The sequence below is a fragment of the Haliotis rubra genome, unplaced genomic scaffold (assembly GCF_003918875.1).
Source record: "Haliotis rubra isolate DU_JTF1 unplaced genomic scaffold, ASM391887v1 Scf421, whole genome shotgun sequence".
Taxonomy (NCBI): domain Eukaryota; kingdom Metazoa; phylum Mollusca; class Gastropoda; order Lepetellida; family Haliotidae; genus Haliotis; species Haliotis rubra.
In genome coordinates, this window is record NW_025767104.1 from 463,646 (window position 1) to 524,593 (window position 60,948).

The 60,948-nt window shown below is 40.1% G+C and overlaps 3 protein-coding genes and 1 long non-coding RNA gene across 4 annotated transcripts; 1 reads left to right on the forward strand and 3 right to left on the reverse strand.

Moving 5' to 3' along the window:
• The first annotated feature begins 7,097 nt into the window (after window positions 1–7,097).
• LOC124288639 lies at window positions 7,098–13,201 on the forward strand. Its single transcript, XR_006901498.1, has 3 exons — window positions 7,098–7,205; window positions 12,388–12,393; window positions 13,191–13,201. It is a non-coding gene; the product is annotated as an uncharacterized LOC124288639 (long non-coding RNA).
• On the reverse strand, window positions 9,943–17,304 carry LOC124288638. The gene is made up of 4 exons (XM_046725190.1): window positions 17,232–17,304; window positions 13,246–13,422; window positions 11,040–11,180; window positions 9,943–10,550 (listed from the first exon to the last, which is right to left on the reverse strand). The coding sequence occupies exons 1-4, from the start codon at window positions 17,296–17,298 to the stop codon at window positions 10,342–10,344; spliced, it is 594 nt and encodes a 197-aa protein (XP_046581146.1). The 5' UTR covers window positions 17,299–17,304; the 3' UTR covers window positions 9,943–10,341.
• A 4,691-nt stretch (window positions 17,305–21,995) lies between these two features.
• On the reverse strand, window positions 21,996–34,628 carry LOC124288633. The gene is made up of 4 exons (XM_046725186.1): window positions 34,495–34,628; window positions 25,345–25,521; window positions 24,400–24,540; window positions 21,996–23,808 (listed from the first exon to the last, which is right to left on the reverse strand). The coding sequence occupies exons 1-4, from the start codon at window positions 34,562–34,564 to the stop codon at window positions 23,582–23,584; spliced, it is 615 nt and encodes a 204-aa protein (XP_046581142.1). The 5' UTR covers window positions 34,565–34,628; the 3' UTR covers window positions 21,996–23,581.
• Window positions 34,629–40,452: 5,824 nt separating this feature from the next.
• Window positions 40,453–56,607, reverse strand: LOC124288631 (palmitoyltransferase ZDHHC17-like). Its single transcript, XM_046725184.1, is given in 16 exon segments — window positions 40,453–41,997; window positions 42,647–42,837; window positions 43,434–43,591; window positions 44,248–44,331; window positions 45,232–45,388; window positions 45,858–45,982; window positions 46,422–46,522; window positions 47,913–48,052; window positions 48,913–49,038; window positions 52,188–52,318; window positions 52,321–52,349; window positions 52,551–52,689; window positions 52,805–52,875; window positions 53,966–54,043; window positions 54,926–55,155; window positions 56,527–56,607. Coding segments are annotated over 16 exon segments (2,034 nt in total). The 5' UTR covers window positions 56,578–56,607; the 3' UTR covers window positions 40,453–41,774.
• Between the last annotated feature and the right edge of the window lie 4,341 nt (window positions 56,608–60,948).

A 60,948-nucleotide genomic window follows, 5' to 3' on the forward strand; every position in this document is an offset into this window, starting at 1 on the left:
GAAGGCATATGTAGCAGATAGCTTTGTGTTGTGTTTTTCAAAGCGCTGCGAGCCTTAATAGCAATATGTTCATGAAATAGCACAGGAGGAGTTGTTCACGATGATACTCCATAGATATTGATTGTTTTAATTAGACTAATTATTATATATATATTATTTTTCATTTCGCATTTTTATTCAAGTTTCGCGGTAGGTTCGTTTGTTTTTGTTTAACGCCGCACTCAGCAGCGGTCTGTAAATAATCAAATCGTGACCAGACAATCTAGCATGAGCATCGATCTTGTCGTAAGACGCCACTAACGGGATCGAGTATCACTGTGTGCGGCGTTAAACAACAAACAAACAAAGACTAGAATTGCTCGAGGGTTCAGCATCGTTGAATCCGTGTCATCGTTCTCTAACTGCATGGGTCGTTGCTCATAATATTAATCAACCGTCTGCGTAGCCTGAATTCGTTAATTTACAGACTACAAGAATGTATTTTGACTGTTTCCCACTACGGCGCAAGACACAAAAAAGTAAACTTAATCGTAGGTTGGAAGTGTATAGTTTATGAATACTGAGTAGTTGAAACAGAAGAGGCCAATCAGAAATCTACTCCGATCAACACCTTCCTGTACAACAATGTAATAATTATCTAAATACTCTCATAAATGTTTCAGTGGCGTGACATTTATATCATTTGAATAGGAATATATAGTTAATATCTATGTTAGTTTTTAATAAATAAAACTATACATTTGACACAAAGTATCAATGAATTTGACTTTGAGATTCTACCACACCTCCAATTCATGTTAAAATAACCATCAAATGGTTCTGTGTTGAGTTTAGTTACAGTAAAATATTTTGTTATGTCTAGGTAAAGTGTACACTGAAATGTGTTATTCTGCGTTTAGTAACTGAAATATTTCAGTGTGTCTATTGCACTAATGTTCTAAGTGTTTCGGTTGCAAAAATGTACCATTTTGAGGAATATTTATGATAAACCGTTCAAGAGATTTGCTTTCAAGCGATTTCAAATAATAATAAAATGTGTTACCACAAGGAACTGTAAATGTGACATGTTGAAAGTATTTTGTAGATGTGTATTAACTTGAATCAGGTACTCACTGGACCTTTGAAATGACATCAATGCTGTTAAACGGCAGAGCCGAAACCATTCCCAAGTACAAGGGACATAATCAACTGGAATTTGCAACAAATGAAGACTTGAGTTGTCTCCCTTCACCACGTGTCATCAACACCCACCAATGGCTGTCCAACGCACCAGCTGATTTGAAAAGGTTGAAATGCAAGGTTATCTATCCGCTCCGAGACCCCAGGGACGTCGCTGTGTCGTTATACAACGTTTATGTAGACTGCAAGTTTTATGTGAACAAAAATGGCGCTTTTGAAGACTTTCTTACTTTGTTTCTTGAAGGAAAGGGTGAGACCACTTGTTGCCTGGCGTTAATCGTGCATTCTTTCCAACTTAATACTACGTCCTCTTAAAGCAGACGCTTACATAAATTATTTATGATATGAAAAATTAACGTCACTCACTTATAATAAATAATACAAAGCCTTATCTAGCCAATGTTGGTGCACTCAAACCCATAATGAATAAAGTACATAAAAGGCAATAATTTCACAAAATAACTGGCTCCAAAGAAACTTACACCTGGCAAGAATCTTAACTCTGGAAGTAACAAACTGTTACTTCCAGTAATACAGAGTTACTTCCCTTGAAAGGAATTGTGACGACAGATGAATCCTGTTTATGATAACTGGCCGCCATCTTGAAACATAGAAGCCATCTTGAATTAAATTTCGTTTCAATTTTTAAAATATTTACATGCCGGTATAGGTTAACTGAAAAACAAACAGAGATATCCATGAGTTGTTTCCATTTGTCTTTAGCACCATCTATCAAAATACATCTTCTGTGTTGTGTACGAACATTAATCTCATATTTGGTCCTTTTTTCTACAGTTGATATGAATGGCTTTTTTAACCACATTCGAGATGCTGAAAAGTTCTTCAATGAAAACCCAGATATTCCAGTGCACTTTATGATCTATGAAGAAACAACTCAGGTAACATGAAGAAAGTTTACATCAAATACAAGGATTTAATAAAATAATATACAGTCCAAACACTCGGTGCCTCTCCTCCCATTTATACCTTACCATTCCAAGGACTGTTTGACAGCATTTCACTATCTTTTGTGGAAATTACGCACAAGCAAATATCCTTTAGCGATCACACATATATTACCCCTAATTGCTCCAATAGTACGTAGTAACGAGGCCAAATATTTAAGATTGTTTGCCGCAAAGTATTACAACTTCATCGTTGCAGCCATTGGTATCCCCACTATATTGATTCAGTGAGATATGTTGAAAGATCTGAGTATGTTGTAGGACACGTTGCTAGCAGTACAGAAGCTCTCGGATTTCCTCGGGCTCACGAGAAATGACGATTTGTGCCGAGCGATTGTGGACAAGTGCACGTTCTCCCGAATGGTTGTGGACAAGGATCCGTATTCCCGGAAGGTGGATGGTAAAAACGTCCTGTACAGAAAAGGTAAGACAGATGTGTAAGGGGTGTCGTCAAGCGTAGACCTGGATCTTGATTCCATAAACCATATGTCTGATTTGAGTATATTTGAATTCTTAATTGTATATTCCGACCGTGACTGTTGCGGAGGTCTGTAAATAATCGTGTCTGGACCAGACAATCTAGTGATCAACAACAACTTGGATACGATGACATACATCAAGGAAGTGAGCCAGTCTGACCACCCTATCTTTTAGTCGCCTCTTACGACAAGCATGGGTTGCTGAAGACCAATTCTAACACGTATCTTCACGGGTCCAGTGCAGAGTTGGCCTGCTATAATCCAAAATCCATATTTAGATTCCTGGCTCGTCAGCACTCCATTTTGCCCGTTGGTTTAACCATATTGGTAAGGGTGTAAGGTCTGAATTGTTCCTGGCTTTGCTGGCACGTTAATCGTCCATAATATAACTGGAACCCTGTTAAACCGAAGTACTTGACTAATACAAACATTCTAATAATAAAACAATGGTAACACTGCTCACCCCGGGATGAACCGTTTCAAGTGAAATGACCTGAAAACACATTTCTGGATTAACGCGTCATTTGTTATGTCCCTTTATGATATCAGGATCCGGGATGAATGGATCGACGGGTTATCACAATATATGCTACTTTTCAGGTGTCGTTGGAGACTGGAGGAACTGGTTCACGGACGAGATGTTGGAGGAATACTACCGTGTGTATGAGGAGAAAATGTTCGGATCAAGGTTTTACGAAAGGTATGCGAAACAGAGGCTGGTAGGATGAAACAATGTGTCCCTGTACCAATGTTGACTGGAGGAACTGTTTCACAAGATGCTTACGGTGTACCTCCGAAGATAAGATGTCATAGTCGGTGTTTCACTATAGATATCATGTTAATCAGATAGTCCATAAGGTGAGGGAGCAGTTTGAAACTTGAGCAACTTGCCTGATTCGAGGAGGGGGTGAAGAGGTAGTACCGTGTGTCTACGAATGGTGGGATAAGGATCTAGGTTTTCGATAATCCATAAGGTGAGGGTGTAGTTTGATACTGGAACAACTCGCCTGATTCAAGGAGGGGTGAAGAGGTAGTACTATGTGTCTGAGGATGGTGGAATATGGATCTAGGTTTTCGATAGACATGTGAATCAGAATCCACTCGGAGGGAATGAAGAAGTAATACTGTGTGTCTGAGAATGGTCGGATAAGGATCATTCTAGTTTTACGATAGTCATGTGAACCAGAATCGACACGGAAGAAGCGATGCCTGTTGTTCCAGGTTGAGTTATTTTCTGGAAGACCTCATCTGGGTCACGGAAGAGATGACGGGGTACAACTGTGTGTCTGAGGATGGAGGGACCTCAATGTATGAAAAGATGGCTTTTATATATAGAATATCATCGGAACTTGCAGAATTTACTGGTGTCGCTCAGTGGCGCGTCTGTATAAGATCTACCTGTCTGAGGGTAGCATAGTCACTGAGCTGTATGTTACTATATGTAAAATATATTTCTAAATAAGACCGGGTTAGAATGTGCCTTCAGTAACCCATGCTTGTCGTAAGAGGCGACTAACGGGATCGGGTGGTCAGGCTCGCTGACTTGGTTGACACATGTCATCGGTTCCCAATTGCGCAGATCGGTGCTCATGCTGTTGATCACTGGATTGTCTGGTTCAGACTAAACTCACTCACTCACTCTAAATAAGACAAATCTGATCTGTAACTCAGTCCCTAACTTTGGAGTCTACCTCACTGCACATCGGTGTGGATCAGTTTACCCCGTCGAATGGGCGAATTGTTCTCATGCTGTCGTCCACCAGTTTGCCTGACCAAGCTTCGTTTATATACAATTCTTTGTGATACAAAGGTCTATAACATTCACAGGTCGTATTGTCTATGATCATTACAAAAAAGTCTCGTATACATTCACTAACACATATTCCTAAAAATTAATTTTGGAATTCCCGATGTCTAAGGCGTAGCAATTCGCCGTGCAGAATTGCGACCCTTGAACTCGCCAGAAACATATGATCGTAGGTTCGGATCCCGGTACGGGTGAAACGGATTCGAACTCACGATTATGTTTCCATGTTTATCATCACCATACCCGACCTCGTGGATTTCACCAATGACATAAACGTCTGAGAGCTGCGTTACTTTGGGCTGTCCTCCCACATTAAACATACACGACGTGAATTAACCAGATTAATGTTCACTAACTCACTATTGGCAATGGTTGGTTTGTTGTTTAACGCCGCATTCAGCAATATTCCAGCTATATGTCAGCGTCTGTAAATAATCGAGTCTGGACCAGACAAACCAGTGATCAACATCATGAGCATCGTTCCACGCAATTGGGATACTATGACATGTGTCAACCAAGTCAGCGAGCCTGACCACCCGATCCCGTTAGTAGCATCTTACGACAAGCATGGGTTACTGAAGGTCAATTCTACCCGGATTTGCACAGGTTCTATTGGTAATGATTTCCCTTGAATGTTTTGTACACTCGAAGAATTCAAGCTTCAACAAATGAATTGAGCAAATGAATTTATTTTTCTAATTTACGATGCTCATGTGTTTGAGATCCTGTGTAAATTAAGACGCACTTTGCCGCTAGGTGTCGCTCAGTCGTCAAGACAGGCAGACCCACAGATCCTGTAGCAGCATCCCATCCACCTCCTGTTGTTGTAGTCAGGTCTTCCGGGATAACCCCCTCCTGGGTAACCAGGGTAACCACCGTCAGGGTAACCACCTCCTGATCCAATGTTGTTAGCGCACATTTGGACCAAGGAATGGTTACAGTTGTTCCTCTTCGGACGACTGGCTGTCGAGGAAATATAGATATTGGGTTAAACATGAGTTGAATTGGAAAATCGCCTGCGTTATAATGTGGGGGGTTTCTGCATTGTCGCATTGAGAGACCCGGTGTTAAACGATCAGATATAGCCAATCAGATGTTTGCTTTCATAACGTCTTCGGGTGGTGGGGTAGTCTAATGGCTAAAGAGTCCGCTCGTCACGCTGAAGACAATGTGTGAAGCCCATTTCTGGTGTCCCCCTGCCGTGATATTGCTGGAATATTGCTAAAAGTGGCGTAAAACCATACTCACGTATCTAAAGCCCTGTCCACATATCTGGGAAATCAGACCTGATTATACAATTCCGAATATATCATGAGCATGTGTTATGAACCACTATCAAACAGTTATGATATCAGGTGTTAGCGGAAAGGTGACCGTATGTACGCTTAGGTGTCAAATCCTGAACAGCCAATGTGTAATTTGGAGAATAATTAACAGTTTACTAATGAAAATGAAATTTGAATTGACAAAGAAAGCTATGTCCGACTTGTGTGTCTGAGCATGGAATAGATTTCTTCTTTGAAAAACACAGAATATATACATACAGCATTTAATAAACATGTATATTCTGTCGACATTGTTGTTACTATTGTAATATCGTAGCGTTGTGTAAAATGTTTGAAATAATTAGCGTCACATAATTCACATCTTGGTGTTCGAAATTTACCCCAAGAAGTATCGCTACTCGATCAAAAGAGAGTGATGTATTTTCAATATTTTCCAAAATACATGCACTATAGAAACAGACGTTATTGATCAAAGCTCCGAATCTAGGACAACAGCCATGGTATTGTCATGTCCGATATCAGCTCTACGTTTGTCAAATAGCCGTATATCTTCATCTGCAGTCCGTTTGATTTCATTTGAGACCGGTGAATTGCTCACTAACACAAAATCTAATAATTGCAACAAGGTAATCAACAAGCGTGTGTAGTGAAATTTCAATTTCACACGTGCAACTCGCACACCTGGCTGTTCTACCAGCAAGTTGTCCCCCCTCGTAAAAATAGCGAAAGGTGACAACAAAATAATGATCGTTTAAACAACTTTTTAATTCGGGTGTCCAAACTTATGATACAAATCATCAGAGTTGGTATGTTGATTTCATGTGACTGTACACAATTTGGTTTTGTTGCAATTACTAGATTTTGTGTTAGTGAACAATTCATCGGGCTCAAATGAAATCAAACAAACTGTATGTAATTGATAATTAATATCATAATCAATAATCAGCAATTTGGAATGTATGATAAATGGGAATTTTCTCTTCACTACAGCGTCTACTGTTATCGCACACAATGCTACAGTGAAACATTAGAAATAAAGTGTTACGTTGACGACCGAAGACGCGGCCACCAGCTGTTACTGTCGACGTGATAACATGGATTATCTTTCGGGAGTACCATGGAGTACGTGCTGTAACGCCCAGCCTTCAGAAGAAGGACTACGCTGGGATTCAGCTGGTACTGTTTGGGTTAGTTGATACTCAACAACCATTATTTTCAAGAACAAAAATGGGACAGGGTCAAAATGTCGACGTGTGGGAAGTATAGCGTTTAAAAAAAGTCGGGGCATATTCCATTTTGCGGGCATTCTACTAGCCAATTCCAATTCCAATGTCCATACAGATGAAACATTTCCAAAGGAATGGAATACATTGTCACATCGTCCCTTAATTTCTTTACATCGTCTGTTTCCCCCTGAGTTTCATCATTTGCATTTTATCAATATTGTAAATCCAATATCCCCTACTTTTTGGAATGGTATATATAAGTTGTTGAAGGCTCATGTGCGAGTTCCGCGTGAGAAATATGCGTGATGTCGGAAAACGTAAAATCTCCAAATCATCATCACCGTGAGTTTAAGAAGCTTCATAGTCACATTACTTCTGTGACTGATACGTCCGTCTATGAGGCCAGAAACACCGCATTTAGCGATATTTTAGCTACATGACGACATAATAGTAAATAGTGCTAGCTCACTGAGATACCATGTCGCAGTTAAACATGAATACCCCACTCAGACCCAGACTGACTCCGAGCCGACCAGTCCTTGTTGTACCCATTAATGCCGAGCGCCAGGCAGGGACCAACAAGTACCATATTTTAACATCTTTTGTTATGACGCGGTCGAGGATCGAACCCGCGACCTTCCGCTCTCCGGGCGGATGCTCTAAACACTACACCACGGAGGCGGTCCTACAAATAATAGACTCTAGACCAGCCAATCATATGATTGGCACCATGAGCATCGATTGTCGCAATAGAGATGACCAGAGACGACCAATAGAGACGACCGCAGTAAATGATACCTAGCTGCGCTATTGCGTGTAATACATAAGTGACAAGTCGTGACCAGGCATATCAGTGCAGGTAAGCATCAGTCACGGTCCAGGCCGGGTATGGTGGCTGATTAGGGCCGTCGCTTTTTCGTCTTAAAATTTGGAGGCGAGAAAGCGATAACACTATTGGCCCTAATCAGCCACCATTCTAATCAGCCACCATACTAACTCGCATACCCTCTTTAGCATCTTTACCCATGACGATCCCGGTTAGAATTGGTTTGCAATACTGCCGATGTGACAATATATTTAACTCATTCACTCACTCACTAACTCACCATATTCGACGAGATTCGACTACAAGTCAGCGCGTCTGTTTACAAGATACTAAACAGTTGCTACATCACTTTTCAATGGCATTTAGACCCGTGAAGATCCAGGTTAGAATTGTCTTCAGTAACCCATGCTTGTCGTAAGAGGTGACTAACGGGATCGGGCGGTCAGGCTCGCTGACTTGGCTGACACATGTCATCGTATCCAAATTGCGTAGGTCGATGTTCATGGTGTTGATCACTGGATTTTCTGGTCCAGACTAATTTATTTACAGACCGCCGCAATATAGCTGGAATATTGCTGACTGCGGCGTGATGCAATAGCGCTATATAATAAAACAACAAGCAAACCATCTTTAGCATCCTACAACAAGCAATACCCACAGGGTTGTAGCCTTTGGTGGACCGCCTCCGTGGTGTAGTGGTTAGAGCGTCCGCCTGGAGAGCGGAAGGTCGCGGGTTCGATCCCCGACCGCGTCATACCAAAAGACGTTAAAATATGGTACTTGTTGGTCCCTGCCTGGCGCTCGGCATTAATGGGTACAACAAGGACTGGTCGGCTCGGAGTCAGTATAATGTGTCTGAGTGGGGTATTCATGCTTCACTGCGGCATGGTATCTCAGTGGGCTAGCACTATAAAACCAGCTTAAGTCTGGGCTAGTACAAACAGCCGCACATACACATACACACGCATGCACGTCGTCATATGAGCGAAATATTCTCAAGCACGACATTAAACCCAATTTCACCTCACCTCACCTTAACCTTTGGTAACACAGATGTTGATACATGAGGTATAACTGACCACTAAGCATTGACTTACCTCCTATAGAGTTGGCGGAGCAAACACCAATTAGGGCGATGAAGACACACACAAACTTCATGATGACGGTACCACGGTCTGGTGTTTCTGGTGGTCCACGTGTTTTATACAAGATGGAAGTGATGAAGCGTTGATATCCCAAGTTATGTCTGTCATGCTTCAACACTACTGACAGTAACTGTTGCGGGTGTTCAATTTAGATCGTGAGGATAACGGACAGATTGACAGGATATGTTATGAGTTGACATTAATATTGAGCACGTTGATGTGAAAATATTCATATATATGACTCGGGGACAGGATGTCTAGCAGTTGATTAAAACTGTTCGTGCTCAAAGACACAAGCCTAGTGGTTAAAGCGTTCGCTCGTCACGTCAAGGTCCCGGGTTCGATTCCCCACGTGGGTAGAATGTGTGAAGCCTATATCTGGTGTCCCCGGTCGTGATATTGCTGGAATATTGCTAAAAGCGGCGTGAAACCAATATAACTCGGTTGCGCACTCAATAAAAGACACAAATAAGCCAGGGCCCCATTGCTAAAAGCTATTTTAAGTTCCATTCACTTGCAAAATACTTGTTCCCGTACGTTAAGGTAACCTCAACGTTGACAGCTTTGTTCAACCAGGGCAAGGTCTCACAGTGTATGTACTCGAAGCCTCAAATCGGCTCCTCCACAAACGTGATATCGATGCGCCTTAATAAAACGACGCAACCTATCCTTGGTTCTGGTTGTTTTGGTGCAAGGCTATAGGTCTGCATTACATCAGCACCATGCGTTAACTCTTCCAAATGTCATGTCGTTGTGACTAGTTGTCTGATGCCTGTCGATGATAATCTTGACCAGGTGAAAACGTGTCTGATGTATGGGGATGATAGGCTTGGCCAGGTGACAAGGCTGTTGATACCAGCCGATCAGTTCATAGACAGACAGACAGGCACTAGCTGACATGCAATAATGTACCTAAAATGCGCCACAACAAAAACGAACATTATGTATTTTAATTTAATATGCACAGGAAAATGTTGATTCACGATGAATATAATCACTTATTTTTGGTATAACATATATTTGTTTTTATAATATACATTTAGGCTAAGCTGGTCTACATGGCAATCTGTGCGTGTGTGTGTGTGTGTGTGTGTGTGTGTGTTGATAATGATGATCATGATGATTTTACTGCTTTAAATACCTAGCTAGCATACATAACGTCAGCATATGACACTGATTGTGCTGTGTGTAGCCATAATACTTAGGTACAAATTTCTGAAGATCTAGAAAAGTCAGTGAGCAGAACATTGCACACAAGTGACTATTATGGTTTTAATTATTACTTCTATTTACTTGCGCCAAAGCTTAATGTTAATTATTCCACGCCGCATATAAGGTACAACATTTAAAATAGGCAACATGCAACATGCATGAATTATTTATGAATCACCGAGTCCGTAGACGGCCAGGAACAAAGTTGCTTGCCAGCTAATGACGATAGAGAAACGTCCATGAAACTCCAATTAAAACAATAAGGCCGAGAGATGAACCTTGCCGCATACCACTGTTACATTTGTCCGACATACAAAAACACAGAGCGCTGAATCCACCGTTGGCCTTCTTGTATTCACATCCCTCCTCGGACACTTTCTTGTAGTGACTGTCCCGCAGACAGAGTCGTGACTCCACAGACATATCTGAAACATAAACGAGATGCAATAACCATCATTGAACCCCATGTCACATAAATATAAATCATTATTGATTCTCGTGATACAGGCATTTTATGTAATCTTATCAATTGTATCAGTCATAGATTATATTGTTACATTTAAAATAAGTCTCATTTAATATTATCATATGAAATCATATGCCCGGAAAATGATGGTCTTGGATTTTGTATAAATGTTAGTATTCACAGATCAGCTATTATATTGATCTTGCAACGTATTTTTCAAGATTTTTAACAGAGTACTGCTTTGTAGGCCACGTGTTGCACAAAATGCTAGTCAAACAGTTATATATTGAAAAGCCAGTTATCATTTTAAATTAAGACTATTAGTCTAAAGATATTTTTCAGAAACACATCTTGTCGCAAAAGTTGTTTGTTTTCAGCTGTAAGAGTCCATAATCATTAGTATCTGTATTATCAGGATCCGGAATAACGAGGTGTGTTCATTTCATACCGTTCGTTTCTCCTATTCTGTCGTGCACACGAATCAATGTGAAGGACTTCATACACGCTCGGCAGCCTGTTTCCACTCTGGCTTCAGTGCAGGGGACGAGTTTGCCATTGGCAAAGATATTACACTCGTAGCAACTTAACTCTGAAGTAGAGGAGCACACATATGTTGGTGTCAATTTTGAGGCTATACTAAGAGTTGAAGTGAGTAAAGATGGGGGGGGGGTGGGGGATGGGGGTGTGTGTGTGGGGTGTTTGTTGTTTCACCCCAGAGGCAATAATAATGATAATAAGAGTACTTTTATAGCGCCTCATCCACATCACTAATTGACATGCTCTAAGCGCATACAAGTCACAGTTCATTATTACCCCATATAACCCAAGGTGCCTGTTAGGCGCTGGAAGGTTATAGTCATATGATCTATCCCACCGGGTATCCATTTCAGCCAAATGTCAGCTTAATGTGTGAGGACATCCCAAAGTGATGAGATCTTGGACGTTTACCTCAACCTGTAAACCAGGTACATGGTCATGGTGCTTATAGACTTTGACACATGATCGGGGTAAACCGGGATTTGAGCCATTAAACATAGATTTCTGTCTTGGCATGGGAGCGTCACGCAGAATTGCAAATAGCGGTACCCATGTCCCTGCTGCTACAGGAGTAAATAACGGCGACCTACGCTGCCCATAAATACATGTGCATAAACAACAGAGCTGTCGATTGTAAGATTAAATGAATCCACAACCGAATATGACAATCGCTGGGGCGGTGGGGTAGCCTAGTGGTTAAAGGAGAATACTAGACAATTGCAATAATTTGCTAGGTGAAAGATAAAGTCATCAGAAACATGTACCCCAAAGTGTTATTTCAAAAATATGCTTTTTAATGTTTTAAATCGCGAAAACAGTTTCTGTTATCCGAGCTTCGGCCATTAAAGTCGTCAAAATGCCCCAATTTATTTAAAATGATTAAATATGTGCCATAAATGCCTAGTTTTTGTCAACTTTGATGCTATGTTCTTCATATAAAAATATATACATAGTTATGAGTTTTTCTAATGGAACATTTATCAGAAATATTATTTCCTAATAACTTTTATATGAAGAACATAATATCAAAGTTGACAAAAACTACAACTATGCATTTTCGGCACATATTTAATCAGTAAGAGAGTTCACATGAGCTTGAAAATGTTCGCTTTAACGTTCTTTTCGGTTTGGAGCCGTAAATGCTGCAGTCTACCCAAAACATTGCCGAATACAATGGCAAATCATGAAGTACTTGTTGCTTTCATTTTTTTCAATTTTGTCCAATTACGCACGTCGGCATCAGACTCGCTGTTTGTCAGTAGTGTGTTCCGTGAAAGTTGTTCTGTATTCTCATTGGCTGACAAGATGCCATTCTAAGGCTATGACCGAGTACCATAACTATTTCCATAACCAAAAACTAGGAAAACATACATTGTCCTGACTAGTATTTTATAATTCACCAGTTTTCGGGGAATAACTCATCTGCGTCGCGTATAATATCTCTGCTCGACCAGGCTGGGATCTTGGATGGAGATTTGATACGTTATTAATGATCTATAGGGGTGGGCTTGCTGGTTGGAACTGTATCACATTTTGCTGACAAATAGTATTTTGACAGCAAGCGGTGCCTCCGTTTCGCTATTCTTCTTCTCGTCTTCACTGGAAGATTGTCTTGAAAGATGTAAAATCGGATCGTATTGATACGGTCTAACATCCATTTCAGAAATGACATCAGGAACATCTTTTACTGCTTCAGAATCCATGGACACTGTTAAGTTGTGAGGTAAAATCAAAGAGGAAGCCATCAGCAACTGGCACATATGACGCCATGTAACGTGATACCCCCTCTGCTCATTAACTGTTGGGTGGTTCCGTAATAGGCGGAAATACGAGTACGATTTTTGTGTTTTATTGCGATTTTACAAACTTTTTGTTCAATTTTAATCACGGAAGGTGACTTTTAGAATGCCTTTACCCTTATCAAACGTTTTGTTTTCGTTCGCATTCACATTTAAAGACTTCGCTCGTCACGGGTTCGATTCCCCACATGGGTACCCGGTAAAATGTGTGAAGCAAATCTCTGGTGTCCCCTGCCATGATATTGCTGGAATATTGTTAAAAGCGGCATGAAGTCATACTCACTACTCACTCACTCACTCACTCATTTGTTTACCTACCTGCACATGTTACCCCGGCGTTACAAACGGCCGTGTGCTTGTCCACCCTGGGTCCTGGGCAGTTATTTTCGGCGTTCTGACAGAATCTTGACCTGGTCATGACCTTCTCGCCCGTTCCGCACGTGACGGAGCACGGCTCTGCTGACCACTGTAACCACTGACTCCAGTTGCTGGACACTGAACACTCACGGAAACAAAACACGTAGTAGGTCATCAAATCATCACACTGTGTGGTCAGTAAATGTTTACAAATGTAAGAATGATAAAGCGTTCTAGCCTAACGTTGGGGTGGTGTGGTAGCCTAGGGGTAAAAGCGTTCGCTCGTCACGCAGAAGATCCGGGTTCGATTCCCCACATGGTTACAATATGTGAAGCCCATTTCTGGTGTCCCCCGCCGTGATATTGCTGGAATATTGCTAAAAGAGGCGTAAAACTAGACTCACTGACTCTAGCCTATCGTTGGAAATGGTACAATCAGGGACGGCCATTTCTAGAGTCTTTGTATTGCTGGATTATTGCTGAAAGCGGCGTCAGACTATATTCATTCAATGACTTATGAATAACCTTTACATCTGTGTTCAAATGTTCGGGACAAGGCAATAAAATGAAGATTATCTGTTATCAGTTTGTTTTAAAAGTCTAGAATATGAAGACAAGACTCGTACCTGTGTATTTGGGAGTGAAATCCTGAAATTATTTTGCATGTAAAATATGATCGGGTGGTCGTTTTCATGTATAGAAAATAGTTTCTGCTTTCTTTTCTTTTCGTTCTTCTTCTCATTTTCTTTGTTTATTGCTGTCGCTTTCGTTTTGGGATGTTGTGTTTTGTGGCCTTGTTTTTAAATACTAGACGGGGCGGTTGGGTAACCTAGTGTTTAAAGCGTTCGCTCGTCACACTGAAAACCCGGGTTTGATTCCCAACACGAGTAACATATGTGAAGCCCATTTCTGATGTCCCCCGAAGTCTTATTAGTGGAATATTGCTAAAAGCAGCATAGCAACATACTCACTCACACATTGCATGGTGTAAGCATGATACAGTGCAACTGACAGTACACTGACTGAGTGAGTGAGTGAGTTTGGTTTACGCCGCTTTTAGCAATATTCCAGCAACATCACGGCGGGGACACCAGAAATGGGCTTTACACATTCTACCCATGTGGGGATTCGAACCCGGGTCTTCGGCGTGACGAACCAACGCTTTAACCACTAGGCTACCCCACCGCCCCACTGACAGTACAGCAGTCGTGGAGGGTGGCATAACGCACTAGCCTAATAGGCCCACAAAGCGAGTGCTGAGGTGATCGAAGCTCCCACTTTTTTTGTGCGATCTTCGTTGCACAAAGCACACTTTGTAGAACGGGCCCTATTCGGACAGGGGTATTATGAGCGTTTACAGTTGTCGCACATCATTTCAACAATCTTTATGTGTGGCAGTAACTGATCTGTGTAGGAATGGGATTGTGATGGACTTGGTTGTAGACTGTAGACTGAGGACCAGGGTGCCGTTCCACTAACCGATCTTATCTAAGATCAATCTTAGCAAGTTACGCTAATTTTACAATCGTCTTAGCTAAAAGTTACACCCGTTCCACTACCCGATCTTAGGCCGATCGTAGCCGGTCCCGATCTTACGATCCGATCCAAGCTTAGATCGAGACTCTTTCGTGCGAGAGATAGAGGAATGCGAGGCACGAGTTATCTCTCTTTGCATAGTCTAGCAAATGATGGAAGTAGTTTATGAACCAACTGAGTGAGTGAGTGAGTTTAGATTTACGCCGCACTCAGCAATAGTCCAACTATATGGCGGCGGTCTGTAAATAATCTAGATAAGATGCATAGCGTTCACTAACATGAGCGTTTATGTTAGTGAACGCTATGTATCTTAGCTATAAATAATCGAGTCTGGACCAGACAATCCAGTGATCAACAGCATGAGCATCGATCTGCGAAGTTGGGAACCGATGACATGTGTCAACCAAGTCAGCGAGCCTGACCACCTGATCCCGTTAGTGGCCTCTTACGACAAGCATGGGTTATTGAAGTTCAATATTCTAACCCGGGCCTTCATGGGTATTTTTCCAACCAAGTGTAAACGTGGAGAAAAAACCTAGAGCAAAATATTAGGGTAGTGAGCACCTTGGTTTCAGGTGCAAGTGCGTGTGAACGCTGGGTATCAGGCATAATATAATAATAATAAATGCATATTTATAGTGCGCCTGTTCCACATCCTTGGGCATGCTCAAAGCGCTATGTACAGATAATTTACACGAGAGTATTTACAGCCGAGATTATAAGTAATATAATGAGAACAGGTTTTAAGTCTGGACTTTAAAAATGTCAATTGTGTCAGAGCTTTTAATATGTGCCTGAACTTTGTCAATCAGAATAAACAAAGGCGTGACGAGGCATCCTCTATAACGTATCTAGAATCTGTCAGTGGTCTTGAATAACACGCGGCCTGCCTTTAGAATCCCCCACCAAATAAGCGCACGTGAAATCAAACATATTTGTATCTTTTTGTTTCAGAAGATTGTTCACTTCATGACCCGTCCCTATTCTTAACCATGACGTTGCAATATTGTTGTACAAATGTGTTACACCGACTCGCTTGGTTGTGTTCCCATGACGACAGTGGTCAGACTGGCCTGACATTTGTAGGGCTTCAGTGCAGTGTTTGTTTACATCACAGAAATATACAAATTCATTTCATGGGGGATTTTAGGGGACGCTCACGGTGAAATTGCTCTTATTTTTCACATAGAATAGGAAAGCCACCATTTTGGTTTCTCTACGATTGGTTTTAACTATCCTAAGTTGGTCATGAGCAACTTAGACTTTGAATCTTAACTTTACGATTGACTTAGGTAGGATTGGTTAGTGGAACGGTATGCCGATCGTAACGTCACGCTAAGATTGGGATTTTAGGGGTTTACGATTGGCATAGGGCTAAGATCGGTTAGTGGAACGGCGTCCAGCAGTGTAAACGAACTTCGTTGTGGACTAGCAACTTGTAGGTAGATGAGAAAATACATGTACGAATGTATAACATTGTGGGTGAATTAGCAGCTAGGGCTGGGACGGGTAACCCGGATACCCGGGACGGGTGGGTAATGAGTTGTACCCGGGTACCCGCCTCAATACCCGGACCCGTAATGATCATGTGACTAATAGATTAAACAATGTAACAATTGTTCTTTCATGATTAAAAGGTTGTATTGTCTTTGATGATTTAGACTTAATTTACAGTCACTTCTTTTGAACATAATGCATGGTTAAGATTTTGAAAAACTCGAAATATTAGAATATATTGCCATTTCTTGCAAATTTAATGTCAGGAATTAACATAACGGGTATCCGGGTAGGGTAGGGTATTAGGGGGTAGGGTACACGGGTAGAAAATGTGGACCCGTCCCAGCCCTTGTACCCAAATTTTGCTCAGTTAATAAACACTGAACAAGCTACACTCCTCTTACAAACAGAAATTATTGTTAATCCACTGGCCGCTTTAGTTAGCCGTATGTATCGGCGTAAGCTATCATCCCTATAAAGTTTCTTTCTTTTTCCTTAGGTCTTTCATATGTGTGATACTCCTTAATGTTTTAATCTTATATTTTATACATTTTATGCACATATTGTCTAGTGTGTCTCATTGGCCATCTGGCCTGGTGTCTGTATTTTTCTATGTCTTTTTTACCGTTGCCACTTTTTTGACATGTACATTCACGTGACACAAAAATAAACTATTTTGTCTGTCTGTCTGTCCTATTGGCAGCAAATAAAGGCATCTTACTTAGCCACAGTCTCAGGAAGCATAACATTTACCGTGTATGATCATCACTTCCAATTAAAGTCCAATGTACCATTTCCGGTATTTGGTTATTGATTCCCAGATATAACGGTTGTTCTAAAGTTATGCTAGTACATGCCAATATATGTCATATCTATCCCTAATTATTATTTTGACACCAATAACAAACACCCACCTGGTTTACAGCAGAGAGAAACCACTAACACGGACAGAAGAAGGCAATAATGATAGGACCACGCCATTTTAGTTCCTTCCGAGCGTCACACCAACACTATTGAACAGACGATTGAACGGAACATAGTACTTAAGGGTGGTCTCCACCCCTTGTGATCGTGATTTCAAAGAAAATGAAATCAGCTCTTCGCATCCAGTTTGAAACCTGTAGGATGCTGTTGTGTAATGGCTAGAACGATGAACATTGAAAAAATTTCGTCAACAAATGATGAACATTAAAGATTTCACATCAAAGATTTTCCCCAAAAATATTTTAAGCCTCTAGGGTTAATGTCAAAAATGGATTCGTAGAGGACTGAGTGAGTGAGTGAGTGAGTATGGTTATCCGTCGCTTTTAGCAATATTCCAGCCATATCACGGCGGGGCACACGAGAAACGGGCTTCACACATTGTACCCATGTGGGGAATCGAACCCGCGAGCGGACGCTTTAACCTTTAGGCTACCCCACCGGCCCGGATTCGTTGAGGAATATATTCGGTGGCGTTTGTTTGGATAACCAAGCAATTGATTTAGGAGATAAACATCTTGTGTTGGCTAATTTCCGGGTGTTATTGAGTATTTGAAGCACGGGAATTCATTTGGAACCGACGGCGTTGAGTATTTGAAGCACGGGAATTTATTTTGAATCGACGGAAAATAACACCCGGAAATTGGCCAACACATGATGTTTATCGACATTGTAAACACAAAAGTAAACCAAAAGGTCCACACACGTTTTTGTGTCTGCACTCATTGGCATCGAGTACAGGTACAGCAGTGAAATGTCATCAGCCGGCCGCTTCGGCTAACTATGATAGCATCTCGAACTGCTCATTTGTGACGTCATTCGGACTTTACGTCACAAAATGATTTGAATGACGTCATCACAGCTGATGACGTAACAATACAATGGTGTGAGCGATGTTTGTATGTATTAATACGCAGCGAATTTCGTGGAATCGAATACCATTTGATCATGTTTTTAACCAATGAGATTCAAGAACACAGTGACTTTTGGTTTACAATTTACCGTTATGTTTCCATAAACCGAACAAGCAGGACGTTATTTGGTATTCTTGTCTACAGTTTTAAAAGGTTAAATAACCAGCTTTAAAAGCGGCTATTGTTGATGTACTGGTTTTGTAGGATTACGCTGACAAAATACCGTGTGGAACCACCCCGGGTTTACGTTTACACCTATATTTAACTGGGGCGGTGGAGGGCCTAGTGATTAAAGCGTTCGCTCGTCACGCTGAAGACCCGGGTTTGATTCCCCACATGGGTACAATGCGTGAAGCCAATTTCTGGTCACCGTGATATTGCTAGAATATTGCTAAAAGCGGCATGAAATCATACTCACTCATTCACTCACTCAATCACACATTCGCATATTTGTTCACCTACCTGCACGTCTTACCCCGGTGTCACAAACGGCAGTGTGCTAGTCCACCCTGGATCCTGGGCAGTTATTTTCGGCGTTGAAGCCCATTAAGGGGAGGAGGGGGGAGAGGGGTTGATGAAAATATTCATATGTATGACTCGGGGACAGGATGTCTAGCAGTTGATTAAAACTGTTCGTGCTCAAAGACACAAGCCTAGTGGTTAAAGCGTTCGCTCGTCACGTCAAGGTCCCGGGTTCGATTCCCCACGTGGGTAGAATGTGTGAAGCCTATATCTGGTGTCCCCCGCCGGGATATTACTGGAATATTGCTGAAAGCGGCGTAAAACCATAGATCCCCATTGAGAGGAGGCGGTAACAGCGGTAAGCATATGCAACTCATCCATGTTAAGATAGGGACACATGTATAGCCTTCACATAATGTACTTTATGAGGATTCAGAACTCGAAAAGAGCATACTACTACGTGCCCCGTCATCCTACGATAACGAAATTTAAAGAATACATGGTTTGGTGGGTGGGTGTTTGTTTTGGGTTTGTTTATTTTGTTGTCATTTTTTTTTAATTTGTTTGTGTCTCATTTTGCGTGTCTATGAGTGTGCGAGTGCATTTGCGTTTGTCTCTGTGTGCATGCGTGTGTGCGTGTGCGTGTTTTTATTTGTTTCTTTTATTGTTTTGGGGAGGGCTTGTTCGATCTTGTCTTATTTTCGTAAGGGCGTTTTGTGGTGTTGTTTTTATTTTTGTTTTTGTTATATTGTATTATTTTGATCCAAGAACCCATATGCACAGCAATATTTCAACTGGGTATAGTTAAGTATTTTCTTTATTTAGTTTAAATCCAAAATCGATATCATGAATCTAACGATTCCTCTTTCAGTCGATAGAGGTAGATCTCGTCCTTAAGAATAACGACGGACATAACGCCCCCGTTCTCAACCCACATGCTTTCAAACTACCCGTTACTGCCATGTCGACGTTACCCGTTGACTCATTGCTCTTACAGGCGAGCACAACCGGGAGGGATTCTTCCTTTCACTGACAATGGCACCTTCTCACATACGACAGACTGTACGCATATGTTTTTCCCTCGTGATTAATTCCAGCCTACGGGGCATGTGAAGAGACGCTTTTGTTGAACGTAAACATGTGAATAATATCATCGAGCATGTATTCAAGTACCGCCTGCGTTTTCTGATAGACGTACACAATGGTTTGAATAAACGGCTGGAAAAAAAGTACTATAAAAAGACTATTTTTGTCAAATCAAGTCAAGCTCAATGGGCTATAAGGCTGTACCGTCCTTGATAATGACTAACTCGTAATTGAGTCCGAACACCCAAAACATCCACGATAAACAGACGAGCGTCGTTTTTCACGATCACCGAATTCGCTTTTGTCAGTTCTCCAGGGTCCAACTAGCGTTAGATAACTGAGGGTATGAAACGAAACTCGCTCGCTTACACAATGACGTCCTGTCGTAAAGTTGCGCCGCTGTACAGAGTTATGCCCCTTTAGTCGTATCGGCGTTCTTAGATCGTGGTTTCGAATCTGTTTATGACTTTTGGTTTGTCAGATGTTAACCGTGCTCGTTGTTCGCTACGAAGTGGCAAATATGCACGACCGTCAGTACTTTAATCGGTCAGCTCCCACGCCTCTTTAAGACTAACTTACAGAATATTTCGGCGCATCTACGAGCGCTATATGCCTCTTTTACTTCACATGTCCTTGGGGTACGCCTTGTGGTTAAACAGTTCGCTCGACACGCTGAAGTACCGGGTTCGATTCCCCACATGGGTACAATGTGTGAAGCCCATTTCTGGTGTCCCTGCCGTGATGTTGCTGGAATATTGCTAAAAGCGGCGTAAAGACATACTCGCACGCTTATATAAATTAAAGAATTCTTTGGACACTATATCGTATCCTGAAACAAATTGACAATTTTCTCGTTCACTTGTTAAGGCTAACGTGCAACGTGTTAAGGCTAACGCCCTTGCCACATGGACTTAAAATATGGATTTGACCAACATCAAACGTCATCGGAGCATTCCTGGGTTGAAATAGTCGCTGAAACGCTTCAACCATAAGGTCCGTTTTACAAACATGATAAACACGCGTCAAATATATCACCGTCAAATAGCAGTTCCTGGTATGTTTGACGTCATAATTAGCCACCTTCAAATATGTATCCTTTCTTTTGTCCAACAGTTTGGGTATCTTCAGATATCACATAGTGTTCACTAGCGGTGGTCCGATTAATTGAAATAATCGAAGATTGGTCGCAATGACTAAACGACCAAGCAATCGATCATGTTTTCTCATAATTGAACACAAACAATTTTGGAACACTTGTTTGCATTAACAACATTTTTCAAAAGGTTGTTTTTGTCTGTTACAATTCATAAGCACTACAAGCTCTTTCCAAGTCATGATTGAATTTAGCTTAAAGATTCCAGAAAATTTATGTTCCTAACATACTAGTCATCCTTTAAAGATGTGAAATTTGTAAATGCATTTTGTGCAATTGGCCACAAAAAACCAAAAGAACTACATGTTTTTCTATATTTCTTGTGCATCAACAAGCATAACCAGAAAAAATTTGATAAATCTCGCTAACCAATTTTTTTCGATGATTGATCGGTTGGAATGAACCAATCATCAGTTGTGAGATTTTAACCAATTCCCAACACTAGTGTTCACTCAGGTAATCACTCAGTGAATGCTGAACAAGGCCAGATTCTTCTGGATGTACAATGTTACAATTGAAACCCAGATTCCATTATTGACAGACTGTCGCCATATAGCTCGAATGTTGATGAGTGCAGCGTTAAAAGGAAACAAACAAACAAACAAATTATACAATTCAGGCGACGTTCCGGTGTACAATCTAACACTTTTATCAAGCACGTGATGTGCAGAAAGAGATGAGGGTGCAATATATTTTTCATATTATTCATATTTTTCATATCATTCATATTTTTCATATATTCATATTATTCATGTTTCATATTATTCATATTTTCATATTTTTCATATTATTCATATTTTTCATATTATTCATGTTATCAATCTCCCCTGTTGATGGACTCCTTTCACCTTGCTGACTTCCAAGAGTGTTCTAACCTTGCCTGACTGGTTTTACGCCACGTCTGCTACATCACTGCGACCGGTAAACAAGAAAATCTCCCATGTTGTAACCGCATGTGTTAACCAACCAATCCCCAAAAGGAGGTTTATGGAGTATTGTGTTGACCCTAATGCACCTAAATATGGAGAACAAACCCAGGAATATCCATAATCAGAATATAACAGACAACTCAAACATAAGTACTCAGAAAAGGTATTCTTTATTCACCATGTCAATCCCATCTGACAAATCAAAGGTTGGATAAAGTTATTTGTCTGTTTTGGTTTCGACGACATTAAAAGTACAATTTTATATTTGAAGGGGTGTAAAAGGTCGAAAATAATATCGCAAAAATAGCACCATTTCCTAAAAATCATTATCAGCGTTAATGATGTCATGTCAATATTCAATATACGCTATGCAAGTATGCATGGTTAGTAAGACAAATATATTGGCGCTACAATGGTATAAGTGTCCAGACATTCTTTGTAAAATGAGAAATAAAAGAATAAACTGACGTACAAAAGTAAGTACACACCTTATGATTTGGCATCAGTTTCCCCAAAACAACGTAGTTACTCTGAAAAGCGTTTTGATTGGACTTGTGACTTACATGATACATCTGTCTTTGTATCACATCTGCCAAACTTGCATGTGTGACATTTAGTAAACCTAACAGGGTGTATGACATTTAGTAAACCTAACAGGGTGTGTGACATTTAGTAAACCTAACAGGGTGTGTGACATTTAGTAAACCTAACAGGGTGTGTGACATTTAGTAAACCTAACAGGGTGTGTGACATTTAGTAAACCTAACAGGGTGTATGACATTTAGTAAACCTAACAGGGTGTGTGACATTTAGTAAACCTAACAGGGTGTATGACATTTAGTAAACCTAACAGGGTGTATGACATTTAGTAAACCTAACAGGGTGTGTGACATTTAGTAAACCTAACAGGGTGTATGACATTTAGTAAACCTAACAGGGTGTATGACATTTAGTAAACCTAACAGGGTGTATGACATTTAGTAAACCTAACAGGGTGTGTGACATTTAGTAAACCTAACAGGGTGTATGACATTTAGTAAACCTAACAGGGTGTATGACATTTAGTAAACCTAACAGGGTGTATGACATTTAGTAAACCTAACAGGGTGTATGACATTTAGTAAACCTAACAGGGTGTATGACATAACCTAACAGGGTGTGTGACATTTGGTAAACCTAACAGGATGTGTGACATTTAAAACACCTGACAGGGTGTATAACATTTTCAACTCGACAGTGGCTATGACATTTCTAAATCTGGAGTGTTCCTCTCTGGCGTGTTCCTCTCGCCAATACTCGGTCGAATTCTGACGTCGAATGAATATTTTGATTAGCAAAAACAGACGGTACGGTTGGGTGAACATCGATAATGATGTATAACGACATACGGAGACCGGGTATAGCCTTGAATATGTTATATGATGCGTATATCTTTGTACAAAACTGTAAAAATATATATGCAGAACCTTTTTGCTTAACTGAAACTCGACTTGCAACAATTTGACCCGACTCAAAAACATGACTTGAAAATATGTCCTTGCTCGAGCAATAGAGCAATAGATATCATATTCTAAAATACAAAATGTAACAAAACAAACTAAAAGAAGTTTAAACTTCTTAAGTATCTAGAGTAATGAGAAGATTTTCGCACGTGCAGTACGTGTAGTTCATAATTCATTCAAAGTACTGCTAAAACACGTATCACGGATATACACCTTCATGATGTGTACAAATTAACTCTAAAGCTGATGATCAAACATAAACGCTTTGCACAAAGTCCATGCACACCCCAGCAAAACAGTAAGGCCCAATGATGCACCCTGCCGCACACCACTGTTACATTTGTCCGTGAAGCAGTAGCAAAGAGACCCAAATCCGCCGTTACTAGTGCGGTAGTGACATCCCTCCTCTGATACCTTCTTGGCGTCGCTCATCCGTACACACAGTCGAGATTCAACAGTGGAGTCTGTAAGACAAACACAGCAATATCTATATACATCTACATTTAAATATAGGGGTCGGTGGGGTAGCCCTGTGGTTAAAGCGCTCGTTCGTCACGTCTTGAAGACCCATGTTCGATTCCCCCATAGGTACAATGTGTGAAGCCCACTTATGGTGTTCCTGCGCTGATATCCCTGGAATATTGCTAAAATCGGCGTAAAACACACACTCACTCACTCACTCACTGTAACTAAAAGATGGTCCTGATTCCCCATTAGTAAATACAGTATACCTTGATTAAGCCGTGCATGGTATTAGATACTCAGTTAATTTGATCATATACTCATGGGTAATTAAATCAGTCAGTTTATGAATGAAACTGCGTTTCTTGCTTTGTTTATTTCGTTTGGGGTATTTCTTGGGTTTTCAGTCACATATTCAGAAGCCAAAAAACAATATGAATACGTCCATATGTTGTTTTTTACAATATGCCAGACCAGATCAAACTGTTCTGTAAGTACTGCTGGTAAATCAACAGTGACCAATAACAAGGGTATGTCCGGAATGGAAGGTTTCCGGTATACTGGTGTCCGCACTAACGTGGTTTATGTCTTACCTTTAGTGTATCCCAATCTGTCATGTAGACGCACCAGTGTGAAGGACTTCATACACGCCTTACACCCCTGCACTACCTTGGGCACTGAGCAGGGGGTGATCTTGCCGTTTCTGAAGACGTTACACTCGTAACAGTCCAATTCTGAAGAATGATGGTAAAAAAGGAAATCGTTACGCCAATGCAAAACATCATTTCTTATATTTTAACCCTAGCCCGCCTGAAAACTAAACAACCCGCCTGACATCGTTTTATAGTCTTCTGCGTCCCGATCCAAAAAGCGTTCGTAGCGCTACGATAATGGTAAGTCGATGGTAAACTGTAGAGTTACGACAGGTCGTAACGTTACACATGCTTAGTGGATAGTTACCCAGAACGTGGCATTACCCAGAAATGCCACACTTGGTTCTCTCTGTACTTGATAATATACATCAATTACCTGGTCCTGATAAATATTCATGATTCATGTGAAGCACATAGGTCGACAGGTAATGGTCTCGGATGTTTTCTTTGCCGTTTTTTTCCTTTATAAACTTATAATTACTAAAACATCAAATGTCTCCCGCATCAAGATTTTGATAAAAATGAATGACAAACTACTCAATATAGTGGTCTGTACCAGGATACAGTCGATGATAGTTGCATTATTTGTTTATTTGTTGTTAAACGCCGCGCTCAGCAAGTTCCCAGCTATTCGACGTTGGGGTGAAAATAATCGAGTCTGGACAAGATAATCAGGACCATCGATCTGAGCAACTGTTATACGATGACATGCATCAACCAAGTTGCTGTAGGCCAGTTCTAGCCCAAACGATGATAATGTGAACAGAACCTTGCTGCTCCGTCCATAACATTGTTGGCACCGCTATCAACCCACTACCGTACTGGATTTCATTTTTGTGGGGGTTTTGTTGGTGGTTTCAATTTGAGATGCCTAAAACTCCTTACCGCCACATTGCACACCGGACATGCAATCCGCAATCCTCTTGTCCACTCTTGGGCCAGCGCAGTTGTTTGAAGCATCTTGACAGAACCTCCCCCTGGTCACCTCGCGCTTGCCCATGCCGCATGTGACACCACACGGTCCATCGGACCATTGTGCCCAGTCACTCCAGTTGCCCCACACTGAACACACGAGACACAAGTTTATTATATGCAGCAAATGTCATCAAATCAATATAATTAAGGACCGATCATAATTTATGGCTAGGGGGTGATGATTATGTTATATGCTAAGGTAGGTGTGTGTGTGTGTGTGTGTGTGTGTGTGGGGGGCACCCAATTTGTTCTGGGAGGTAGGGGTCATCAATTTTGAAAATATTGATAAACTATGGGGGTCATTGATTTTGTACATGACATGCAGAGGGTCACTTACTTTGTACATAAATTTAAAGGGGGGGGGCAGTCATTCACATTGTACATGATTCTATATAAAAGTCATCATGGCTATCCACAAAGATGTTAAACTTGGGTTATAGGTGAAAACAACTTTGGCCAACGACATCGTACCAAACCACGGTATTGTTCAATATTAATTATGTGAGCCGCATTTCTCATTTGATTTGAACATTACAAACGATATCAAAACGCTACTAGGTTTAACTCTGTCGCCTTGTTATAATACCTGTATCAAATAGATCACCATCGGATAACCATGTTTCAGTTTTAGATACAATGAAACATGGCTGCTTACTTTCTTTTGCGCGTCAGTATCATTGATAATAACCTCCAACCCACTGAAGCATCAACTTAATAAAACCAAAAGAGGACCACTTATGCAAATCCACAGGAATATAGAAGTATGAATTAGAGTGTGTCGACTGCACGTTGCACGATTATCACCTTAACAGGATTGGAAATGTTCATAGCGGCCAATACAGGATATACGAGGGTGTACAAAAGTAGTCGGTCTCACCTCAAACATTATACAAATGCAGCTGTTTTTATGTTTTATTTTTCTACATATTATCTGTCAACCTAACAACAAGCAAATTTGTTTTGCTATGTTCAAACCTCACGATCTTCATTTTGATTGACTTTTTATCCTGGTACTTCAAAAAAAACCGCAAAATCTGCAATAAATGCATCACAAACTTCAGGAAAGAAAATATGCAAGAAGCATGTTGTGTGTTTGGGTTAGGTAGAAATCCGCTAGAATCAAACTTAGATATTCAATCAATCTTTATTCAGAACTGAAGGCCACAGGCCCATAGTACAGGTATATACAAAGTTCAAAAGCAGAGTGGGTTTCTCTTCAATATCGCATGGTATATGAACAAAGCAATATTTTCAATCAATATACGATTAAAAGTTGACAACAGTTGGATAAATTTATGTTTTGACGGTTGTTTCGTAAAGTAACTGGGTATATATTTGCTTCTAATGTTTCTATAATAATCACAAATTAGCAGAACATTGTATTCATCTTCCAAGACATTCATTTTACAGTATCTGCACACAGTAGATTTCTTATGAAATTTTCCCTTATAACAACTTAAATCATAATAAACGGAACGTGATAAGGCTAGTCTTACTTTCTTGATATTGATACAACGTACATATGGTTCACACAAGAAGTCTTCTTTTAACAGGGAATAAGTAAATGTACAGGGACTGTTTTGGAGTTTTGCATGCCACTCCTGTATAAAGCAATCTTTGCTTCTTCTTACAAGTAAATTTAAGAATTGGTGCTTATTTCCAACTCCCTGCCATATCCACGCATAACCTAGTCCAAATCTAAATAAAACTGTTTTTACATGTGTAGCCCAATTAAACCTATTACGCTCGGCGCTTGCGTTTAAATCTAAATTACATACCATTTTGTAAGCTTTTAATGGGTAGCGTGAAGAGGGCATGGAGAGGAGCTTTAGCCAGTAAGCAATACAGCGTTTTAGAGTGTACACATGAATAGGATATCTACCAGTTTCTCCAAGGACAATTGTATTTGGTGTAGACATTCGCACACCAAGGAATCGTTTACATGCATAAAGCAATACCCTTTCCAGACAATCATGTTTGTGAAAGCCCCATAATTCTGACCCATACAATAATATGGGTAGTATCTTACAGTCGAATATTTTGAAATAGACATCATAAGACAAGTCTTTAAAGCTACAAAGGCATTTTGTAATAGACACTAAAGCTCTCTTTGCCTTAAGTGAAATGTTTATGGCAGAGAGGGACCAATTTAGAGTTCTATTAAATGATACTCCAAGGTACTGGTACGATGTAACAACTTCAAGCATAGCTGATTTATATGTCCATTTTTCTGATTTTGATAGTTTAGGTCCTTTTTTAAAAATCATAATTTTAGTTTTATCAAGGTTAACATTTAAGGACCATTTATTACAGTAGGTTTCTAAAGCATTAATTTGCCTCTGTAGACCAATTACTGACTCTGAGAAAAACACCACATCATCGGCCAACGTCAAAATAAATATTTAAATAAGATCTGGATATAATTGGACGCCAGTGGAACATGAATGGTTAATCTCAGACACTAGATCGTTGATAAAAAACGAAAATAGGAAAGGGGTTAGGACACAACCTTGCCTAACACCAACAGGACAGTCAACTACGTCTGTAAGAACATTGTTATTTGTGCGGACACAGGCTTTAACATTTTCATAAATACTTTTTAATGTTTTATCCATTTTTGAATGGAGACCGTGTTTGTTAAAGACATACCATAATTTGTGTCTCTGTACTGAATCAAATGCCTTGGAAAAATACAGTTTGCCACCTTTCTTAGAAACATATTTACAAATTACTGATTGGAGAACAAATATATTATCTGTGGTAGTATAGCCTGTTCTTCATTTATCATATCCAAACTGTCTGACCAGAATACCAGGCGGTTATTTAAAATGTTTGTATAAATTTTACCAAAAATACTTAAAAGGGAAATGGCGCGATAATTTTCCGGATTGTTATATCGCCTTTTTTATGTATTGGAACAATTATTGCTTTTGCCCATTTCATAGGGAATGATCCATTATCAAACAATGTGTTAAATATGATTTCGAGGTAAGGTATGATGATATGACAAGACGACTTAAAGAACTCGCAAATTACGAGGTCTTCCCCAGCAGTTTTATTATATTAGTTTGTTAATACTTGACTGGATTTCCCCCCGGCTAATGGGTGCACTGAATATATCGTTAGTTATGTGATGTGCCTGGCTTTCAGGTATAAATATGCTGTCACCATCATCTACGAAGTCACTGGGAATCACACTGGAGTCCCAATCAAAGAGATTCTTAAAGTAGTCGTGCCATTAATTTACTGTGATGTTATTTTCAATTTTTTGCGAACATGAAATGTACTTTAGCTTTCGCCAAAATAATTGGGGATTGGTAATTGAGTCCGAAAGCTCACTCATATTTCTGTTTTCAAATTTCCGCTTCGCATCTCTACACGCAGTTTTGTAGATATTTCTTGACGAAATATATAAATCCCGAGAAAGCGTGTCCTTATGCTTTCTAAATCTATTAAGGTAATGACATCGCTGATGTTTAAGTCCTTGACATGTGTTGTTAAACCAATCTGGGTTTCGTTTGGACGATGTAATTGTCCGCTTCATGCACTCTGCTGACTTAACTATTACATCACTAAACATTTGTATACCAAGCTCACAATCAGAACACATTACTTCTGTTGCATTCTCCAACTCGCTTGACAAGCTCGAGAGGTTTGAAACAAATTCGCCTTCCTTTTCGGATTTCCAAATGTACTTAACAATAGGTGTATTTATAGACACATCATTAATACCTTGCTGTTTGACATGTTTCGACAATAGAGCAAACGATATCGGAAGATGGTGTGATTCACAAGGGGAGATAATATCAAATCTTGACATCTGATTAAGTACTGTAGCTGACCCGATCACATAGTCAATCACACTACATCCTGCCTGACGTATAAAAGTATAATCACCTTTACCCTTGTCTGAACCATATCTTCCATTTACAATGTGGATGTTAAGCAGACGACACATTTCTAAAAGACTTTTCCCATATGTGTTTATATGGGTATCGCAAGATATTCGTGTAGATGAGAATCCATCGTTTATAAAGCCATTCAAATCATCGCAATCATCCGATATGTACTCATAGTTATCATTGCTAAAATCTGCTAATTGGCCAGTTCTCGCATTTAAATCACCCACCAGAAGGACATCACTGTACGCAACATCCGCAGAGTAATCGCAATAGTCATTGAATAGAATATCGATACCATTATTGGAATAGATGCGTGAAGAATACCAGTTTGATCTTTCTGGTTGTATGTAAGCAAATATGAACATTCTATCGTTTACAGTGGAAAACATACTTTTGTCAAACAGGGCAAATATCGCATTTACTCCTTTATGAATGTGTTTAACATATAGCTGGTAACATTCTTTGACACAGAGCAGGATACCTCCAGATAATCCGCCTGACTCTGACAGTCGTACACCTTGGATATGGTAACACTTGTATAAAGGAAACGATGACACTATAGTACTGAGATCACAATCAGCAACCCATATCTCTGTTAAATGAATAATGCCATATCCTTTAAGAAAGTTCATAAAGTCATGGTCATGTAATTTATTGAACAGTCCAGATACGTTCCATGTTATGAATGAAACGTCACTACCTGAATCAGTCAATTTCTCTGACAGATCCTCATGGGTATGGGTTGCTTTGACTTGGGCCCGGCCGCACCCCTATCTGTACTCCCGATCCTTTCTCGTATGAATCTTAGGATCAGCCTGTATGGCGCTGGATCTGGGTGCTTTGCGTCTAGCCTCTTGGGGACCGTCGATCTCGTGGCTGCTAGAGGCACTGGCATTGGCTACGACAATAAGTTTACCGTTTGTGTAATATCCTTTCTTTCCCGTATAGGGGCGGTGGGGTAGCCTAATGGTTAAAGCGTTGGCTCGTCACGCCGAAGACCCGGGTTCGAATCCCCACATGGGCACAATGTGTGAAGCCCATTTCTGGTGTCCCCCGCCGTGATGTTGCTGGAATATTGCTAAAAGCGGCGTAAAACCAAACTCAGTCAGTCAGTCAGTCTTTCCCGTATCTGATAGCTCCTTTAGTTTCTCTCTCTGTTTAATGGTTAGATATTAAAGTGCATAAAAAGCAATTTGAAACTACAGTCGCTTGTTAAAGTGACTTCCCCTTCATGTTTACTGTAAGAGCTTGTTTTTGGAGACACTACCCATCCCGTTTCAGATGACGTAATCATAAAGCCATAACTTATTCTCGTGTTTTCATTTATTCATACATGATGTCAAGGGTTCAACCTAAATTCAGAATGACCACACAGTGTTAGCTCTCAATATATTGTAAACAGTACCAGCTTGAATATCTGGACATAATGTTTTCGAATGCCTAAAATGGGGGTGTCCTTAAAAAAGCAGCCCCCGTCTAAATATAGATCAAGCAATCCAAATCTTTGATTGTTGATGACGGGAAGTCAGCCAATACTATACTGAACATATTTTATATGATATTATCTGAGGGCATAGCATTATCCAAGAGGTACCAAATGACAGATCGTTTTTAATTTTCTGCATTTTGTTCTAGAAATATTATACCCCAATGTGTTGTGATGACTAATATCTCGTTAACCACATTATCCACATGTGTGAAATTTTGGATATGGCTTTGCTAGTGATTCCTTCAAAATAAAATGGAAGGTTTTCAAACATTGGACATCGAGAATATAGTTAGGCCGACTACTTTTTGACCGACCCCGCAGGATCCGTAGCCTTCTTGATTTGGAAGCTGTTTAATATACTAAGATCATTGTGAAATACTGCTAATGAGTTATTATTGAAATATTACACATTTACATTGTAATATACCCATACGCATACTCTTCGACACGAGTGGATGGTCGCATATGTATATAGGTATTTGTTATTGATGATAGGAAAAATGGAACAATCGCGAGACTTTGCACGAACGATGGAAAGAGCCCCAGGAACAGATGAAAACAAATATTTGTGATTGTTGAAAAAATTCAAAGTGACGCTTAAAGTTGTAATCAAAGGATTATCTGGTTTGCAGTCGAAGGTGAAAAAAGACAGTCTCCATACGAAATCACAGTATACAACATGAACGTTTTCCCTTGACCAGCACGATTACCAAGTATGACACTTGTGGGTTCTGCATTGTAACATTATACAGCCTTAGTGTATACGTGGGGCGGTGGGGAAACCTAGTGGTTAAAGCGTTGGCTCGTCACGCCAAAGACCCGGGTTCGAATCCCCACATCGGTACAATGTGTGAAGCCCATTTCTGGTGTTCCCCGCCGTTGCTGGAATATTGCTAAAAGTGGCGTAAAACCAAACTCAGTCAGTAGTGTATACATATTAATTCATTTTTTGTCACATAGGGATTTAATATATTACCTCTCATCGCCGCATATCGGTATGTAGGCATATGATATATTATGTATCTACACACATACCAAGAACCCCAACCTGGGTTTTTAAAGGATGACCACATATATATAACATTAATGTGTGTGTGTGTGTGTGTGTGTGTGTGCGCGTGCGTGCATGCGTGTCGATGCATGTGTGCGTATTCTCTTCTGCGGGTTCGGTGGTTAGACGTCCGCCCGGAGAGCGGAAGGTCGCGGGTTCGAGGCCCGAAGCCGACTGAACTTGTTGGTCCCTGCCTGGCTGGGAACCACGTCGCTTGTTATAATGTCTGGAGTGGGGTCATGGTATGCGGGTCCACTTTAAAAGCTTTTTCATCCCTAATAACTAACAGTTACTGTATTATTTTTCAGAAAAAATCAGTACTTTCTAGTTTCAATTTTTAAATTTAACTCTTTAACTCAGTTTGTTAGTTGTCACAGTTTTGTTCGATGGTAATTACTGATATTGTAGCTAAAATATAGGGCCTACACATCCTACACTCCTCATAATCAAATTACCACACAATTACGAATAGCATCAACATAACATGGAAGCTTTTAAATCAATTAAAATATAGAGAAAATGTAAAATTACTTTTATAAAAATGTGTAGTTTTGATAGTGCCTCATATTATACAAGTTACAAGGGTGTAAACGAGAATTCTACCTGTTGATGGGATGAGTCATATGAAACAAACTCATAATCTTTTAAAGAATGTCCGAAATGGACAAATCACTTGAATCTTGTGATCCCGGAAGTAGAATCAACGAGACCCGAAGCTGAGAATTGATCCTTCTTCCTGGTTCGAGATTCGAGTGATTTATTATCGAGTTAATGTTGCATTATGTGCATAATTTCTTTATGATTGTGTATAAAATATTTAGTTCAGAATGGCCTCGGAAAAAACAGCGACAACAATAGCGAAGAGTCTCCATTAATGGTAAAGATTTTAGTGTTGGGAATTGTGAAATATGCATTATAATACTAAATTGATGCCATGTTGGCAATATAGTTTACTTCAATCATTTGAGCAAAAACATCTTCAAGAATGTGCAACGGATAAGTAGAATACATTGGACTGAACATCATGTATGTAAATGCGTGTCTACATCTCTCTTCTTTCCTTTATGTAGTTGTATGCATTGATTCAAATACAGCATATCTCTAAATCTAAAGTGCAGGGCGATCTACTTTGACATTAACAGTTCAGTTTAAAGATTACACCGCGTTACATTTTGATAGAAAGTGAAATTCAATAGCTCGCCAAGCGATTTCTTAAATCAGATTTTTGCTTTGTTTGAGTGGCATTTTTAGAAGTTGAGACAATACAATATAGCAAGTTTTATGGATGCAACTTCAGATTATTTATTTCGAGTTGAGTGCGACGTTTCGATACAGATTCTTGTACCGTTGTCAACAAGATTCTTGACCGTTGGTAGGTAACGGTACAAGAATCTGTATCGAAACGTCGCACTCACGAAATAAAGAAGTTGTTATCCATAAAAACTTGTTCCATATTGCAGATTATGCTTGATATATTTGTCTGCAGTTGGGAATATGTGAAGTTTTTGATGACTGTGGACAAATCACCGCAGTTAGAAGGGGACTGTACATTGTACCCTTGGCGATTTCTTAAATCAGATTTTGTTTGATATTTAATTTGTCTACATTTGTGGATAGTGGCCTACAGTTGTGGATAGTGACCTACAGTTGTGGATAGTGGCCTACAGTTGTGGATAGTGACCTACAGTTGTGGATAGTGACCAACATTTATTGATAGTGACCTACAGTTGTGGATAGTGACCTACAGTTGTGGATAGTGACCTACAGTTGTAGATAGTGACCTACAGTTGTGGATAGTGACCAACATTTATGGATAGTGACCTACAGTTGTGGATAGTGACCTACAGTTATGGATAGTGACCAACATTTGTGGATAGTGACCTACAGTTGTGGATGGTGACAAACATTTGTGTCAGTTTTACATTCAGAATGGCCAGTGAATTCCTGGCTGAGAATAACAAAAACAATAGCGTGACGTCATCACAATGGTTCAATACGTAGAGGGCACGTTGTACCCAATCCATATGGGATGAATAACCCATAACATAAATCATGTATAACCAATTTATTGCTCCCATTGTTAACGGTAACATACGACCCTCTTGTTAGTCTCATCTGGTCTCTTACCCAGGTCAAACCAACCTAGGGAACCTCACTGACAGGGTTTATTATAATTTTACCCTCAAACACACAAAACACTTGTAAACTGAAGCACCATGTGCATATCAGCCGACTATCAACCACCCCGACGGAAAGAGATGGTATTTTCATTTTCTTTGTGTGACAAACCAGTATCGATCGAATTAATCGATTTCAACATAAACCATGTACATTGCACTCCATTGACACTGCGTCAAAAGCAACGATGTTGTACATTTCAGGAGAATCTTGTACATGAAGGCGTGATTTCGATATATGTTAGTAGGAAATAGTTTTAGCAAATCTCAAGCGTAATCATAATCGGATATAATGGACACATCTTCGTCGTATTCCCAGCAAGTCGACTGCAGTCCGAAGATTCCAACCCGTTACAATTGTGTGACTATACAAGAAACCATTGGAATCGTGATGTGATACATCGTTATCGTATTTTGTGACCGACGGGAAGAAACACCTACCTGGTTTACAGAATATTACGTGAAGGATGCACAAGGGAAGGAGCCAGCGCTGATATGTATCCCACGCCATAGTTACTCGTTGGAGGTGTTTGAACAGGACATGCTTCAGTAGGCATCCGTCAACTGCTGAAGGCCGTGTGAATTATTTACTTACTTTAAGGGTGGAACACACCCCTGGGATATGCGCGTTGTTTTTGGTATTGCGATTGATGAAGCGATTTTTTAAAGAGGAGGTCTTTAGATTATTAAGTAAATCATGACAAGTATAATATTAATGGTGATGCTGATGCTGCTGATGAAGATGATGATGAAGATGATGATGATGATGATGGTGATGATGATGATAGGTAATGTTATCATCTTCACTATCATACAATTAATCGATTCATTTATTTATTGCTAAACCAGGAGTTAATTCCATGTGACATTTTGTCTAACCATCCATTCATCACCCCGTTCGCTCTTTCATTCATTTATTTGGTTAATTCGGTCATTCATTCAAGTATTCAATGATTCATTAATTCATTTAGTTAGTTAGTTAGTAAGTTAATAAGTTAGTAAGTTAGTAAGTTAGTTATTAGTTAGTTAGTTAGTTAGTTAGTTATTCATTCATTCATTCATTCATTCATTCATTCATTCATAAACCAGGAGTTTAGTTTGATAACATTTTATGAAATTATATAGTCAGCAGTGGCCTTTTCCGTGGTATGTATAACAAGACACATACGTCCCTGAAATAGCTATACGGGTATGACCGTGTTTCTCTCCAGCCGTTCAACAGGCAGACTCCGTCCTTAAGAATTAGAGAGCTTGATGCGTACAACATGTACTTTCCTTTGCTTCATCACGTGTTTGGTCCGATTCGAATTCATCACATCATTGTTCTAACATACGGGCACTCCACAGAGAGGATCCCCGCTCCGCTGATCATCCATAGGGCAGAAATGTCCTTCCAAACTACGACAGACTGTAGACGAGAGTTATTTTCGGCAGAGACCCACCCTTTAAATGTATTGACATTCGACTAGGGAGAAACACCCCTTTGTCCAGCAAATGACAAGGGTGATCCACACAATTGTACACCTGCCGATAACTGCCGCCTACATTGTACTTTAAGGATTGACTGTGTATATTGTGTTGTCGTTGACGTATAAATCGAAAACAGTTAGGCGCAGACTGTATGAATATGCGATAGCAGTTTGAACACAACTAAATATGCATAAATATCTCTAAACGGTCCTGTGCATCATGACACGGGTAAACAGAAAGGGAAATCCTTCGAATGAAATTGGATTTCTCGACAATCCGAAGTAGTGGAAATAGTCCTTTTGGTGGGCTTGGGTGTTTGGGTTTTTTTATTCATCGCCCCCCGGCCCCCAAGCCATAATTTATGAACGGTCCCTAAAGTATCCCTTCCCCCGAAATGCCTATTCCCAAAATTGGTACCTAAACCGTTATTAATTTTATCTTTTAACAATCGAAGCAACATGTTATCATGATAGGCATTGCCCATACAAAATACAATATGGCACTAGATGAAAAAAAATGGAGGGGCCACTAGAACTCTCGATCTCTTAATTTACTATCTTCGAATTTCAAATGTATTTACGTGGAATTTCACGGAATTTTGAATTGACGGCGTGGACGTTCATGAAAGAAATGTGGTTATGACCTATGCAAAACTTTCTGGAATTTTTTATGTAGCTCAGTCACGTTTACAAATTGTTTTGAAAGAACACAAACTTCTAATCGCTTTGAAATCGGCACACCTAACATCCATATTGCGAAGGCCGCAAACCGTGAGTGAGTGAGTTTGGTTTTACGCCGCACTCAGCAATATTCCAGCTATATGACGGCGGTCTGTAAATAATCGAATCTGGACCAGGCAATCCGGTGATCAACAGCATGGGCATCGATCTGCGCAATTGGGAACCGATGACATGTGTTAACCAAGTCAGCGAGCCTGACCACCCGATCCCGTTAGTCGCCTCTTACGACAAGCATGGGTTACTGAAGATCAATTCTAACCCGGACCCTCACCTACCCCAACTGGTGTCACAACTATACAGTATCATCCGTGCCTGGTGAGTGTTGTTTTATGCCACAGTGATCATTATTCCAGCTTTTTCAGTACCCGAATCTGGATGGGAAAGCATTGAAATAGACAGAACCCATGAGCAACGCTCGATACCACCCGAGTGTGAATTTGCAGTCTCAGAACCTGGTCATCTGTCCACACTTTCAGACCATTCTTAACGCGAGACACTGGGAACATGGAATCCCACCATCCACTGGAATATAGTTATCTTATATACTTCTCTCGGTGGTGCTTCATCTCGAATGTTGACTGATCAATACGTTCGCAGTCTCAAATACAAAAGACTTGACATGAAGACTAGGGGATATTTCTGCAACATAATCCCATTCTACATTTACACCCGCGTCTACCAACACCGGTATTATCGCTATTTTATTGATCGTAAACACAATTTCATGAATACTCGGAATTATACAATGGCTATGCTATGGGGAAAACAGCGAAAATTTCGTGAGATCTCGTCAAGAAAAAATGGACTATTACATTAAACATCTGCATAACCAAAACAACCTTTAATATCGCCAATGTAACATTCTCCAAATAAGACACTGTTGATAAATGTACCCATAAAATGTAATCTTCTTTTCATAAAAGAACACATCAACACAAATAAAAGACTCTGAATTTATTGTACAAAAGAAATACAAAATCAACAAGCACAAATAATACTTGAAAATTGTTCATTATGCTACAAAATAGCCACAAGGAAATATGTGCACATAGTCTATTCAAAAGCATCGACTAAAACAGAAATGAAACAAATAGTGACATAATTCAATCTTGTTAGACTGAACTGCTCAAGAATGGAAGCCATACGATAGTACACCTTACTTCACTGGTTGTCAGTTAGGAGCTAGTCCTTCTAGAACAGACAAAACTGTTGCCATACGATAGTACACCTTACTTCACTGGTTGTCAGTTAGGAGCTAGTCCTTCTAGAACAGACAAAACTGTTGCCATACGATAGTACACCTTACTTCACTGGTTGTCAGTTAGGAGCTAGTCCTTCTAGAACAGACAAAACTGTTGCCATACGATAGTACACCTTACTTCACTGGTTGTCAGTTAGGAGCTAGTCCTTCTAGAACAGACAAAACTGTTGCCATACGATAGTACACCTTACTTCACTGGTTGTCAGCTCTAACAGTTTTCTCCAAGACTGAAGTACTGAGAACAGGTTCCTAATTACAGCCCTTAATGCTACTAGTTAATACGGACTACAATTACTGGATTTATACTTGTCTTCAGCAAGCTTGAGTGAATTTCAAAGCCAGCTCCCAAACCTAAGTAGGTAACAAGGTTCACAAGATCAAATTTCCTCATTTATGTGAGAAAAACATGAAGTGCTACCTCCCAGTGACCCTGAAATGTGTAATCTGTCATCAACTGAACTTGCTAAAGGTGCCTGTGGAGAACCATATGGAACTGATGAAAACGCATTGATGTTATCAAGGAATCGTTGATCAGTCACAAATGAGAACAGAGAAGTCATACACTAAAGGGGTTCATGCTTACTTGCAAGTCAGTACAGGTTAACTGTACAATCTATCTGTCCCACTGGCTAGCAACATGCTATACAACTCACCTAGTCATAATGTTGGATTACTAGTCACAAAATTACTGATCCCGGTCACATTTCAAGTTACCATATGCATGATCTGATGGTAGTCACAGGATAATATTAATCTAGTTATTATACCGTCACAGGATAATCTAGTTATCACACACATGCAATATAAGTCAGTTGTGGAGCCAAGAGACTAAATAAGTTCATGGGTTTTACAAGATGAAAGTTAATGTACACCTGTTGTCCCTCATGGTGCACAATCCCATTGAGGTTTTGAAAACCCTGTACAACCTACTAGTAGTGAGAGTAGTAGTGAGTTTAGTTTTATGTGGCACCCAGCAATATTCCAGCTATATGGACCAAACAATCCAGTGATCAACAGTATGAGCATCGATTTACGCAACTGGGATGCGATGACATGTGTCAACAAGTCAGCGAGCCTGACGGCCAAAATACCGAATAAATAAATGAAATGAAATGAGCCTGACCACAAGATCCCATTAGTTGCCTCTCAAGACAAGCATGGGTTACTGAAGATCAATTCTAACCCGGATCTGCACGGGTCCAACCTACTAGTAACATGCATCTCATACCACCCCAAGCACTGTGAGAAGAGAGTTTTACAGTCACTTTCAGAGGCAATATCACAGCTAAAAACACTTTATCATACAAGTGGGCATTACAATCTATGCCCCCAACAGAGAAGACCAAACAAAGGCTTGGACCAGCAAGGTCTGACACTGGACAGCTACTGAAACAGGTGTCACTGGGTAACAGTACATCCCAGCACACGGTACACATCAAGTTGGAAACATTCTCTCATAAACACCAAGAAACAATACAGATTAAACTATATTTTTTACCTATTGGTGCACACACCAGCTGAATAACATTTTTCTTCATTTTGGCTTCATCAGGGGAGGGATTTGGTTTCATTTGTTTGTTGTTTAACGCCACACTCAGCAGTATTCCAGCTATATGGCAGCAGTCTGTCAATGATCTTGTCTGGACCAGACAATCCAGTGATCAACAGGATGGACATCGATCTGCACAGTCTGCACATTTTGTACCTGCACAAATGTCAGGTGAAGAAACTGGACAAAGTGCTACTGCAAAAGAAAGCCTATGGCGGTGCATTTCACACAAGCACATTTGTTTTCAAATATTGATACATACAAAATTTAAATCACCTCATGTTATTGTTTGTTGTTTCAAATTTACACAATTTTAAGTGACATATGTTTTGTGAAATCATAATTTTTGGCAAGAAGGACCTCATGAAACTATTACAGCTTTAGTCATGAATATGCTCAAAGATATTACAACTCACAGCACAAGCTTGAGCTGGAACAGAGTCAAAATTTCGTGACTTACCTCCCCTTTTTAAGCAATCTATGTTAAACTTTTTACAGTTACTTCCCTGAGATAGGCAATCTAAGACAACCTTCTGGAAGGGACATTAACTAAACAAACAGTTCCATTACACTGAAGACTGACTGACTGACTGAGTTTGGTTTTACGCCGCTTTTAGCAATATTCCAGCAACATCACGGCAGGGGACACCAGAAATGGGCTTCACACATTGTACCCATGTGGGGATTCGAACCCGGGTCTTCTGGCGTGACGAGCCAACTCTTTAACCACTAGGCTACCCCACCGCCCCCATTACACTGAAGACTTACAGTAAACATGTCAAAAGGATGGTCACATTTTATATTACATAGTTTACAGATTTACAAACAAAATATTCTTTCTATTACGTTTGTGAGGGTCTGCTAATTCTGGTGGAAACAGTGCATCAAATTTACCATATTTACTGTAAAAATAGTTTGTTCTGATTTTTAAAATTTCATTTCAAATCCATCAAGAGCATCAAGATAAATATACATCAATATATTTTTATAATTATTATTAATTATTAACTCTATTATTAAGCTTTTAACTTTGGTCTGTGACACAGTAAACAAACACAAATAATACAGTGTAACCAACATCATATTGAAATACTCTCTTAAAAGTTCAAATGAATTGCATTGTTGTCATGTTATCACAATATACACATATTTCAGGTAGTGCAGATAATATCACACTTGTCCTGAGATAAAACATTTCTACCCTGGTCTATATAAATTTGTTAAAGTAAGATGGATATATTAAGTTCAACAAAAACAAAATAGTGATTTACTGACAAATTGGATAATCCCTAATCTATATTATGAAGTCCTACTGTATATTGAACTGGAGACCACAGCACCAGAAGGTTGGTCATGACAGTTAACAACTTTACTTTCACAGCCATTTCACACTGCACTTCCAAAGTAATCTGGAAGCTTCTTCTCATCAAAATCAACCATTTCCATTGAGAGCAGTAGGGCCGTAGTTTGATCAATTGGTCGCATCATACCACAGTGCCCTTGATACGCGATGTTTTAATTGGTTTGTTGTTTAACGTTGCACTCAGCAATATTCCAGCTGTATGACGGCGATCTGTAAATAATGGAGTCTGGACCGGACAATCCAGTGATCAAAAGCATGAGCATCAACATACGTAATTGGGATACAAAGACGTTTGTCAACCAAGTCAGCAAGCCTGACCACCGATTCCTGTTAGTCACCTCTGACAAGCATGGGTTGCTGATGTGTTCCTGTCTGACCTTCAGCATGAAGTGGAGAAAACAAGGCTGGTCAGCTTTGAGTCAGTAAACTCTGTCTTAATGGGGCATTCATATTTAAACACGGCTGTCTGGACTAATACAAGCAGCCATACACGTGTGCACGATTCTATGAAAGGGGACTTATCCTGAACAAGATGTTAAACCCCATTTCACACCACCACCAACTCTGACTGTTGAAATTAGTGTTTGACACTGAAATGGTCCTGGGATGTGTGGTCCGATGTGTGGAACATGAATAGTACCAGGGATGAGAATGGGTCAAGAATGAGCCAAGGGTCTTGGGGGCCGCAGGTTTGGACGACTCACAAGAATGACCCCAGCATCATCCCTGTAGTACTAGATGGAGACAATTCCAAAAATAGTAAAGAAAATCAATGGTTATTTCGTTTCTACATGACCTAGGACTACAAGTAGCAGTTTTAATATTTCTATCTCAATAATAAAATTTGCTATGCAATTCAGAGGGAAATAATAACTAAAAACATTAACTTTATTCTAATTTTGTATAAAACGATGCATAACAATTAATAAAAAGAATGCTTATAAATTTCCTGGGCTTATATACAGCTTCTTATATATTTGTCATCAGATAATTAATATGCAAATTTATGCATGTGTTCTGACTCCCTGGTACCCATATATACAACTTGCTGAAAATGTGGGGAAATAACTTTGAAGAAAGAAATGTATGTACATGTGTTTTAATTTATCAGTGTGTATATATATATATATATTAACAGTTGGATTGTGTGATATTTCTAAAAGGCAACCAGGAATTTGACATTTGATCGTTAACATTTTCGTAATTGGCACTGTCATGGTTACAGAAACAACAGAAATCATGTTCACTATATACAGATCATGGTGAGAAATTCTGGTGTTTAAATATACATGCACAGCTCGCAGTCGAACAGTATGAAATCTACCACACAAGTGTCAATCACCCAATCAGCTGATCACAATAATGAATGAAGATGGAGGTATGGAGTGATACAGTCACACAAACTGGTAGTTTTCTCGGGGGGACATGGAGTGGCATGCGACGCGACACGTCTGTGACATCTTCAGCATCATACTTCTTTGTCCAGTCAATCCTACTGGGTCGCAGTAACCCACAGCATCGTACGTCCAGCACATCGTTCAAATTCCTGACAATGCCACGGCTGAAACAATCAACACAAGAGCATTGTAGCTCAGAAGACTGAGTGAGTTAACATTTAACGTCACCTCGGCAATATTTCAGCCATATAGTGACGAAGCTCAGAAGAGCATTTTGACAATCCTATATACAACTGTGAATAGAGATGTACAAGATAACAACTTCAGCGATAAATCTAAATGAACATATTTTCTTTTCCTTTGCTTTTTAACAACTTGAACACCTTGTGGAATCAATGAAATCATGAAGAGTCAACTATCACTGAAAAAGATGCTTGCCTGTACAGTGGACTCCCTCTAAACCGAGCCAGTAAATTTCCACAGTCACTGGCCCACCTGGCTAGTGATTTTTCATGGGGTCATTTTGTAAATATAGCATGAAATCTTTTTCTTAGTTTCTACATTCAGATTTCGGGCGAGTGAATTATTTTGTGGGCATAGCTAGCCCAGCTGGCTAGCAAAATTTGGAAACTATTTTGCACACTATTTACACTATACATATACCGAGGCGAAATGATAGTTGGTGGCACTTGGCATGCATACAACAGTGGGACAAGTCAAGCAAATGATTTAACCACAAGGCCACATTGCTGTCTTTATGTTATCACACCATTAGCCTTTCAGCTCTGCAAGAGTTCTTCCAAAAATACTTACTGGAATGGACTAACAATCTTCGGTGGCTGACGGTCTTCTGGGGGGCCATGACTGTGGCCATGACCTTGTTCCTGACCATGACTGTGACCGTGACCGTGACCGTGACCATGTCTCTCATTGGCATACTTATGGAAGTGGGTATATCGTCCCTGGTTGAGACGTTCATTTGATGTCATGCCCAGCCACATGATCTGAAAGCAGGAAGTATGGTCAGGACTTTGTCATTTCCTTTCTGATATTCAGGTCACCATTATTAAGACTTGAGCAAGGGAGGGCTCATTTATTACTGGGGGTGGAGGTTGGGAAAACAGAGATTTTAGATGACCTTCTGATGTCCTGAAATGGTGACCTTTCCTAAATTCATGTCCTAGTTTTGCATGACACTCTCTATATCCTTGTATGGCCCTATCCGAAAAGACAAAATGCAAAAGCACTTTATATATATACATATGACAAATGACTGGTCTCTTTCATAGAGAAAAATTTAGGTAAATAGTTATATAATGGGAAGTAAGTGTAACATATGTTATATTTGAGATTATACTTTCTTAGTAAAGTACAGATTCTAGTAAGAGTGTTTATTCTGATTGTCTTCAAAATTCTCCATACTTTACCTGTTTGGTTGCTGTTTAACACATCACTCAGAAATTTTCAAACCAAATAATGTTAGCCTGTCAGTCATTGAGTTGGGTCAATTTAGTAACTGATGTTTTCGTCACTCAGTATTAAATGCAACTTTCTGGTTGAGACGTAAAGGATTTTAGTGTCAGAAGATAATGTAACTTACCTGATAAAGTTGGCATACAAACAGACAGGTGACCCAGAATATATGACCAAAAGCATTGATGGCAATCCAGCCCACCCATGGAGACCTCTTGAAGATCTTGTATATAACGCCAGTGATACCATCTTCGTAGATATCAAATGGGCACTCATGTCTCCAGACTGAAATGACAACATTTCACACATTGAGTGAATGAGTGATTTGGTTTGGATGCTGCTTTCAGGTGTATTCTAGTTCTATCGTGGCATTTGACATACTGCCCTTTGAGCATGTACCTTGTGGATGGATACAGCGCTTCATAAATACTCATCATTAGGGCAGACCAATATTATTTCTTGTTTTACGGATTTTTGTCCTCAGAAAACCCAAGAGGCAGGAAAAAATAATAATAATAATAACAAAGTAAAAAAACAGAGTAATATTCCTTCGAAATACTCAAAGTATTTTATTTTGGCAATTCATAAAGAGTATATGGGGCAAAAAATACAATCTTTAAAAAACATTTCTTGTAAATTTACATTTTTGGCCAATAAAAATATTAGGATTTTATTTTTTGAGCTGGGAAATGTTTATTTTTTTTCTTATTCTTGAAAAAATACGACAGGTGGATCCGTAAAACAAGAAACAAAATAGGTCTGGCCTTATTAAAGGAAAGTCCAAAGTGAAGCACATTTTTGACATTTACTACTGTAATGAAGCCTCGTATCTTACCATCAAACCAAAATGTGCCCTCATTCATAGTTTAAATTGGACCAAGATCAAAGTAAAAGTGTAGAAAGTATTATCAAACCACTATTTCTGGAATGATGCTACTCACAGAGGAAGATACCATGGAGACACCAGCCCAGCATGGCCATGAGGAAGAAGAGGAAGCCGAGGAAGTACTTGTGGTTGAACGCACCTGGAGGACAAGACATAATCATAGAATGTTGTGGCAGTGTTATTCATTGTGTAACAGTGTGTGAGTGAGTATGGGTTTATGCAGCTTTTAGCAATATTCCAGCAACATCACCACAGGGACACCAGAATGGTTTAACAATGTTCATAGTGTAATACATTGTACCTTGACATTCAGTAGGGAGCCATGGTGTGCTCGATATTTAGACAAAGCTCTGGAATGTACTTCCACCTAGTACGCCTTGTCTAGTGTCAAGTGGGTCATTTTCAACATGATTGGTAGTGGGACAACTACAGCTATTTTCACTAATGTGATTGTACTGAAATAGTAGTAAAGCAACCTTAAGGACTGAGAATTATATCAATCAATGTATCCTCAAAGATTGTCACATTCCTCCCCATCGCTTTTCACACCTAAGGGAACTAACTCATCAAAGGGAACTAATCTAAAGTTGTCATAATCCTGGCTAACCAACCACACAGGCATGTTTAAAATTTCCATATGTATTATTTACAGCTAATTGCAACTATTGAAACTATTGATTGTTATGCAAACTATCTATAATACTGTCAGTATCTTTAAATTCCTGGGGACATAGTACTTCCGTTGGGCAAACACTTGCAATGTTTTCTAGTCTGATGTTTTATCATTCTCCTGGTGACTATAGTCTGTTTGTCTCAAAATCGGACCAATGAATTGCAATCTAACTCAGAAACTACTAAACATAGAATACTCAATGAAACACTGATCATAATCAAAACATCAGACCAACTCTGTGATTTTTTGGCAGAATTTATGTCCTAAAAATAAAAAAGTTGTTTGACAAACTATCATTAAAATTTTGACACAGTTCACTATTTGTTACGAGGGAGGACTGCAAAGTATATGTTTTAGTTAACATACCAACACAGTTGTCAACCCAGGGACAGTGATGATCAAACTTGGCTACACAGCAATCGCAGATGGAGCAATGCTTCGACCTGATTGGTCGACGTATCAAGCATGTGCTGCAGAACTGGGCCAAGGTCAAGGTCTGTCTTTCAGCTAGGTCAAGAATAGTCTGGAAACAGGAAGTAAGGACATAATTAGCTCATAGGAGAAACAGATACATTTCAAGCCGACTTAAACCGATCTCACTGTCGCCACTGCGATATCCAGTATTCATGGCAAATATAGCTGAATTTGAAAGGATAGAAAGTTGAAAGTGAACTGGAACTCGTAACTTATGGTAGCTGACAGTAACCATGGTACCACAACCATTTAGGTAATAATACAAGAGTGAGGATCTTTGATGATTAACAAAGATATCACAAGATCAGCAAGGGAGCAGTTTGGACAATTATGTCATTTATGTTGTATTTCAGGAACAAAGGCAGATAAGAGTCAAATTCCTCATAACAGTACTAGAGAGTTGGAAGTTATGCACTGTGTAGAGGTTTACCACTCTCATAAGCACTTGCCCAAGGATCTTATCTAACATCTAAATTCAAATCTGTGAAGATCCTAGCAAGGGAGACAACTCTGCACACCTTGATCTTTTCTTCCCTTTCACTCTTGAGGTATCCTGGGTCAGTCCGCCATGCTTTCCAGAAGTTGTAAGTCAGCAGTAATGTGTTGACAATAAAAGCAACATTCTTCCATGTGTCGCCCGCATCTAATACCGATAAGGACTTTCATCGGTTCCACAGAAGTGGCTCACCGTTACTAAAATCTTAAAACAGTTGGTTTCATACAAATGCTGTATTATATAACACATGAACCGTAATAGAGAAATAGCATGGCACCAGAACAAAAACTAATTTAAGTTTCCTATTACTGTAAGTTTAAAAATAGAGTAGATAGGTAGGGCCTTTTTCCTGCCCATTTTTCCCTAGGCTACCCCTGCCAGGAGTGAGTGATCGAATATGGTTTTATGCTGCTTTCAGCAATATTCCTGCATTATCACAGTGGGGGACACCAGAAATGGGCTTCACGACATTATACTCATGTGGGGAATTGAACCCGGGTCTTCGGCGTAAACAGTGAATGCTTTAACCCCAACTACCCCCCACTTCTCCGCACAAGTTAGGAGCATATTCGTGTGGGAAGGATACAAGGGTAGAGGTAGGTAAACCATGTGTAGTACATCCAGAACTTGGTGGCCAGGTAGATGGACACGGGCATCAGCTGGGTCACATTGTCATCGAAGAAGAATCTGCACATACACAATCATCTTTTATTCAGTCTCAACAGATTTCATTTTACACAGCACTTTCTTCATGCTCTAAACTTTCAAAATTGTAAGCATGATCCAATATGAGGAAAATATTACCAGCCTTATTTCTTTTCATTTCAAAATTATCATATATTACTAATTAGGGATAACCAAACTCGACAAAAGTTTGATTTCTGATAAATCCTATATAAAATACAAAAACACTTGGCTAATAACCCCTACACTTAATAATACACCATATCAGTTTAATGACACAGGAGATAAAGGAGACACAGTCATCTAAGGATCTTCAAATCACTTTGAAGAGAACCGCCTCCATGGTGTAGTGGTTAGAGCATCTGCCCGGAGAGCCGGAAGGTCGGGTTTGATCTCCGCAGCATCATGCCGAAAATATGGTACTGGTTGATCCCTGCCTGGCACTCGGCATTAATGGGTACAACAAGGATTGGTCGTAGATCTCGGAGTCAATTTAATGTGTCTTGAGTGGGGTATTCATGCTTAACTGAGGCATGGTATCTCAGTGAGCTAGCACTATAAAACCAACTTCAGTCTGGGCTAGTACAAGCAGCCACACATACACACGCATGTACGTCATCATATGGGTGAAATATTCTTAAGTACGACGTTAACCCCCATTTCACCTCACCACACTTTGAAGAGGTGTGTCCCTTGGGAAGCCCAAATCCTGTGATAAATCCTTATTTGTCCCAGTTATCAGTCCAGGTTAGTCAATACCATACCCATGGGTCCACCAAGGTGATAACCCTCTACAGCCTGCATCAATCGGGCTTTCTTCGCACACCAAAGGGACACGCTTCATATAACCCAAATACTGTTCCAATCAACATTAAACCAACTCCCATATTTATGTGGACTGTCAAACTAAAGTGGCACTGTTTATAGAAACATAAACTGGTGAGTATGGTGAGTGTGACACTAGAAGTCCCCGCATCATAATCAGGGCGATTATTTGATTTAAATAAGAAGCAGCAGATCCTGCCCACCTAGGGAGAAAACTCTGCATTGCAAACTGTGAGCCTTGATTATACTAATCAAGATCAGACAAATTAGGTTTTAAGCCGATTGGATTTTGATTTGGCAGTTCAAGGTAGAATTCACCAAAAGGTGGATGATCAAAGATGAGTGAGTGAAGATTTACGCCGCTTTTAGCAATATTCCAGCAATATCACTTTGATAGACACCAGAAATGGGCTTCACACATTGTACCCATGTGGAGAATCAAACCCGGGTTTTTGGTGTGATGAGCTAACGCTTTAACCACTAGGCTACCCCACAGCCCAATCAAAGACGAGGAAAATAATACCATCAAGTCAATAATGTGAAGCGATCAATCTGTCTGGTTTCTTACATTGTTGAGAGTTTCCACACTCCAAACGTGATGAGGTAAAAACCCAGTTTTTCCACCCAGGTCAAGGACGTTTCCGGGATGTAACCAATCACAAACAGGGCAACAAAGGGGAAGATGTATGCAAAATACTTCCGTACTGTCTGAAAACAAACCCACATGTACCATTTTTATAGTGTAAGGATGATTCAACAAGAGAACAGAGGCTGCAAGTACATTCGGTTTGTCACATTGGTGACTATATTTTGACCAAGTCAGGTATTAACACATGAAAATAATAATTTGTAACTATATTTATACTTCCTCCATACTTATATAGCAAAAGATCATGTTTCAGTGAGTGAGCTTAGTTTTATGCCACACACAGCAATATTCCAATTATATGGCGGCGGTCTGTAAATAATCGAATCTGGACCAGACAATCCAGAGATCAACAGCATAAGCATCGATCTACGCAATTGGGAACCGATGACATGTGTCAACCAAGTCAGAGAGCCTGACCACCCGATCCCGTTAGTCGCCTCTTATGACAAGCATGGGTTACTGAAGATCAATTCTAACCCTGACTTTCACGGGTCCCATGTTTTAACTGTAATGACACAACTTCAATTACTTCAAAGGAATTTGTTTGTCTGCAAAGACAGTACAACTGTGAAGCTTGTCACATACTTCCAGTGAGTTAGTGACACTCCCCTCCCCACTTCTCAGTAACCCTTGTCTACATCAAAATGTCCACAAAGATTCCAATTGTAAATGACAATGTAACATTTTTTTTGTAACCTAAACTAATATTATATCTTGAAACTGAAATAAGAAAATACAGAGCAAAATATTTAATGTTCTGGAAAAATATTACAAATTTTGCATGCAGTCAGAAACATTGTTCGGCATCTGAAGCAAAAGTATTTATTTACTTCAATTTTGCCCATCATAATCATCTTTTTTTTAATTCAAAAAAGACTTAAAATCATCAATAATCCCCTGTCTGTGTGATTGTATTTACCTTGTCTGTGGTGTAAGACTGGAAGACATGTGACCGATCCAGGCCCTTCTCATACCTCACTCTCCGCAGTCTCTTCACCAGGCCTATGTTCTTGGTGCTCACAGCAACTTCGACAGGGGTTTGGCCCTGGAAAAACATTAACCAGTATGTAGATGCACAGTGCCAGATCTCCAATCTTAGTCAATATATATGACGATGAAGAGTCTGTTTTCCAGTATAGAGCAAATAACTCTTGGCTGCCAGGGTGCCGTTCCACTAATAGATCTTATCTAAGATCAATCTAAATAAGTAACGCCAACTTTACAAACGTCTTAGCTACAAGTTCCACCCGTTCCACTAACCAATCGTAGGCCGATCGTAGCCGGTCCCGATCTTACGACTGTGCGAGAGATAGAAACATGCAAGGCACGAGTTATCTCCCTTTGCATAGCCTAGCAGACGATGAAAATAGTTTTGGAACCAAGTGCAATCACAGAGAAGAAACCTCTAGTGAGAAAGAGAAGTTTTTCTCCTGAGTAATATCAATTCTGATTGACAAAGGGCCAGGAGTACCGAAGAAGTCTAAAGATTCTATCTGGGAGAAGATTGCCACAATCATCTGATAATCATCATCTGATAATGTATCTAAAAAACATGCTAACAGTGTAATGCTCGCTCTTCAACTAGAATAATGAAAGCCACCATTTTGATTTCTCTACGATTGATTTTAGTGATCCCAAGTTGGTCATGAGCAACTTAGACTTTGGATCTGAACTTTATGATTGACTTGGGTAAGATTGGTTAGTGGAACGGTATGCTGATCGTAACGACATGCTAAGATAGGGATTTTAGATGTTTACGATTGACGTAGGGCTAGGATCAGTTAGAGGAATGGCACCCAGGTACAAATCCTCTTCCATACCAAGTGTTATTAGATGCTTAGGCAGGGGTTTACCTTGAGTCCTGTTTTTGAGCGTCCCTGGGACTCATACTCTTAAATTTCATGGGTCCCGGACAACAAAATGCAGGTCCCATACACTTAAATACTAGTAATATTATTATTAATACTGTTATTGTATTGTGTATCATGATCATCATTGCAAATGATACCATAACCCAGCTAGTAGCAAACTCTTTGATAACTTGATTGTAATTTTTACAAAAAGTATTTGGACTTTTTCTGCGCCCCTGTGGATGTGCTAATAAATTTCGTTGCGTCCATTGTCAATTTTTATGTGTATAGGACACAGGAATTCGCGTCCTGTAAATCCCTGATTAGACTTTGGTAAAATCCACAAGCACAGTAGTCACACGGTCCTGACAAAACTAGAAACAGAATCAGGACAAACTGCTTGTCAGTCCAATGGTTACAGGTGTCTTTCCAAAGTGAATTGAGTTGAGGTGAGATTGGGTTTTAACGTGGTGCTTGAGAATATTTCGCTCATATGACGACGTGCATGCGTGTGTATGTGTATGTGCGGCTGTTTGTACTAGCCCAGACTGAAGCTGGTTTTATAGTGCTACCATGCCGCAGTGACACATGAATACCCCACTCAGACACATTATACTGACTCCGAGCCGACCAGTCCTTGTTGTACCCATTAATGCCGAGCGGCAGGCAGGGCCCAACAAGTACCATATTTTAACGTCTTTAGGTATGACGCGGTTGGGGATCGAACCCGCGACCTTCCGCTCTCCGGGCGGACGCTCTAACCACTACACCACGGAGGCGGTTCCAAAGTGAATTGTGAAATCTTAGAATACTGTTCCACCCATATGACAATGTTCAAAGAAAATGGGAAAAATATGCTTCGTCACAAAATCTTGCCTCACAAGTTATGAGATATGGTTTAGTTGAAGTTTTCTCACTACATAGACCCCTAACCTGCTCATCTCTCTAACTGTCTCCATGGCAGAGTCTGTAGAGCTTAATGCTTAATTAATTCTTACTGATGTATGAAAAGGTGAGTGAATCACAGTAGAGTGTCATGTCCCTTTGAACTGTATTCCTGTCAAATTACAATATGCCAGCCAAATATGTGAGGAAAGCCTGGTCCATGGCCTTTCCTGCTGTGCCCAAGGGACACAACTCTGCTCCACAAATCCACAAATCTTAGATCCGTAAGGGGCTTGCAAACCTAACAACATAATTCAAGTTGCACTGGAATAAGAACCCTCAATTATCGGTTTCTGGCTTTTTCCATGGGACAATACCCTGCACAAGAAATAGACTTTGCAATAGACTGGTAAGGTGCTTTTAAACCAAAGACATAATTGCAGTGCACTGGAATAAGAACCCTCACTTACATGTTTTGGGGATCCCTAGGGGACACAACTCTGCACAACAAATAATTAAGCCTCATGCAACGGAATACCCTTGAACAAAACAACATTAGGGACCGTTCATAACTGATGGCTACGGGGACTGATGATGATTGAGGGGGGCATCCATTTTGTTCTTGGGAAGGGGGTCATCAGTACTGGGTTGGGGGTCATTGATTTTGTACATGACATGCAGGGGGTCACTTACTTTATCCATAATCTTGAAGGGGAGGGGGTTCACATTGTACATGCTTGCCCATAAAAATCATCATCACCCCTCCTTGGCATAAATTATGAACGGTCCCTTAGCACTAACACTGACATAAGTTTGTTAACGACTGGGAGTTACAGTCACCTTAGCGCTCTGTGTACTGGCATCCTGGGCCAAACAGTGAAAGAAATGCCACTGTTATGCATCACTTTTTGTTCTGATGAATAGTGTTATTTATGCTATTCCTATAAGTCGAACTTGTGCCATGGAAACGCCAAAAATATTTGATTCAGAATTCCAAAACTACCAAAAGGCACCACTACACCACCAGATCAATCTATGTGCCATGTTTGGCGACGACATATTGAACGGTTTTACAGTTCTGCTCCGAAAAGAGCACTACCACCAATTTCAGGCTAAGTCGAACTTGTTGCCATGGAAACGCCAAAAATATTTTAATTCAGAATTCCAAAACTACCAAAGGCACCACTACACCACCAGATCTATCTATGTGCCAAGTTTGGTGAAGACATATTGAACGGTTTTAGAGTTCTGCTCCGGAAAAGAGCACTACCACCAATTTCAGTCTAAGTCGAACTTGTGCCATGGAAACCCCAAAAATATTTTATTCAGAATTCCAAAACTACCAAAGGCACCACTACACCACCAGATCTATCTATGTGCCAAGTTTGGTGAAGACATATTGAACGGTTTTAGAGTTCTGCTCCGAAAAGAGCTACCACCAATTTAAAATGGCACATACCTTAGCGTTTTCAATATTGAGATCAGCTCCTGCATCGAGCAGCATCTTCATGACAAGGTTGTTGCCTGTCTGTGCTGCCCAGTGTATGGGAGTGTTGCCCTGGTATTTGTCAGCCTTGTTCACGGAAGCTCGAATGTCAACAGTAGCCGCACAGGATCATACCTACTGACATACCCAATTGAAGATTACTGCTGTCTTGAACAAATTTATATCACATCATAACATAAGCAGGAATGCCCTGATACTCAGCACCATGTCTGCAGCAAATGTCATAAAAATTCCAAAATTGAAAATAAAAAAATGTCCTAATTCATATATACATAAATCCCAATTTTGAAAAAGCACTGCACTGCAAGCACTGACCCAAACACCCTGTATGAGGCCCACATGAGAGCGGTCATGCCGTTCCTGTCCACCATGTCCACATCTTGACCCTTAGCAATAAGGTAGGCCACAATGGCTGTGTGACCAAACTGGGCGCCAAGATGGATGCAGCTACACCCTGAAAGTAAAGTCAAGAATAAGCCACAAACAAATAACGAGTTTCAAATTTAATTACAACATTTGAATTCCTTCCTGATGCCGAATCCTGATAGTGATAAGCAGAAATATCTCACCTTCTCCATCTCTGAGTGAAGGATCAGCACCATAGGCCATAAGCTGAACTACCATGGACAGGTGGCCTTGTCTGAAACAATCATCATCCATCAGAGTGAGTGAGTTTAGTTTTATGCCACTTTTAGCAATATTCCAGCAATATTACAGTGGGGGACACCAGAAATGGGCTTCACACATTGTACCCATGTGGGGAATCGAACCCGGATTTTGGGCGTGACGAGTGAGTGAGTGAGTTTAATTTTACGCTGCACTCAGCAATATTCCAGCTATATGGCGGCGGTCTGTAAATAATCCAGTCTGGACCAGACAATCTAGTGATCAACAGCATGAGCATCGACCTTCGCAATAATTTATTGGGAACCGATGACATCGGCGTGACAAGCGGATGCTTTAACCACTAGGCTACCCCAACGCCCCTCAACCATCAGAGCATGTGCAGTGAGTGAGAGTGAATGTTGCTTCATGCATAGTCTGCAATACTCCAGCAACAACATTACAATCAGTAAATAATCCACAGAGACTGACAGACAAACAAGCAGTGGGTAAGGATGAACACGAACTACAACTTCCGTTTTTTCTTTCTTGTTTGGTTATTGTTTAATGCTGGACTCGGCGATATTCCAGCTATGACGGCGGTCTGTAAGTAATCGAGTCTGGACCAGACAATCCAGTGATCAACAGCATGAGCATCGACCTACACAATTTGTGTCCACCAAATCAGCAAGCCTGACCACCCAATCCCGTTAGTTGCCTCTTACAGCAAGCTTGGATTACTTAAGACCAATTCTAACCCAGATCTTCAAGGGGACTACAACAACGGGAGATGTGAATGTTCACACTTGTATATATGGTAAATACCATTCTTTCAAGCATCACCAATGATATGCTTTGAGAATGATCATGTTCCACTAATGCTTCCTCTTTCAGTCAGGTATTATGAAAAATGTAAGGTACCGGGGGCCTATTCAACACAAAAATGGTCATGTTAGTCTAAACTTTCCCATTTTGTAAGTTTATTGTGGATCTTTTCAGCAATGAAATCTGCATGAGAATCACCACTGTAGCCAAAATTATTGAAACAGTATGATAACCAGGAATTTTCAAATCACCGGTCAATCATTCAAAGTCAAAATCTAAATCATCACATCATGCTCTGTTACCTTGTTGCCCAGTGTAGTGGGGTAGAATTTAGGTCTCCGCCAAACTTGTCTACAACCGCACCCTTGGCTATGAAATACCTGAAAACACACAAAAATTTCAGATTACAATTGCAACTGTTCACAAAGTAACCAATAGGTAAAAATTAAGATGGAAATAGTAAATATACACTGTTAAATTCATAAGTTTTCCCAGATTAGACTGAACATAATAATATTCTGATTCCATGGCTTAATCAATTTTACATTAATATGGCTAATAAGTCATAGATTATTAATCAAGTGTATTCTGTATGAGCCAATTTATGTTCTTTATTCATTAAATTTACAACATAGAAACATGGAAGTAATTATCTGTTTGTCCTATTAAATGATTGTGTAAACAACCCAATAACTCATTGTGCCAAGTGACTGGCAGTCACATTTCCCTACAGATCCATCCCACAACAGGAACCCCCATCAAAACGTAAAATGTAAGTAGTTTATTGGACAAACAGACACTGAAACACTGAAGAAGTTCTGCTAGGAGCAATGTCCTGGACCATGATAACAAGTGTATCAGGCTGTCCAACATATGATAAAGTCTATCATCAAGTCAAGTTTCTCATTTCTTCTTAACCAAGCCAACCATCATGAAACTTACCCTTACTAAAAATAGCTATCTTTTCCTTTGGAACCTGCACTGAAATATTTACAGTCGAGAAGTATCCACATGACAGGATGAAAATATACATTTAGAGATACATACTGTATCTTGGGCAATGTATCGTCAAATTGCTATATCATTTCAGGCATAGAATTTTAATCTATGGACCCCTAAAACTAATCAATGGTTTTCTCAATATTGACACTGCAGGAAGCATATCTGAAGTGACTAATCATAGCTGAGAGTCCGCTAAAATGACTAGACTTACTTCATAGTGACAGCCCTAATATGCCCAAACTGAATCATCATAAACTCACTTGACTATCTGGGCCCTGTTGTTTATAGCGGCCCAGTGAAGGAGGCTGACATTCTCTTTATCCATCTGGTTGACATCGAACCCTGCCTCAATCAGCTCCCTGACGCGATCAAAAGCACCATACTGGGTTGCCCTGACGATGTCAAAGTTTTTAAAGTCCTCTGGACCAGGCACAGCCTGAGGAGCGGATGCAATTTCAGCATCACTGGGAAGATCTGCTCCATGTTCAGTCTATAACAAAATAGTTTTTATACTTATCATGGGTAGTTGACATTATTATTATTTATGATGATCATGTACATGGGAGAAGTTTCCTAAGTTTGTCAATACAACACTACCATGGTGTAGAGAGCCTTGAAGGTGGATGGACATTTTCCAATTTGTCAACTATATATTTTATGATTGAAACAAATACAATTGTACACCAGCGTAGGAGGTGTATTTTGATATAGGTATGAGTATTAGACACACTACAACTCTCTTTCATGACAACAATCTTTGGTGGATCATACATACATGGATTTTTTTCTTTAACAAACAACCAACGTTGCACAAAAGCCCATGCTATGCGATCTCGCAAATATCCAACTCACATTAAAAAAAACTTCAGTATTTCATTCACACAAACATTTTGATATCTATATGGCTAAAAAAATCACATGCTTATTAAAAGAAAACCCATATCCTATTGAAATTTTTGCAATTTGTCACAAGCCATGAGTTCCTCGAATCAGTTTGCTCATCTTGAACCCTATTTACTAAATGCATGTGCAAGCAGATAAATTAAGGAAAGACTCAACTACATGGGAATCAGATTGTTGTAGGATTTTATGTATATGTGTACTGGTAAGCATGGTAATGACACATCTACTGAACATTGTTATCATGGTTATAGAAACTTACACACAGGCAAGTTTGGTTTCTACCATATCTGTTACACTGGAGAATCGAACATGTTCTTTAGGAGGCGGGTACCCTTCATGAAAACTTGTCATGAAATGAAAACTATTGATCATGATACAAAATGATTAGCCTATTTCATCTGCTTAACTCTCTCACAACCATAAAATTGTCTGTTCGTTTAAATATGAATTATAAGGAAAAGAAGCATATATGAATTATTAAATCATTGTTGTTTCTATAACTGTATCACATTCAACAACAAAATCACACGAAATCGGCAATATGTTCGCTGTCACACACGGTAAACTGCGAAACACTGCATATCATGAATTACAAACTTGAAAACGTGTGATTTCGCAATCCTCTTTTGACTCCATTATCCATTACAGAATAGTATTGTTGAGTACTGAGAGGTGGGAGGAGTTAACGTCCAGTACTGATGAAAAATAAGGATAGAGTCCCTAAATACATCCCTTTTCGCGTCTGTAAACCAGTTGTAGGAATATGCGATTACAGAGACCGAATAGAGGGAGTAGTCTCTCAGGCGCAGCGACTGTCACTCTCTCAAGCCTGTTTCAATCTATATTCTGTTCGTTCTTTAGATTAACAAGGTATTTAAACTTGTCATGCAAAATGTATAACAGACATGTTTCATATTTTAAACTTGAAAAAGCATGCTCATAACTCTAATTTGCTAACCTTCTCCAGCAAGGGCTGTATAGGATTACAAGTAGGATCTTTCTCCGCCATTTTGCATTTGTTACCGGTAGGTACGCACTGCTAGACTTCCGGCGCTTTTGATTGGTTGAAAACCGGTCTTGGCAACTCTTATTCTTTTTATCTATGACTGAAAACGAAAGCAAAATGTTGTACAATCTCTGCATAATTAACACTGCTAACCAACCCATAAACATTCGGGTCAAATCTTTACAACCTTGCCTCTCGTAAACGGCGAGTAATGCTGTTTTGTCTCAGTGGGTTATGCCTGTAGAATATTATGGCATAAATGAAGGCGATTGACAACTGGCAGAACAACTTTTTCTTCAGATTTACGTGTACAAAAAATATATATGTGTAATATTTGATAGTGAATGTCAGACCCTATTTCATAAATCTCTATTAATTTTCAACAGGGGCTGAAATAATGAGTTTATATAAACAAACATTAAACGTCAAAAAATAAGAGATAACCGTTAGTCAAAAACTTGAAATCCTTTGCCGGGGGTAGGGGTGTATCATTATATACCATTTATGGTAATATTTGTGAAAATCATTCTTTGTGACAATCAGAAAAGATATCCTCAAAAGTATTCGAACTGTTGATATTAATGTTGATAAAACATTGATATAATGTATGTACATTTGTACTGAACAAAGGGTGGTTTTTTTATATGTTTATCATATTCATAGTTTTGAAACAGAGAAGTGAAAATTTATTTCATAATAAAAAAACAAGAAATAAAGAGAATACTATGATTTTAATGGAGGCATCATTTATTTATTTTGGGAAAAAATCCCATTTACAAGACGGTCGCTGGCGACGTTCTTTCACAAGTAATGATAAATTCGAGCAGGCACTTATGTCAGAAACCCTGTTGTTGAAAGACGAAGTCAGTCCCAGTCACAATACTACTGCAATAATGTCACAAAAGTATTTCACAAACTGTCGCAGTGCTCCAAATATTCACCTCTACTGTCGAGCCTCCCCCGTAGTGATTCCGTTGCTTAGACATATGGAAGATCACTCCTTACATGTGGAAAGAATATGTACATTATCACCATTATATGATACTGCAGATGAATACCATTGCACGTTTAATTGTGTATTTTTCAGTAAAATAAGAAGGTGCTTTTCCCCTTATTGCATTAATTGGCCATCAATTTTCAAAATGATCAAGTTATTTCAATGTGAAAATATAACTGCCCTGAGTGAGTGAGTATGGTTTTACGCCCCTATTAGCAATATTCCAGCAATATCACGGCGGGGGACACCAGAAAATGGGCTTCACACATTGTACCCATGTTGGGAATCGAACCCAAGTGTTCGGCGTGACGAGCGAACGCTTTAACCACTAGGCTACACCATCGCCCCCTATAACTGCCCTGGAGAACATCTAAGTTTAGTGGGGCGGTGGGGTAGCCGGGTGGTTAAAGCGTCCGCTCGTCACGCCGATGACCCAGGTTCGAATCCCCACGTGGGCACAATGTGTGAAGCTCATTTCGGGTGTCCCCCGCCGTGATATTGCTGGAATATTGCTAAAAGCGGCGTAAAACCATACTCACTCACTCACTCTCAGTTTAGTAGCCACATTCTTTATACAATTAAATATTATTATTATAGGATATATATATATAGCGCACATATCCAGGTAGCTAGTGCATGCTCAAGGCGCTGGTAATTTTTCCCTCGATCATTGGATGTCAATCGCAACGGCACATCGTATTATCAATCTCAACTCCCTGGGGAGTATACAACTTTTTGCAGCCACTCGGCGCACCGAGTTATTGTGGCTTTCCCATCCTTACTAGGTACCCATTCACAGCTGGGTGGACTGGGACACATAGTCACAGAAATAGAAATCTCATTGTATCTGTTTCTTCCTAGCCACAATAAAATACACTTTTGTAAACTCGTCATTGTTCTAGGTTCCTAGCCTTGAGTGAAGAAAGTACTGTTCTGTTCGGGCGGTGGGGGTAGCCTAGTACTTAAAGCGTTCGCTCGTCACACCGAATACCTGGGTTCGATTCCACACATGGGTACAATGTGTCAAGCCCATTTCTGGTGTCCCCTGCCCCGATATTGCTGGAATATTGCTAAAAGTTGCGTAAAGCTAAACCCATTCACTCACTGTTCTGTTCCAGTCCCCAGTCACTTCTGTTTGTGAGTGAGTGAGTGTGAGTGAGTGAGTTGAGTTTTACGCCGCACTCTGCAGTATTCCAGCTATATGGCGGCGGTCTGTAAATAATCGAGTCTGGACCAGACAGTCCAGTGATCAACAGCATAAGCATCGATCTGCGCAATTGGGAACCGATGACATGTGTCAACCAAGTCAGCGAGCCTGACCACCCGATCCCGTTAGTCGCCTCTTACGACAAGCATGGGTTACTGAAGGTACATTCTAACCCGGATGTTAGAACCTACACCGAAACGTCGCCCTCACAGCAATATAGAAGTTTTCCATCCATGTACTGTTATCCTTCCTTACTGCTCCAACTTCTAAATACCTCTCAAAGAAGTGCACCATGGTATTTCAGTGGGCTGGTACGAATAAACCAGCATTAGTGGAATAATCTTGTTGGTCACATTCAGCCCCATTTCATCTCACATCATTTTACAACTGACATCGCATCTTTCTTTGCAATGCATATTATCTGAGCAGAATGTTCAAGGTCCAGTTGTTACTGACGATAACGTCATGCCAGGCATCCAAGTTGACGAATGCATCCTGGACAAAAACTCAACTCTCCACAGTAACCTTTTATATTAAATATTGGAATCTGTAGAATCCTGCTTACACGACCTTTAAATGACAGTATAGAAGCTGAAGTAACACTGGAAACAAAGATGACTTGTTGGTTCCAATTTCTTTTCTTCTTTTAAAGCGACATTTGCAAGCGTTCTGGCCGCTTGTCCAGACATATTGGTTTCATAGTGCTAGCCCACTGTGGATACCATGCCTCAGATATGACGTGGATGCTCCTCTGAGACACAACACACTGACACCAAAGTGAGCTCTCCTGTTTAAAGCCATTAATGCCGAGCACCAGGAAGGGCAACAACAAGTTCCACACTTATCGTCTTTTAGGGGCGACGGGTAGCCAGTGGTTAAAGCGTTCGCTCATCACGCCGAAGACACGGGTTCAATTCCCCACATGGGTACAATGTGTGAAGCCCATTTCTGGTGTCCCCTGCCCTGATATTGATGGATTGCTGGAGTATTAAGCTCAGTCACTCACTAATTCTGGTTCCAGTTGTTCATCCATATATTGTTATCCTTCCTTACTGCTCCAACTTTTAAATGCCTCTCAAAGAAGTGCACCATGGTATTTCAGTGGGCTGGTACGAATAAACCAGCATTAGTGGAATAATCTTGTTGGTCACATTCAGACCCATTTCATCTCACATCATTTTACAACTGACATGTGACTCGCATCTTTCTTTGCAATGCAATATATCTGAGCACAATGTTCAAGATCCAGTTGTTACTGACAATAGCGTCATGCCAGGCATCCAAGTTGACGAATATATCCTGGACAAAAACTCAACTCTCCACAGTAACCTGTTATATTAAATATTGGAATCTGTAGAATCCTGCTTACACGACCTTTAAATGACAGTATAGAAGCTGAAGTAACACTGGAAGCAAAGATGACTGGTTGATTCCCATTTCTTTTCTTCTTTTAAAGCGACATTTGCAAGCGTTCTGGCCGCTTGTCCAGACATATTGGTTTCATAGTGCTAGCCCACTGTGGATACCATGCCTCAGATATGACGTGGATGCTCCTCTGAGACACAACACACTGACACCAAAGTGAGCTCTCCTGTTTAAAGCCATTAATGCCGAGCACCAGGCAGGGCAACAACAAGTTCCACACTTATCGTCTTTTAGGGGCGACGGGTAGCCAGTGGTTAAAGCGTTCGCTCATCACGCCGAAGACACGGGTTCGATTCCCCACATGGGTACAATGTGTGAAGCCCATTTCTGGTGTCCCCTGCTGTGATATTGCTGGAGTATTGCTCGGAAAGTGCAGCGTAAAACTAAACTCACTCACTCACTTATCGTCTTTTGGTAAGAGTGAGTGAGTGAGTTTAGTTTTACGCCGCACTCAGCAATATTCCAGCTGTATGGCGGCGGTCTGTAAATAATCGAGTCTGGACCAGACAATCCAGTGATCAACTGCATGAGCATCGATCTGCGCAATTGGGAACCGATGACATGTGTCAACCAAGCCAGCGAGCCTGACCACCCGATCCCGTTAGTCGCCTCTTACGACAAGCATGGGTTACTGAAGGTACATTCTAACCCGGATCTTCACGGGTAAGACGCTGTTGAGGATCGAACAACTTAACTTCCGCATTTCAGGTAGACACACTGTCTACCAAGAACACGCAGTGTAAGT

Excerpts from the sequence above, each read along its gene's own strand:
- LOC124288633 (XM_046725186.1), bottom strand. The coding sequence starts at position 34,564 with ATGGCGTGGGATACATATCAGCGCTGGCTCCTTCCCTTGTGCATCCTT. Across the intron at positions 25,522-34,494 it reads CGTAATATTCTGTAAACCAG|TGTGGGGCAACTGGAGTGAC; the intron begins GTAGGTGTTTCT and ends TCGTGTGTTCAG. Across the intron at positions 24,541-25,344 it reads GTCCGGTGTGCAATGTGGCG|AATTGGACTGTTACGAGTGT; the intron begins GTAAGGAGTTTT and ends ATCATTCTTCAG.
- LOC124288638 (XM_046725190.1), bottom strand. The coding sequence starts at position 17,298 with ATGGCGTGGTCCTATCATTATTGCCTTCTTCTGTCCGTGTTAGTGGTT. Across the intron at positions 13,423-17,231 it reads TTCTCTCTGCTGTAAACCAG|TGTCCAGCAACTGGAGTCAG; the intron begins GTGGGTGTTTGT and ends GTGAGTGTTCAG. Across the intron at positions 11,181-13,245 it reads CGCCGGGGTAACATGTGCAG|AGTTAAGTTGCTACGAGTGT; the intron begins GTAGGTAAACAA and ends CCTCTACTTCAG.